Raw genomic sequence first — 72,089 nt, 5'->3', positions numbered from 1 at the left:
AATTCCATGTTTGCGTGTGAAATGTCATGTGTTGCGTGTGAGCGTGTGAAGTCAGTGAAATGCGTGTGTCACACGGTCAATGCGTGAGAGTTGAGAGCTATGCATTTCTTTTTCAGAAAAATGTATGCTTTTCTTCTGCACTACTCTAGATGTTTTGTGGATGTATTAGTTTAAAAATATTTTTTGATCAAAAAGTTGTAGCTATGAACTTTGAGCATCAAAACAAGGTAAAAGGCAGCAATATGAACAAGTTCTAAAAATGAACAGTACCTAAATTGTTTTATCCCAAACCATTTTCTTTGTCCAAACACAACCTGTTACTGTGAAATGTCCTGATGAACAGGAGGGAATGTTGAGTTCAGGAGGCCCGATGAATAGAGAAGATGTGGCAGGCCATTCTCTGTCTAGAGAGAATGGTGAGTGTGTACTTGGACTTATGCAATGGTCAAGCCTGCAGATCAGTGATGTCAATGTGGTATTCTTTGGTGAGTGAAATATTAACTCTTTCATCAATGACAACCAGGAGGAAGAAATTGTTGACAGTCTGCAAAACTAGATTGACAAATCACAGCTGTAATTTGATGCTAGGTTTTATGCATTCACCACTAATCCTGTAACCAAATGTACTCCTTGTCCTGATGAACAGCCACTAGGAGAGGCCACAGGTGACATTTGCAGAACCATAAAGAGAGTGAACACATGGAAAGCAGAAAGCTTGGAAAGGTTTGCAGCAAAACCCACGATATCCTCCCTCAGTGATTACCACCTAGTACCTTGCAAGGCTAGCAAAGGATGATATCATCTGCTGACCCCCTACCCCAACAGTCCCCAAACAATTGCTCATTTATAAAAAGATTAAATACAAAACACTATGTACTCACAATTTGAGATCCAAACAGATACTACAAATTGGGAGAGAAGGCCCACAAAATGTTGTCCTGCCAACTAAAAAGAGAAAGTTCCTCTCCAATTAATTTGATCCAAATGAAAACAGGCTGTGTTTTGTATAATCCAGCAGAGATTGACACAATTTATTATATTTATGTAGATTATTGCCAACAGTAAAATTTATTATTTTTTTGTCTAGTGTGGAATGACCTTGACCTATATTTCCAAAATTGTCTTGAACTGTCTTTTACACCGAAATAAATTGAAAAAGAAAAACTGGATTCATTACAAGCTAACAATCACCTGGGGTCTTATTTATAAAAAAATTGCATAGAATCCATACTAAAAGTGTACGTCTGCGAAGAAAACCAAAATGGTTTGAGCAAAAAAACTTTTAGATCTATAAAACCATGGGGAAGGGTATAGCCATTGTCCCCTGTAGGTTAAAGCAGAATGCAATGCTTTGTGTCCAAAACGGCATATTAACCAGCGAGCATCCTTGGCCAGCAAGTGTTTCATCCCTGAAATCACATTCCCTCCCAATTCTCCCATTTGCAAGGTCTTCAAGCTGTGCCAAAGTATTCACCTCGCAGCATTATGCACAAGTGTATTCGACTTTTTACAGTAGTTAAATTGCCTCACACGTCACAATTTACGTGTGTATAATGTATGTATGGGGGGAATCCGATATTCAACCAAGCACAGGATGGTGTATAAGACTTTTATTAAAAACAGAAAGAATGGTGGCAGGTGAGACAGGAAGGTACAGTTAGGCCCAGAAATATTTGGACAGTGACACAAGTTTTGTTATTTTAGATTGTTTATGAAAACATATTCAAGATATAGTTATATAAATCAATATGGGCTTAAAGTTAAGACTCACATCCAAATTGTAGCAAGGGTTTAGGAATTACAGCTCTTTAATACGTAGCCGCCTCTTTTTCAAGGGACCAAAAGTAATTAGACAATTGACTCAAAAGACTGCAAAAAAATAACAAAGCTGCATGGGCTCTTCCCTCGTAAACCTGTCATCAATTATGCAGTTAAAAGGTCAGGAGTTGATTCCAGGTGTAGCGTTTGTGTGAGACCCTCACAAAGAGTGAAATAGTTTTTATTTCACTTGAAAATGAAAATGCAAGTTAAAAGTATTTTAATGTACTGTAATGGTTATTCAGCCAAATAATATCAGTAGAAATCCGCTGTAGATCGCTAGAATGAGAAACGGAACCTTTCTGTCATAGTCCGTGTTTTCAGGTGCTCCCTCCCCTCAGAGGAGTTTTGGGAACGAAAGAGAATGGTTCGGTGTTCTTGATCCTGTGATCATTCACTCTGTTTTTCAGGTTAGTACAACATGAAAACAACCTCAACTTATCCCTTAAGATTCAATAGTTTATGTGAAGTTACTGGGAGACCGTTTATGACATTTTTGAGTGCTTTAGATCGAGTTTTAGACACTATAAAAAGTCCGCGATGTTCGCGGGTTGTGCTGCTGTTATTGCCGTGGCAACGGGCGGCCTTGTGGCACTGAAGATGGCGCCTTCCACCACATGTACTAAACACAGAGAGATGGTTGTTTATATTCATCCACGATATTACTGCTGTTGGTTACCTGATTACTTGACAACTGTATTTTATTAGGTGAAGGGTTTTGTTATCTTTACATTTATTATAATACTTTAATATTTCTTCTCTTTACATTTCCAAATATTTGTGTTTAAGGGTTTACTGTACACTATATGGTTTATGAAGATAAGTGAGCCTTTAGTGCACTTATTGTTGTTGGAATGGTTTGAACATATTTGTTATTTTCCATTTTGATTCCCCATTTGCAATGATGTCAATACGTTTTGAAAAGACATATTGAGTATTCTGAACAGCTTTAAGCTAAAGAAAATGAAAGTGAATTCATATTGCACTATAGTTGTGATTAGCAGCACTATAAAAACTGCACTGGCTAACAGTATTATTTGTACTATTTAATGGCAGCTATATGGGACTAGTATCTATACAGAGAGTGCCCGTGGATATATTTCAATGTGAAATGATGATGGGTTTAGGTGTTTATTGAAGTCAAAGCGTGATACTGAGTGTGAGAGGAACTAATGTATTTTGACAGAGTTATATGGTTATGTTGAATATAACAATAGCTTTATAGTTATACTGTATGTTTGTGTTCTATGGGAACAGAACAAACAACAATATTACATACTCACCTGTTTAATGGACACTGGACACTGCACATTCACCTACATTCACACATATCATGCTTACCTGACAGTGACACACACTCACCTACTTACCTGAAACATACGCTACCTGGAAAAAAAAGGGAATAAGAACTGTATACACGTTCGTATGCACGTTGTATCTGGAAGAGGACACTGAAAGAGACACTATTGCAGATTTTGGGAATATTTTATTGGTTGCTTGATTGATTGTTTTGTTATGTAATTGTGAATAAATGAGAGGAGTTTTGGGAACGAAAGAGAATGGTTCGGTGTTCTTGATCCTGTGATCATTCACTCTGTTTTTCAGAGCCCAAAGCCAGCGAGACACTGAACACTCATCTTTTTTCAATATTGTGACGTGGTACCCGGCCCAGCTTGGGACCCGTTACATTTGCATTTGGAAGCTGTTGCTGTGAACACACAACATGCAATCAAAGGAGCTCTACATGAAGGTGAAACAGACCAACCCTCAGGCTGAAAAAAAGAAGAAATCAATCAGAGATAGCAGAAATGTTAGGAGTGGCCAAATCAACGGTTTGACACATGGTGAGAAAAAAAAAGAAAAAAAAAAAGTGCACTGGTGAGTAGTGTTATTTTTGTCAGACGAGACAAGACTAAATATGTTCGTCAACCACCTTTTTTTTCATGACTAAGACGAGACTATGACAAGACTGCACTATTCTCCAAAGACGCTGACAAAGACTAAATTAACAGGCATTATTGTTGACGAAAAAAGACGAGACTAAAATGTTTTGCATAAAATAAAAACTAAGATAAAATCTCTCTTCAGTTTTTGTCTTGATCTACAATTCTCTACTTTTTCATCACGGGATAGAATATTCTTCTTCTTCTTGATTTTTATTGGCAGTTGGCAAAAAACGTTTAGGTGAGCATTACTGCCACCAACTGGTATGGAGTGTGGACCGCAGATAGAATATTCAACTGTTACGCGTTCAAAATATTCCGAATGAGTGCTGTTGCTGCCAGCCTGTGTAGTGTAGCGAACACCAGAGATTTCTGTAGAGCCAGTGACCAACACATCATGCTAGGGAGAAAGAAGAGGCTCGATGTTTGGGCGCACTTTAAATACAATGACAATGAAAAAAAGTCTGAATGTGTCATTCTAACCGATGGGAAGCAGTGTGGACAAAAGATGTTGGGGAAAAACACCACTAACCTGAAGCGGCATCTTAAGGCTAACCACCCAGATATTCAGGTAAGTTAACTTAAATTAACGTCTCATAAGCTAATGTTGATTTTAGGCATCTACGCTATAACGTTTAATCGACCAGTTTAATCAACATACATTATGCAGGTTATATTTTATAATGTTAGCCATTATACCAGACTTGCTAGTTGGCTATCAAGTTGTGAAGGGGATAAAAAACGAATGGCAAAGCTAATGTCGGTTTTAAGTTAGATTGAGCTCCTAGGATCTAGCTATGCATGTTACATTTTTAGTTTAACATTAACTGTTAGCCTTCTAGTTGGCTATCATATTAAAAGGTTACATGCTATAAAGGCTGCTGGTAGCTCACGTTAGAATTTGTAGCAATGAAACAGGATTTACATGTAAAACACATAATCTCAAAGGCTAGCGTTATCTAACCCTTATCAGTGTTAACCATAGACATTATATACATAGATGCGTCGTTGGGCACAGGTTTGCACGTCAACGTCACCGCCATATTGTACGTGGCAGAAAAAAGTTAAGTTCTGTTGTAGTGAACGTGGATCAGAGAAGATGCCTCATTCCTGTGCTGCATGGAAATGTATTCGGGCTGTTTTTACTACTTGTATCTGCCTTCCATAAACTAAGGCTGCACCATGTTGCAAAACTGGACACACTAAAGCTGCAGAGTTGCAACACTAGGAAAAAGCTGTGCAAGACCATTTTTTTTCAAGGTTTTTAGCTTGCATGCAGTACAGACTACTGTATTTAGACATAGATGTGCAAATATAGATTTTCAAGTATTATAAATAAGCCAAATGAATAGCTGTTTGATTATATATATATATATATATATATATATATATATATATATATATATATATATATATATATATATATATATATATATATATATATATTTGATTTTTAAAAAAAAAAGTAAATCTAATAAGATTTACTTTTTTGGGGTGGGCCCACACACCTTGCTTAAAGAACAAGGTGTGTGTGCCCACAAATTGCATTGTTTTTGACAATCTTGTTATTTGGGGTATAGTGTTTGCCTGAAGAAAAAAGAGGCAATTTATTCTGAGGATTGTTTACAGAAAGTAAACACTGGTATGTTTATTTTATTTGTTATTGCTTTAATAATTTGCATTTTCATATAAATAGTTGAGAATCGAGTTTCTAAAAATCCTGTGTGACGTGTTTTATTCTTACCTTAACGGAGGAATTCATTTGATTCTGGGTTTGACATGTTTATTGGTTTTCTGAGCAAATTGAAATGTCACAGGTAATTTAAAATAGGCACAGTAGCAAAATTAAAAGAAAGATCCAAAACTACAATTAAAACTGAGTAAATCAGGGTTAAGCATAAGTGATAGTTTAAAAGAACCCAAAAGCCCTGCCCTCATTTTTATTGGTAACTGAGGGGAGCGCTACATATATGTGTGTGTATATATATATGTATATGTGTGTGTATATATATTTGTGTGTGTGTATATGTGTATGTGTTATGAATATAAGGATCAATTAGTTAAATCTAAACATTGTGGTCTTCATTATTTAATAAAACCGTGTCACGTGAATCTTTAGGAACAGACTTTTTGGGGGAGTATTAAAGAGGTAAAATTACTAATATGAGAAAAAAAGGCCTAGGACAATAAAGTAAAAAAAAACATAAAAGTGGTAATGTTATGAGAAAAACGTCATATTATGAGAATTAAGAGGGAACATTTCCAGAATGTTCACAGTTTGCAGAATTATTTCACTCCTGGAGTAATAGGGCCAGGTTAGATTATTTTAATTATTTTTATTCTTTACGAGAATAAATTCAGGAGAATGAAGCTAAAGAGATACGAAAATAAACTTGTAATATTGCAAAAATAAAAATATTACGAATACAAAGTATATTCTGAGATTAAAGTCCCTCTGACACTGTTTAAGTGACTGAGTAACTGCAGATTTGCCAAATTTAACATGGCTGACGCATCGCAGCATAGGCAGAACCCGCCCAACGACGCGTCTACTCTTATATTATGTCTATGGTGTTAACACTGCTGCTTTTGGATACTTGCAAGACAAGTGTAATGGCAAGTGATCGTTTCAGTCCTAGATTGTTAAACTAGCTGTCTAACATTCTAAAATCTTGAAAACAGCATGGTATTGACTAGTTGCACAAAAGGCTCCCTGGTGGACTTGTCTATCTCCGGTGGAGCGTTTTAGCTGTATTGTAACTTATGTAGCCTAATATTATTGTGTCTGCTCCTTGCATGTTTACTTAGACCCTGGATACCTTGTTTGGCCAATAATAACAGGTTATTATGCGTTTTAACACACACATAAATCCTTCTATATCTTAACTGTTAATTCAAGTTCACCAAGAGCCACTCCTGCAGCAAACCAATTGACACATGAGCATGAACTTTTTATGTTGCGTGTGTATGCCCTCATACCATAATCAACATGAATGCAATTAGGCATAAAATCCAATTTATGTAAGAAAATCAAGTTTAACTGTTACATGTAATATTACTCGAAATATCCTCAATAATGGTGTGTGCACTACCATGTATAACTTGCAATAAGTTGGTAATTTACTTTGTCATATAAAATATATCCACCTTCAGTTTTGATCTTAGGCTTGTCATTAAGTTATTTATTTCCACTATAACACTTGTGACCCTGATGTTATTGCATTAAATGAGGCCTCATTGTATTTATTCTTACCATAGATTCCAGATGTGGTCAAGCAACAAGCCAGGACAGAGGAGAGGCCATCTATGTCAGGTGCACTCTTTTCTCACATCAAGTACAAGCCAGACTCCTGGGAACAACACATTAAAGAGGAGGCTATAGCTAAATGGGTAGCCCGGACAGCCCACCCTCTACGGACAGTAGAAGATGAGGAATTCATCAACATGATGGGAAAAATAGATAAAAGACTGACCGTACCAAAAAAGACCAAAATTGCACATCTAGTGGACCAAATGTACCTAGCTGAAAAAGTCAAATTCAAAAACAGCCTGGCTATGGCCCGCAAAGTGACCATTGGCATAGACATATGGACTAAAAAGGGGCTCACAGCCTCCTTCCTTGCTGTCAGTGCTTGTTATTTTAATGTTCAAGACAGTAAAGCTAAACACATACTCCTAAACTTGCAGCAAATGGTTCACCCACACACTGCTCATTCTATTGCTACTCTTGTGGAAGAGTGCACAGAAGAAAGGGGGATCCCAAAGGAAAAAAAATTCTCATGATTATAACAGATGATGGAAGCAACATGGTTTCTGCATTTCACCACGAAGAAGAAGACACCACTTCTGATGAGAGCGATTCCCAGGATAGTGATGAAGAGGAAGAGGCAGATGAAAGGTCAGTCTGTGAATGGTGTTTGTTATTATTCACAGTAATAGATATTTCATATTAAATCTAAAAATAATCTGAAATATGTTTAATTAATTAATGTAATGTAGTGATAATTTGCTATTGTATAGAATAATAGTTATTGTAGGATTAATGAAAAGAATTGTTGTTTTGTGTTAAATTTTCTATTAGATATGGAGCCTTGGAGAGGACCCCATGTGTGGTCCATACCCTCCAGCTTGTCGTCAATAGGATCAAGAAGGAACACGCAATCAAACGTCTACTGGACAAGGTCCGGCATGTGGTGAAACAGTTTTGCAAATCATCTGTTGCCACAGAACGGTTGCTGGAAGAATGTGGACGCATTCTCATCAAAGACTGTCCAACCAGATGGTCCAGTTCTTTTTTGATGTTGTCTCGTTTACCTGAAATAAAGGACCATGTGACATCAGTGGCTGACACCATGGGCTGGGATTGCCTACTTCCCAGTGAATGGCAGAAGGTGGCCATCCTCAAAGACTTGCTCCTTCCATTTACAGAACACACAAAGGTGCTTGAAAGTGATGCAAGTTGTTTCTCCCTGGTTGTGCCTGCACTACTGGACTTGAAGAGCCACCTTTCAGACTTCTCCCTTGTTTATGCCAGAAGCTACAGGGATGTAGCTACACTGGCACAGAAGATGTCTGCAGATATGGATCTACGCTTCAGCTGTTTCCTGGATGTGTCAGCAAGCAAGTTTTCACCTCTTGCTGCAGCTGCTTGTTTTGTTGACGCCAGTGTGTCAGCAGAGGCCCTTATTGAAAATGATCATGACGATATACAGAATCTCCTCAGTAAAGCGGAAGAGTACAACACTCGCAGTGTACCATACCAGGAAGAGGCGACAGATGATGAGGACATTGGAAGTGCAGAGGTCTCAGATGCACCTCTGCAAAAGCAGCCTTGATTCAGGTTTTTGGGTGCCCATCGGCCATCAAGGCCAAAGACCTCCAACACCTCAATCCGACTAGAGCAGGGGTCGGCAACCTTTACCACTGAAAGAGCCATTTGGACCCATTTCAGACAGTAAAGAAAACACTGGGAGCCACAAAATCCTTTTGAAATTTTAAATGAAATAACGCTGCACATAAGGGCTTTTTTGCAACAAAATGGACCCGCACCAGAACCAATGCACCTCTGCGCTTGTACTTCTACTGTTGTTTTATGGAAATCATCAACTCTGCTAATGTCAGAGTTTTTATTTTGAATAAAGCTTGGTGCGAGTAAACGTACATCATGGTCGGATTATTTGATTTTCAGCCCATATAAATGGTTCATCCGGAATACTTTCTTTCCTTTAATCACATCTGCAAAAGTGAACGAGCTCCTGTCATTAACCAGCTAACAGCTGCAATAAACGAGCTATCAGACGTTCAGGCTGCACCTGAGACTCGACTTCAGCTGCGCAGGACTCCGCTCACAGCCTCGAGCCAAGCGCTGTTCGTTTTCCTCACTTTGAAAATGAACAAATGTATTCAGACAAAACAAAACGACTCTTACCCTGCTGTTTAGCTCTCTTCACCCTCATCAATGACTCCATGTTATTTTAGGTCACCGTGTTTGTCATTTGAAGAATTTACTAAAAAAAAAAGCTGCATTTATTTAAAAATGCCGCCTCAACTCCGCCTCGCTGTGTTTATGTCACTGCAGCCAGTGAACTACCAGTTCTTCTTCTTCTTCTTGAGTTTGACGGTGAGTCTTTTCAGTGTGCATTACCACCACCAACTGGTGAGGAGGAGTGTTCGTCAGCCAGCATTGACGACTGCCTGTGGCTCCGCGACATAATTATTTTCAACACCTGAGCCGCATCAGAGCAATCAAAGAGCCGCATGCGGCTCCGGAGCCACAGGTTGCCGACCCCTGGACTAGAGGTACAAAAATTCAAAGAAGCCCTGTCCCATGCAAACCCAGACGATTCGGGCATGGGTTTCTGGTCTTCTCAAAGCTCCACCATGTTTCCACTGCTGAAACCTCTGGCATTAGACCTTCTGGCAATGCCAGCTTCCGAAGCCTTTGCAGAGCGAGTCTTTAGTTAACTGGAGATCTTTCAAGTGGCCGCCGCAACAGAGCAAGAGTTACATTAGAAAGAAGTGCTTTTCTAAAACTTAACAAAGTCTACAGTGATTAACTGCATACTGTTTTGGTTATAGTTTGGTTATAGTTTTGTTCTTCTGTTTTCAAGTTTAATAACCCTCAATTCAATTTTTTCTAGCACTCTACCTTGTAATGGATTTTGCTTACTGTTGCAAATCTCGCCTTTGAACTTGATTGTCTAATTGAGTGTTTAACCTCAAGTGGAAGTTTCAGCAGCTGTAGTAACAGCAGAAATATTATTTGTTAAGCCTTGTTAAATCTCATTTGATATTTCTCAAGACCAACCTAGTAAATACTTAGGTTGTATTTAGACCTACAGTACAGTGGGCCTATTGTTTTCAGTTTTTCTTTTTCTTTTTTTTTCTTTTTTTTCCCAGTGTCCTGTCTAGCAATGTGGCAATAAAAATTGATGTCTTAATGCCAAATAGAGCTCGACAGATTTTACTTTCACAAGTGGAGCAAACAGCTTTTGCCATAATGCTCCACTTGATTTGTGCGTGTAAATAGCTTTATTGTGATTCCTGCAGGGAGAATTTCAAATTATATGGACACTACAATGGGAAAGTAGGAGAGTAAAAGAAAAACAAGAAGAGAAAAAAAAGAGAAAGAAGAGGTGAAAGAAAGAAGAGATAAAAGGAAGAGAATGATAAAACGTTCTCCGTCTGCTCCATCACCTGGAAAGAGACACAAAAAGAACAGCACAACCAACAGACATAAAGCAACAGATACAATCGTGTAACACCTTGATACCATTGCTAAATCATATGTATTATTATTTAAGCTGACATGTGTAATGTGATACCTAAAAAAGAAAGTAAAAGAAAGTAAATAAATAAATTATAGCCTTTCTGTATATAAGTGAACATTTAATACCTGGGACCCAGCACCTGTAGGAGTTTGTGAAAGTGCACTAGTTTAGGTGAAAATTATCCAGAAGGAAATAGATTGATAGTGATTGTGGAGAACCGAAGACCCACCTTCCCTGAGCACAGAGGCAGGAGTCAGGAGACCCGTAACCCCGGACTCCCAAAGGGGCCCCCAAAGCAGTGCGCCCGAGAGGGGCCTTCACAGGAAATCTGCAACCCCCCCCCCCCGAGGAAAGAGGAGAGACGACCCCGAGGAAATCCCCCAGCCACCGCAATGCTGACGCCCCCAAGAGCCGCGCTGAAGTGGTCCTGGCCATGGGCCCTGGGGGCCATATCCCCGCCCCCCCCGCGAAGCCGCCGCCGGGAATGGGCCGTTTTCAGTTTTTCTGAGTATGCAAATTTTATTTTATAACAGAATAATGAGACACAAGGCAACCAAAACAGTTCTAAAAACCTTTCTAACTTGTCAGTCAGAGTCTGTTATGCCCCAGATTTTGAATTGTGTTGGTTCAAAATAAAAATCTCTTCGGAATAAGTTAATCATTTGTGAATGTGTCTCTTAAATCAGAAAACCAGAGTTGCATAAAAAAATCATTCAATAAGTGTAGTTTGTTAGGTAACTTAATTATGACATTTAAACAATATTTGAGATATGTGAAACACTATTTGACTGAAATCGTTATCAGAAATAATCTCAGAAATAATTTGTTATTTTAAAAAAGACTAAAATGTTTTGACTAAAACTTGACTTAAGATATATTGAGTTTTCTTTTGACTAAAACAAGACCAAAATGACGAGACTTTTAGTCGACTAAAACTTGACTAACATACCTTGAGTTCTCGTCAGACTAAAACTAGACTAAAATGGTAAGACTTTTAGTCGACTAAAACTTGACTAAGTCCGGATGTATCTGGAATCAATATAGGCGGCAGAAACCACGTAATTTCATTATTAGCAGATGATGTACTTCTTTATATGTGCAATCCTGATATATCAATTCCAGCTATTCTGGAATCTATGTCTATGTTCAGTGCTTTATCAGGATATAAAATCAATTTAGGAAAATCTGTCGCCACCCCTTTCACCATCCCCCCAGAAATGTTAATGCGATCTCCTTTTCAAATATCTACGAGAGGTTTCAAATATCTGGATATTTTTGTTACACCTGACCTGAATAACCTTTATGAAACTAATTACTCACCTTTAATTCAGAAGATAAAAAATTATTTAATAAAATGGACTCCCCTGCCAACCTCTTTATTAGGGAGAATTAACACTATAAAAATGAACGTTCTTCCGCGATTGAACTATTTATATCAGAATCTTCCCTGCTATTTATCTCCTGCACACTTCAAATCACTAAATTCTCATTTATCTCTCTTAGTCTGGAACAATAAGCATCCAAGAGTCAAGTTTTCTAAATTTACTAAGCCAAAACATCTCGGAGGTCTGTCTTTACCATCCCTGCAGCTTTATTATTGGTCAGCACAACTTAAAACCATATCAAATTGGTTTATGAACAGAAAGAACTCTTTATGGCTAGATCTGGAATCCCGATCTTGTCTCCCCAGTAAACTTATTTCTCTCTTCTTTATAAGTGATATAGACCAAATAGTCCATCTCAGAAGTAACTTCATTGTCTATAATACTTTGCTGGCCTGGCGAGATGTGAAGAAATATCTAAATATCTCCCCCATCCTCTCTTCTTGGTCTCCATTAACTTTGAACCCAGATTTACTGGCAGAGATTAGGAGCATTGGTTTGTCTGAATGGTCATCTAAGGGACTGTCAAATATTACGGACATACTGGACTCTGATTCTGTTAAACCCTTTGAACAAATTAAAGCTAATTTCAACATCTCTAATAGGGATTTTTATAAATACCTACGGATCCGTCATTTTTTGAGTTCTCTCTTGAGGACAGGGAAACTACGCACAAAATTGTCAGAGTTAGAGAATGTTGTTGTCATGACCAAATCTCCTAAAGGATTCATCACTAAGATATACAGTTTATTGTTGGGCTCTGTCTCCTCAGGTTACGATGTTATGAAGCTGGTGTGGGAGCATGACCTAGGGGTGTCGTTTGATCTCGCAGATTGGGAAGAAATCTGTAATGGAGTCTTCCCCAACTGTACCTCAATCTCTGTACATGAGCAGAACTTTAAAAATTTTTACCAAACTTATTACACACCTGTTCGCCTTCGGAGGATGTTTCCTGATGTGTCAGATCTTTGTCATAAATGCAAAATACATAAGGGTACATTTATTCATTTATTCTGGTCTTGCAATTGTATTCAATTTTTTTGGAAAGGAGTTCATGTGATGATACAAGAGATCATTGGTAAACAGCTCTTACTAACTCCCTCCCTCTGCCTTTTTAATTATGCTTCAGACACTCTACTTAATGCAGACACTAAACGTTTGCTTGTGATTCTCTTATTTCTGGCCAAGAAATGTATATTACTGAGATGGACAGCACCTCAGGCCCCTACAGTTGATATGTGGATATCACAAATCTCAGCTATTATCTCGGTTGAAAAATTGACCCATGATCTTCACCAAGTCTGACAAATTCCGGAGGATCTGGAACCCACTGCAATCTTTCTTACAGAGAATGTAATTTCTTTTTGTTTTTTTAATTATTATTTTCCTTCTTTTTTTTACATTCAGTATATCATTCATGTGGTTGTCCAACAGTTCCAACTATTGTGAACCACGCCTGGGAATGTCTGTACGTTCTGTATGTAGGCTTTTTTTTTAAATTATTATTATTTATTTTTGTGGACACTGCAATGCTCCTTGTTGTTTTGGGGTGGGTTGTTTTTGTTGACTTTTGTTGATGTTTATATAAAGTTGTGAAAATCAATAAAAAAAAAACAAAAAAAACTTGACTAAGAAAAAAAGATATGTGAATGACTAAATGTGACTAAAACTAACAAGGACATTTGCCACAAGACTAAGACTAAGACTAAATTAAAAATAGGTGACAAAATTAACTCTACTGGTGAGCTTGGGAACTCAAAGAGGCCTGAATGTCCATGGAAGCCAGTGGTGGATGATCGCAAAATGCTTTGCATGGTGAAGAAAAACCTCTTCACAACATCCACTCAAGTGAAGAACACTTGCCAGGAAGTAGGTGTATCAGTATCCAAGTCTACCATAAAAAGAAAACTTCATGAGAGTAAATACAAAGGATTCACTACAAGGTGCTAACCATTAATCAGCCTCAAAAATACAAAGGCCAGAATTGACTTAGCCAAAAACACCCAAAGAAGCCAGCCCAGTTCCAGAACAGCATTCTTTGGACAGATGAGACTAAGATCAACCTGTACCAGAATAATGGGAAGAAGAAAGTTTGAAGAACTGGAACAGCCCATGATCCAAAACACACCACATCTTCTGTAAAACATGGTGGAGGCAGTCTGATGCATGGCTTCCTATAGCAGTAGGTCACTTGTGTTTATTTATGATGTGACAAAAGACAGAAGCAGCCGAATGAATTCTGAAGTGCATAGGCATATACTTTCTGCTCAGATTCAGCCAAATGCAGCAAAGCTGATTGGAAGGTGCTTCTCAGTACAGATGGATGTACTGAATGTACAGAAAATGTTCAAAACATTGTGAGCATGTAATAGTCAGAAATAGGAAATTGTATAAACAGTACATAAGCAAAGTGAAAGATAAAAAATTTAATTAAAAAATTAAAAAAATAATTAGAAAGAAAGAAATTGTTAATGTACTTGGATGAACTATGTGAACATAGTTCATGCAAGTAAGGGTTAGCTAGGGGTTAAAGTTAAGGTTTAGAATACTAGAATGCTGAACATCAGTATCAACTCCCCATCTGGTTTGGAGTTATTACATCATTATAGCACTCTAAGGCATGTAAAATCCATCTTCATCAGTACTGTCATCTTTCAGAGACATTATACTTCTCCAGATCATGGTCCGCATAAACAGAAAGCAAGTCTGCATCAGTATTGATCTTAAGCATTGTGGTATCAGTCATTTTCATTACCATTCTTTGAACCGTTGGAATAATACCACATGAAAAAAAAATCAAAATCAAAACTAGAAATGCAAGCAGTTATTAAGGGGTTCCAAGCCCACCCACGCCCCGCCCCTTTGAGCATGCCGGGTCCCCCTGCTCAGACAAACCAACATGCATCTGGAATGGATCCGGGTTTCTTGGCGGTTGCCAAACAACTTATGATGCACTACCCCCAGCTGGTATGGAGGGTGAAAATACATGACTGATCACATACTTTTTTTTTTTTTTTACTTGTTCCAATAAAACAGTATAAACTTTAGTCATCCACGACAGGAAGCACACCGGCCCTCGCAGGTCACCGTCGCTCCGCCTATGTCACCACCGCGGAAGCGTCGCTTGATGACCCCCATGCCAACCGCGGCATTGGCACTCAATTCTACCTATCACCACCATTGCAATAGTCATAATTAGTGATGGGTAGATGAGGCATCATGAAGCGTTTTGACACATTGCCAAACTGTATTGATAATGTGTCAATACTGTGTCACTGAATACGGATTTTGCTGGAACTTAAAAATCCCTATAGGTAACTTAGTTGACAGACTCAACTGACATAGATTTAATGACCAAGTGTCAGAATAATATAATTTAAGTCATTGTATGTGAACGCTGGAGATAGGCACCAGCAAACCCCACGTTCCCATGAGGGATTTAGCGGGTCAGAAAATGGATGGATGGATGGATGGAAGTCATTGTATGTTTTTATGTTAAATGTATTATTTTATATCTTCATTTAAATTTCAAATATCTTTAGTACTTTTATATACAGTCAATAAATGTGAACATGTATCATTACCTGATCATTAAGTGAACATGTTGTGAATGAGGATGCTTGTGGACTATTCCATTACTTATGGTGGCGCTTCACTCTGCAATATCTAAGCATTAAGGAGGGGCTTTTATTTATGTGATAGTTCAGTTGCAGATGTGAAATTAAAACTGCAGGAAATAGAAGGACAGATTTAGACTAAGTCACTAGGACATTTGTTCAGAATTTGAGACACCAAAAACTTGATTGTGAAGTTTTTGAAAAGCAAATTTTTGGTAAGCAAATTAGGATTGTTGATTAAATCAATTTATGTCGTTTTTTAGCATATCCTTAACATAATTTTGATCACCATTTTTAGTATATTTTTATATACTAATATATATGTTGTCACTATTTGATCCTTAGTTTGTGTAAGGTTTCATTCCAGTAGGATCCTGAGAAGTTAGAAGAACCATCCATCCACTTTCTGACCTGCTTAATCCGTCATGGGGTCACGGGGGTTACTGGTGCCTATCGCCAGTGTTCACTGGGTGAGAGGTGGGGTACATCCTGGACAGGTCACCAGTGTTCACTGGGCGAGAGGTGGGGTACATCCTGGACAGGTCACCAGGCAACACAGAGACAAACAGGACAAAAAAACATTTACACACACACACACACACACACACACACACACACACACACACACACACACACACACACACACACACACACACACCTAAGGAGAATTTAGAGAAGCCAATTAACCTACCAGTCATGTTTTTGGATTGTGGGAGGAAGCCGGAGTACCTGGAGAAAACCTATGCATGCACAGGGAGAACATGCAAACTCCATGCAGAAAGACCCAGGGTTGGATTTGAACCCAGATCATTCTTGCTGTTGATGCAAGGCAACAGTGCTACCCACTGCCCCACTGTGCAGCCCAAGTTAGAACATTTACAGTGATTTAAATTTTTTATCTGTGTTTATGAGTATGAAGGAAATAGAAACATTGGTTTTGTAACCCTGATCTCAACTTGGAATTTAAATGCAGTTATTTTTTTGCAAAAGCTAGAATTACATCAAGTACAGTTTAACAAGTACAACACCAATATTGATAACAAACTAGTATGTCAAAAAAATCAAAACCCCTCTCCCATTGAGCTCAATTTATTTCAGTCGTTGTTTGGTGGTTATAGGCCGAAACGCATTGTCCTTTGTTATAGTGCCCCCTAGTTGTTGAAGGTTCTGAATTTCTGGGTTTGAGTAGCGGTGCACATTCTGTACTCGGATACCTGATTCAATCGATTCATTACAAGTCCGCATGGGCCACACAACTCGCTTTAGCGGAGAATAATAATAATAACTAGAACTGCAAGTAGTTATTAACGGGTTCCAAGCCCACCCACACCCCACCCCTTTGAGCATGCTCCTGGACTTCAGTTCAGCATTCAAAACCATCATCCCACAGCATATGGTGGAAAAACTGTAACATCTGGGCTTCAGCACACCCCTTCGCAACTGGCTGCTAGACTTTCTCACCAACAGACCTCATTCGGTCCGGGTCGGACAGAACACCTCTGATGTCATCACCCTCAGCACGGGCTCCCCTCAGGGCTGCATCCTGAGTCCCCCTGCTGTTCACCCTGATGACACACGACTGCGTCCCCTGGTTCACCACCAATCACATTGTGAAGTTTGCAGACAACACAACGGTGGTGGGCCTGATCAGAGACAACAACAACCGGGGCTGCAGAGAGGAGGCGGAGCAGCTGGTGGGCTGGTGCTGTCAGGGGCAGTCCTGATTAGATAAATGTCATTTGTATTACCTATTCTTTTCACTTCCTGTTTTATTTTGTACTCATTTCCTCACTCGTATTAGGCAGCTTCACTTCCTGGGTTCCTCCCGGCAATCAGGATCTGCCACAGCCTAATGCCATTCACCTAGTGTTTGTGCTCCTTATTTGTTTGTTAGACTATTTAGTTCTTACTCATGCAGCTTCCCTTTGCCAGTTCATCTTTGTTCTTAGAGCCTAGCATTGCAGCTTTTTTGCCTGTAAGACTTAGCTTTCTAGTGTTTTTGACCCCAGCCTGAATTTGGACCTGCCTTTGCCTCCGTATTTGATACCCCTGCTTCTGCTGGATTCTTGGTGTTTGACCCTGGACTGTATTAAAGGAACTTTGAGTTTGAATCCACTGTGTCAGGTCTTGCATTTGAGTCCTCTGTTCCTGAGCCATACGACAGTACGAACTGGCCAGAAATTGACTCAGCACACTCTAATTCAGTGCTGAACACCCTGGGTGCCCAGGGGAGATGGATCCACCAACAGGAGGAGCACCTGGCTCACTTACACCAAGGGATTATGAAGCTAAGTGAACAACAAGGTTTCAGTGTTCTCCTGACCAGCCCACCATCAACAAGGATCCAGCACAATCTCAGGAAAAGGACGGTGTTGTTGCCCAGCCCTTTTCACCTTCAGTACCTTCTGCTCATCTTACCCGTCCGGGGAAATTTTCTAGGGAGTCTGGTGAGTGTTGTGCATTTTTGACACAATGTGGCCTCCATATTGAGCTGCTTCCCCACTCCTACCCTATGGACACAGCCAAGATTGCCTTTATTAACAGCCATCTTTCTGGCAGAGCAGAGGCATGGGCTACCAGTGAGTGGGAAAGAAATTCAGCCATTTGCGGGTCACTAGATCTTTTTGCCAAGAGTTTCACCCAGATTTTCCAGCACACCAGACCAGGACAGGAGGCGGCCAGGGCGTTGAACTGGCTGCAGCAGAACAAAAGACGTGTCTCAGACTATGCTATTGAGTTCCGCACCTTGGCAGCTGGCAGTGATTGGAATCCTGCAGCTCTTGTTGATGCCTTTTTAAATGGCCTTTCAGATGAGCTCAATGATCGGTTGGCACCATTGGATTTACCTGAGGATTTGGACTCACTTATCGCTATGGTGACAAAGACTGATAAGAGACTCTATGAACGTCGGATGGAACGAGTTTCTTCCAACAACTTTTCACTGAGAGACAATGCGGCCACTAGCGCTACTTCCTGGCGACCCCTCACTCCAGAGCCTGCTCCCTCTTTGTCGTTTGATCCATCAGTTTCGTCGGAGGTACCCATGGAATTCGGCCGGACCTGTCTTCCCCTTGAGGAGCGTCAATGCCGTTTTCGAGAAGGATTGTGCCTGTATTGTGATCAGTCAGGCCACCTAGTCTCCTCCTGCCCAACTAATAAAAGAAATCCTAAGAAGAAAACAATAAACAGAGAGCGTCTAATACGCTGGCAGGGACAAAAAGAGAGCGTCTAAACTATGCTGGCAGGGACAAACAGAGAGCGTTTAAACTACGCTGGCAGGCAAACAGAGGGCGTAGGAAATGCCGGGGGAACAACAGGGCATAGGAAGCGCCTGGGTAACAACAGGCGTACGAAAACACCATGGGAAAACAGGCGTACGAAAATGCCAGGGAAAAAACAGGCGTACGAAAACGCCCGGGGCAAAGCACTGCAGCGAGAGGAAAATGCTGGGGCGTATAGAAACGGGAATATCTAAAATCCAGGGAACAGAGAATATCCAAACGCCAAGGAACCAAGAATAGCTAAGATGTCAGGAACCAGAGGGCATCCAACACACCGGGGAACAGAGAAAATCGAACAACCAGGGAAACAGAGATGATCTAAAATGAAGGAAAAACAGAGGGCGTCTAACACCCCAGGGTACAGAAATACTCTAAAACGTCAGGGAACAGAGAAAATCTAAACATGCCGGAAAACAGAGGTAATCTAACATAACACAGCAGCACTAGCAAGCACTATGATAACATAAAACTAAAGCACACTAAGAAAACTAAGAACCGCTAAATAACTCAGAAGCTGAGGGATGCTAAGTAACTCAAAAACTAAGGAGTGAAAAATAAGTCAAAAACTAAGGCAGAGCTAGAACAACTAAAAACTAAGGAGCGCTGGGCCCTAGTGAGCGCTGGGACCTTGTGGCGCTGGGACCTTATCGGCGATGGGAGAGCGCAGTAACCCTTTCAGAGTGTGGGAACCCCTTCAGAGTGCAGGAACCCTTTCAGAGCACAGAGCAGAAACAGCTGCTAAAGAAGCGGCAGCGGCTACGTCACAGAGTCGTCGTGGGGGATGACCCCGGACAACCCCGGTAAGGCAAAGTCGAGAGGCACAGATGCCGCAGTCGGCGGACCCGGCCGAGCTGGAAGGCTCGGGCAGTGCCTGCTTCAGAGCAGTACCTGCTTCAGAGGCAGCAGCAGGCCAGCAGGGAAGGAGGTCGTCTCGGTCACTGTAGCAGAATTTCCACAACTGGGTCTCTTCAATGTGTGGGGTCGGGCTGATGGAATAGTGAGCCACACTCGAGGGACCAGCTGAGAGTCAAGGAGATGGTGACCGAGACGACGAGAAGCTGGGCGGCGTCCCTCCCTGCGCTCCGGAGCAGTCGTAACAAAGCCTGAGCGAACCACCAGGGAGGCTTCTTGGGCCACCTCTTCATCCAGAGGCGGTTGCACATTTGGGCGTATGCCAGGATCTCCGGATCTTCAACCCCTGCAGGTAAGCCCTGTGTGGGGTCTGAGCTCATCCTTTGGCCGGTCTGTACTGTCATGATTTGTCTTTAATGAACTCAGAACCACACACACGGAGCTAAAATTGAGAGTTTATTGAAAGGAAGATGGATAATGACAGATGAAACCAGAGGGCAGGACTGGACTGGAACAGAAGTGTAGATGTGAGCAGGAGCTGATGGCCCGGAGAGAATTCTGGCTGGAGCACAGAGGAGGCAGGAAACACAGCGACTAGCAGCCTAGATGAGGCAGGTAATTCCACAGTTAGCAGGGGCTAGACGCAGAGTGGTGGAAGATAATGTCCAGGAGGGTAAGCACAGATGCAGCAGGTAATTCCAATTGCACGGCAGAGTGAATACTTGTAGGCCAGAGCAACAGCGGGACCAGCAGCATGGCAGAGTGAAGACTTGTAGGCCAGAGCCACAGCAGGATCAGCAGCACGACAGATTGAATACTTGCAGGCCAGAACCACAGCAGGACCAGCAGCATGGCAGAGTGAAGATTCGCAGGCCAGAGAAACAGCAGGACCAGCATCACTGCAGAGTGAAGACTTGCAGGCCAGATCAACAGCAGGACCAGTGTGGGAGATTATTTAACTATTGTACATGTACCACACGTATCCTAATTCGGTCATTAAACATTTGAACTGTAGCAGTATACTCCTTGTTTCCTATTCGTTCTAAATCACAATTTCCTGATGTTACATTGGGGTTTTCTAGATTCTTCATTGTTAAGTCATATTTGTAATTGTCCTCGGGATCCCTGTGGGATTCTATCTATATATTTTATTTCTACCTCAAAACCATCGTCCTTTATGTACAGAATAAGTGAGCACTGGTTTATCCCATATTCTGTATATTCCTATTTGACACTTTTCCCACACGATTTTTGATCACTGTAATAAATGTTCACCTCAAACTCTGTATCTTATTTTGTATGAAATTCTGTATCGGGACCTGGTCAGGGTGTACCCCGCCTCTCGGCCATTGAATGCTGGAGATAGGCACCCCGCGACCTCATGAGGGATAAAGCGGATCAGAAAATGGATGGATGGATGGATTCTGGTAAGACCTGGATGAGTCATTAACTTTAGTTCAGCAGGCAAAAACACTGGTGTGTACTTGTTCAAACCTTTCAACGTTGTGTTGTACTTATCTTGCTCTACAAAGGTGGATTTCCCTTTATAGACAGTAGTCCCACATTTCATCGTCTGGATGTCGATCGTCTCGACCCACACTACTTGTTGCTCTTTCCACTCGTGCTTGAACTGATGTTGGCTGATGCTGTGGTGCCGGCTGCAGGCTGTGAGAGTTCATCTCTGGCCTCGCTGTTGTTAGGTCCACCACTTCTGCCAATATCCACATGTGAAATGTCATTAATACCAGTCCCATTGCTGCAAACTGTCTGTTCACACTCTTTTCCACTGTCTGGCTTCACAACGTCTGTCTTCACAGTGTCTCTGGCATGTACTTTAGTACAATGAGTCAAATGATACCACATATCACTCCTCTCTACTTGGACGGTGGTTGCAGTCGCTCGTTTGACCTCAAATGGTCCATCCCATCTCGAGCCGTTCCATTTTCGTCTGAACACCTTCACGTACACCAGGTTTCCTGGTTCAACTGGTCTCTTCACCACCGACTCTGGACAGGAACTTCTGGCTTTTTCCTGCAGATAGATAGCTCTATGGATAGCAGTTATTTGATCCATATATGCTTTCAACTCTGTTTGTAGCTGTTCAAGTGCCGGGCCTTTGAATGGAAGCCTCCATTCAGGTCCTGGCATTGTTCTGCCTGTTAGCATTTCATGCGGGGTTAAATGTGTGCTTGGGTGCAACTGCATGCGATAGCTCACTAGCGCAAGCGGCAACTACTAAACAGTTTAGTTTAGTAGAAGCACATATTACATTCAGCTTAGCTTTCAAAGACCCATTGATTCTCTCCACAATACCCTGACTCTGTGAGTGGTAAACTGCTCCAAAACGTTGTTTAATTTCTAGCTTTGACAAAACACCTTTCAACACTTTTTGGATAAATGCTGAACCATTATCTGAACTGATTTCTGATGGGATGGCAGATCTCGGAATCACCTCTCTTGTCAGAAACTTAATTACTGTATCAGCTCCCAATGTCTTTGATGGGACTGCGTCAACCCATCAGCTGAACCGATCGATCACCACCAACATGTATCTTTTCCCTTGTACTGGCTGTATCATGTCAACATAATCTATCACAAGATGTTTAAAGGGTCCCTCAGGGACGGGAATGTGTCCAATCGGTGATTTTATGCCTTTTCGAACATTGTTTTCTGCACATATTTCATATTTCATATTTCACATATATTGGCTCAAAATTTCATCCACCATTGCTTGCATGTAAGGTGACTAATACCCTTGCTTTTTCAACTTCTCCATCACTTTCTCTCTTCCACAGTGATCCAAACCATGGGCTTCTTAGATCAACATTGTCAGCAATGCTACTGGTGCAACTAAATGTCCACTTTGTGATCTCCACAAACCACTTTCACTCATTGTCGCACCTCTCTGCGCCCAGAGAGCGTGCTCACTCACACCAGCCTCCTGCTGCATCAAAATTACGTCTTCTGGTGTCACCATTGGTTCCAATGTAACCACTGGTGCCAAGATAGCCATCTGGCCCTTCGATGCTAGTTTTGCTGCCTCATATGCGGTGTTGTTTCCCTTAATGACTAAGTCATTACCTTTACGATGTTTGCACGCTTCTGTCAGTGCTTTTAGTTCTGCCTTTTTGGCAGAGCATGGTTGCTTACATTTTTCTGTACTGCATGCGCTTCAGAACAAGGCCTTCTATTTCAAATTTGATAGGACGCTCTTTCACCAATCCAATCCCCAGTCTGCTAATCCAGGGGCAGTTCCCCTGGATTGGCAGACTGGGATGGTGGTCCCCCTATTTAAAAAGGGGGACGGGAGGGTGTGTTCCAACTACAGAGGAATCACACTCTTAAGCCTCCCTGGTAAGGTCTATTCAGGGGTTCTAGAAAGGAGGTTCCGTCGTATAGTCGAATCTTGGATTCAGGAAGAGCAGTGTGGTTTTCGTCTTCGTCCTGGCCGTGGAACACTGGATCTGCTCCACACCCTCAGCAGGATCCTGGAAGGGGCATGGGAGTTTGCCCAACCAGTATACATGTGCTTTGTGGATCTGGAGAAGGCATTCGACCGTGTCCCCCGAGGGATCCTGTGGGGGGTACTCCGGGAGCATGGAGTACCGGACCCTTTAATAAGGGCTGTCAGGTCTCTGTATGACCGTGTCAGAGTCTGGTCCGCATTGCCGGCAGTAAGTCAGACTTGTTTCCGGTGAGAGTTGGACTCCGCCAAGGTTGCCCTTTGTCACTGATGCTGTTCATAACTTTTATGGACAGAATTTCTAGGCACAGCCAAGATGTTGAGGGCATCCGTTTTGGTGGCCTTAGGATTGCGTCTCTGTTATTCGCAGATGACGTGGTCCTATTGGCTTCATCAGGGCGTGATCTACAGCTCTCACTAGAGCGGTTCGCAGCCGAGTGCGAAGTGGCTAGGATGAAAATCAGTGCCTCCAAATCCTAGACAATGGTCTTCAACCGGAAAAGGGTAGAGTGCCTCCTCCAGGTTGGGGAGGATGTGCTGCCCCTAGTGGAGGAGTTCAAGTGTCTTGGGGTCTTGTTTACGAATGAGGGGAAGATGGAGCGGGAGATCGACAGGCGGACTGGTGCGGCGTCTGCTGTGAAGCGGGCGCTGTACCGATCTGTTGTGGTGAAGAGAGAGTTGAGCCAAAAGGCAAAGCTCTCGATTTACCGGTTGATCTACATTCCTACCTTCATCTATGGTCACGAGCTTTGGGTCGTGACCGAAAGAACGAGATCCTGGATACAAGTGGCCGAAGTCAGTTTTCTCCGTTGTTATGCCAGAATCTTATTGAATATGTTTATTATTATTATTAATTATAATTTAAATAATAACTTATTCAACTCAAAAATTAGATATAACAAAATATGGTTCAAATGGTGGTGATGCCAGAGCTGGAAGTGTGCAATGAGTTATACTACTAATGCATCTATTAGTTAGCTGTTATGAACTCAGGTGTGCTGGAACAAATTATCTGATCGGACTCTGACCGATCAGATTTAACCAGCGACAGTGAAGACTGGGTTTTATACCTTTCCCTAGCAACTTTAACTCTTCACTTCGTTGCTAGGGTTGCGGCCATTTTGGGCCGTGTTGCATGATGGGAGTTGGTGGCCATTTTGACCACATTTCATCATGGGAAATGCAGTTCATCACGTCTGAACCGGCATTACACCATAGTGTGTCTGGGCTCTCCCTTAGAGATAGGGTGAGGAGCTCGGTCATCCGGGGAGGACTCAGAGTAGAGTCGCTGCTCCTCCACGTCGAGAGGAGCCAGTTGAGGTGGCTCAGGCATCTGGTTAGGATGCCTCCCGGACGCCTCCTTGGTGAGGTGTTCCGGGCACCTCCCACCGGGAGGACGCCCAGGGGAAGACCCAGGACACGCTGGAGGGACTATGTCTCTCGGCTGGCCTGGGAACACCTTGGGATTCCCCCGGAGGGGCTGGCCCAAGTGGCTGGGGAGAGGGATGTCTGGGCCTCCCTACTGAATCTGCTACCCCCACGACCCGACCCCGGATAAGCGAAAGAAGATGGATGGATGGATGGATAGCCCTTTCCCCTCCTTTACCTAAATCGGAGTACTCAAACAGACCAGACTCCAGTTAGGTCTTTAAGGCCACATATTTCATTGGATTCCCACACGGAAGATCCAAGAAATGCCTTATGTCTCTTCTTTAAGCGCTTACATTAACGGAGCCACGCCCTAAAAGACTCCGACCAGCCGGACGTTTCTAAAATCAACCTCTCACAATGATTTTTTACTCTAAAAAGTTATATATATTAGACGAACTTCATGTAGACCAGAAAGGTCAGATCCATTGAATATTCGGCGTCACACTAGCGCTTTTATGGGGTGTCCGATTCAAGCCGCTGGGAGTAAACACAACACTCCCTTTTTAAGGTTGTCGCGTGTCATCAATAGTGTTGGAATTCCATACCATTCCACATCTTTTGTATGTTTAAGACAACCCTTTTCTCACATGGGAAATCATGACAGAAGGCAAACAGAGGAACAACCTCTACCAATTGTCAAACATTTAAAAAAACACACCCTTCCCAAATCAAACCTCACAGGCGGCAGTTTTGTCAGAAAGAGAAAGAGAAAAGTATAAAAAAGCATTTACACTCACCCCCTGTCTTTCTCTGTCGTCTGCATGCCCGGGCGCAAAGTGGCCAGCTCGCGCCAAGGGCCCTATGCCACCTTGGGAAGAAGATCTCCCTTTTTCCCTTCACATCGGGGTTCACCAATTATGTGGGACATTATTTAACTATTGAACCTTAAAAAAGAAAGAAAAAAGACTCCGGGAGATGAAGTTTCTCTGCTTGCCAATGGAGAACTTCTTTTATTTCAACTTTACACGTACTCACAGATGTGAGCAAAGAGTTCTGATTACATACACTGGACATGCCTTTTTATAGCCCACAGATGTGTGTGCGTTACAATAAGAATCTGTGTGTATCCATCGGTGTGTGTTGCAACCTAATAGTGTCCACGTGCTTCCAGCCTTTTTTGGCAGACATGGTCTTATTTCTGGGAAAAGTTCCACAAACGTTGAAAAACAGATAACTTTATCTTGTCAGTTGACCTCTGCTTGGTTCATACAGGATATCATATCCTGGTCATGTTCTGGCCTTTACTCCCTTTATCTCGCTGCCAAGGACAAACTGACATACAATGTTTTTCCCAACTTTTGCAAAGATACTTCCTAATCTCTGCACCAGCAGCACGGCAGAGTGAAGACTTGCAGGCCTGAGCCACAGCAGGACCAGCAGCACGGCAGAGTGAACACTTGCAGGCCAGAGCCACAGGGAGTCAGGCTGGCAGGTGGCGTCTGACTAATTAATGACCAACAGGTGTGACTGACTGCAGAGGGGGTGAAGGGTAAGCTGAGCGAGAGGAGTAGGAGGAACTGAAACCTAACAGTAAACACAAGCTTTTAATGGAAGGTTATGCCAAATTTTAGTCATTAATTAAAACGACAGGTAACACCTCAAAGTCTGTTAAAGCCAGGAGAAAGGGCTGGCAAAAAGTAGCAGACAAATTAAATGCGTAAATACTGTTCATGTTAGGAGAGGATATGAGCGGCTGAGATCTTGCGAGAGCTGTGAGCTGTGCGTAAGTAAAATGGCGGCATACATGTAGTTCAAAATTAAATCCACTCAGGTAAGTAATAACCAATAACTGAAATTTAAACAAAGTAAAGTTTAAACATTAACAATTGTCTTATTTCACGAGGGAGCAAACAGGAAGAAGAAACCTTGACGAGCCTGGAGAGCTACCTGGACGAGTGTTTTGACAACATCGTGATGGGGAAGAAAAAAAATCCTGCAGCCACAAACACACCTTCACTCAAACGAACCCGGTCTAGCTCTACCGGTGCCTCAACTTCCACTCTGTCTCCCGACAGGAGCTACAGCGACGTCCTGGAATCAATCGACAAAAAGCTTACCAGCCTGGACGCTCGCCTCGCCTTGGTAGAGGTGCTCCACAAAGAGTTTCAGGCTTTGAGAGAAGCGGTCGAATTTAGCCAAGCCCAGCTGGCTTCTGTTGCCATGGAGAATGACGTGCTGAGGGGGGAAATCACGGAGCTCACCGAGGTGTTGACGCAGCTGACCGGCGAAAATAAGAAGATGAAAGAATCCATTCTGGACATACAGTCACGAAGTATGAGAGACAATCTCGTCTTTGCAGGCATCCCAGAGCGCCAAGAAGAGGACCCTGAGTTTGTTATACGCGAGTTTCTCCAGCAGAAGCTGAAAATACCGGCGGATCAGGTAAAAAACATCACCTTCCATCGCGTTCACGGGCTCGGAGGTAAGAAACCTGATAAAATCCGCCCTTGTCCGATTGTAGCCAAATTTGAGCATTATAAACAAAAAGTGTTTGTTAAAAGCTATGGCCGCGAATTGAGAGGAACGGATTTCAGTGTTAATGACCAGTTTCCTAAGGAAATCCTAGATCGTAGGCGAGTGTTATTTCCAATCAGGAAAAAATACATTAATGATGGCGTCAGAGCTAACGTTGCAGTTGACAAACTTTATATTAATGGTCAGTTGTTCATGGATCAGAAGATCACTCCTTGGCTTTATTAGATGCACAAAGGGTGGATTTATAGCTTGTCACGCTTGAAAAAAAAAAGAAAAAAAATGTGTTCGGAACACAGTGATAAAAGAAATAAACGCACAGCTCAAGAGCACGTTGGCACGGTATGGTTGTTAACCACGGTTGGGTACACGAGGCATGGGTGATGGTTATTTCTCTTTCATCTTTTCTCACTCTTTGCACTTTCTTAATTCTCTGTCTTTCTTTATATTATTCATCTGCTCCTTTCTGGCTGACCAGGAAATCACAAGCACGTCAGATGATGCTACCTGGGTCTTTGTATAACTATTCTTCTGAGGACATGCACTTTTCAACTTCTCACTTTCGCCTACGATGAATGTAAATATTGTGTCATGGAATGTGCATGGAGCAGGCACCAGGGAAAAACAGCTAAAGATCTCTAACCAGCTTACAAGATTAAAGGCAGATGTTGTCTTATTGCAAGAAACCCATAAATCAGATGCAACTCTAAGTGATCTTAACTCACCTGAGTTCCCCAATGTGTTTGCTGCCTGCTATAACTCTAGACAGAGAGGAGTAGCAATTTTAATCCACAAAAACATTAGTTTTAAAATATTAGACAAAGTTATTGATCCCGAAGGTAGATTCATAATAATTAAAATATCTATTCATAACCAGAAGTTATGTATTGTTAGTGTATATGGTCCAAATGTTGATGAACCCTCATTCTTCCACAAACTCTTCCATGCACTTTCAAAACATGGGGATTGTTCTCTAATTATTGGGGGTGACTTCAACTTTGGTCTAAATGAGGAAATAGACAGGCTGAATACAACAGGGGCTCAGCGTAGTTGGCAGTCATTAAATATAGTCAAACAATACATGAGAGATTTTGGTCTTTGCGATGCATGGCGTTCTCTTCATCCTAATAGTAAGCAATATACTTTTTTTTCAAATGTTCACCACTCGTATTCTCGTTTGGACTATTTCTTAATCAGCAGCTCGCTGCTGTCGGACGTTTCAGAGGCTGTAATTCATCCTATTGCTATTAGTGATCATGCTCCTGTTACTTTAACCCTAACAAATAAAAAAATAATCCCACAAAACAAGAGCTGGAGATTTAATACATCGCTGCTTAAAGATGAAGAATTTAATAATTTTTTCAAAGAAGAGCGGGCTTCATACGTAGAACACAATGATCTGCCAGGCACTTCAGCATGTATACTATGGGAAGCAGGGAAAGCAGTGATGAGAGGTAAAATAATTTAATTCTCATCTCACAAAAAGAAGTTGGAAAACAAGAAAATTCAGGAATTAGAAGAAAAACTCAAGTTACTAGAAACTTCCCTGGAAGAGGGAAAGTTGGGTAAAATCCGTAAAATAAAACTAAAATTAAACCAGTATATTGAAAAGCAAAATAAATTTCTAATACAAAAACTTTGATTAGAAAATTTTGAACATGCCAATAAGTCAGGAAGCTTCTTAGCTAATCAGTTAAAAATAAATAAAGAGAAAACAACTATATTTGCAGTTACAGATTCCGATGGGAATACATTACATGATCCAGAATGTATAAATAACACCTTCCGTGATTTCTACAAATCCTTATACACATCACAGACAAATCCATCAGACAATGTCATCAAGCAGTTTCTGGATAAAATTACACTTCCTAAACTATCAGATAACCAAAGAACGACACTGGACTCACCGCTGACAACAGTTGAAGTTCAGGAAGCTTTAACAAGCATGCCCAATAAAAAGGCTCCAGGCCCAGATGGATTCCCTACTGAGTTTTATAAGGAGTTCTGGAGTATTCTGGCACCAACATTTCACAGAATGTTGCAAGAAATTCAGGAAAACGGCAGATTTCCAGCTAATATGAACTCTGCAACCATCAGTCTTCTGCTTAAGCCAGGCAAAGATCCTATGTTGCCCACCAGTTATCGTCCCATATCCTTAATCAACGTGGATATTAAAATAATATGTAAACATTTTGCAAAACGATTAGATAAAGTCACTCCTTTCATAATCCACCCAGACCAAACTGGTTTTATCAGAGGAAGGCAGTCATCCACAAACACACGCAGATTACTTAATTTAATAGATTATTCCTACAGTACAAATAATAAAACTATTATAATGTATTTAGATGCAGAAAAAGCATTTGATAGAGTAAATTGGAATTTTTATTCACTACTCTGCATAAATTTGGTTTTGGCAATTTTTTTATAAATTGGTTAAAAATTTTATACACCTCTCCGACAGCCTGTGTCAGGACAAATAATCAAACATCTTCCAGCTTTTGTCTCCAGAGGGGCACTAGGCAAGGATGCCCACTTTCCCCCTCACTTTTTGCCATTTTTATTGAACCTCTAGCAGCAACAATTAGACAAACAAAGGTTATTAAAGGTATAAAATGCATGAATATAGAGCATACGATTAGTCTATATGCTGATGATGTATTACTCTATCTTCAGCACTCAAATTCTTCCCTTTCTCAAGTAATTAGATTACTAGAATCCTTCTCAAAGGTTTCTGATTACTCTATAAACTGGTCTAAATCTACGGTACTGCCAATTAATTGCTCTTTCCAAAACCCCTTAGATTTACATTTGCGCTCAGGAAATATCACATATTTGGGTATCACTGTGTCGTCTAAACTTGCGGATTTAGTAAAATCTAATCACATCCCACTTTTAAAAAAAGATAGAAGATGACCTGGATAGATGGAAATCGCTTCCAATTTCACTCATGGGTAGGGTAGCTTCGATTAAAATGATGGTCTTACCTAGAATTAATTACTTATTTTCAATGATCCCCAATAAACCATCATCTGACTGGTTTAAATCTCTAGACTCTTCAATCTCTAAATTTCTGTGGAAAGATAAACCACCCCGTATCAGCTTAAAGACACTACAGAAAACTAAAGACAGAGGTGGACTAGATCTGCCTAACTTCCATAATAGACTACAATATATCACTAAATGGATAAAGCATAATCCTTTAGACGAGCCCTGGAAAGATATTATAGAATTATAATTCTATAATATCTAATTATAGAACAGAAAATATGCAATAATATCACGATTTCAGATTTGCCGTTTATTAGCTCAAATATAAAACGGCATACATGCTTTAAAAATATCAATATCAGCTCTACTCTGACAGCACGGTGTGAGTTTCTTAAAATGAAATCACCTATACCATGCAGTCGTACACCCATCTGGAACAACCCTGACATCCTACAAAATAATAATATGATAAACTTTACATACTGGAAGAATAAAGGTATTGAATATCTGGAACATTTACTTGATGGAAACGAGTTAATCAATTTTTCCAAACTAAATATGCAATATGGCATTAGTAAAAATAAATTTTTGGAATATGAACAACTTAAATCTATAATTAGAAAAAAATTTAAGCATATTAAAGGTGGTTTACAAATTCCAAGTAATATATTAGAGTTCCTAGATTTAAACCCCCCCAAACTACTGTCTAAATCATACAGGACACTGACTAAAATAGATGATTCAGTATCTCTTCCTATTATGAAATGGGAAGAGGATTTATCAGTTAGCTTTGAACAAAACTTCTGGGCTCAGATATGTCTAAGAACTTTCAAATTGACTAGAAACACCAACTTACAACTAATACAATACAAAATCCTTCACAGAGTACACTACACAGGACAAAGATTATTCAAGATGGGTTTGGCACAATCTAATATCTGTCCACACTGCATAGGCAATCATCCTGATAATTATTTTCATGCGTTATGGTTATGCACACCAGTCCAGAGGTTCTGGACACAGATATGTAAGGACTTATCAAAGTGCTTGAGCTGTAAAATTTCACCTTCCCCATCAGTTTGCTTGCTTGGTAATTTTGAGGAAAGCCCTCTGGGGAAGAAAATAGTTTACATGGTTTTCACTGCACTATGTATCGCAAAGAAAACTATCCTCATGAATTGGAAAAGTAATGAGAATCTCAGTATCAATCAGTATAGAGATCTTTTGTTGGATGATATTAATCTTGAGACAGCATCTGCTTCCACATCTGATCGATCTCTTTGGGCTCCTTTGATTAGCACCATCACTTAGTGGAATGGGGGGCGGTGGGTTGCTTCCTGCAGGGCGCAGTGGCTGGGTGGAGGGGTTCCTGGGACTCTGGGGGCACTCGGAGTGGGGCGCTTGGTGGGTCTGACTCCAGGGTCTGTTGCCCCCATCTGGGAGGAGCTTGGGAGGCCTACGGGTGGCCTACAGCGCCGCTTGCGTTGCTCTTGGGGAGCTACGCGGTGACGGACATGGGTTACTGACCTGGTAGGTGTGCTGTAGCTGGGTGGGTCCTGGGTGGGTCTGGGGGCCTGGGGTCCCTGGGGCGCGCCGCCCTCGGGCGGGGGCCCCGGCGGGGCCTCGGGGGTTCCGGTTCCGGGGGGTGTGCCGCTTGGGGTCTGGGCCGGGTGCGCCCGGGTGTCTGCCCCTGCACAGGGCCTCTGGTGCGCTGGGGGGCCTCGGGGCCTATTGAGCTGGTAGGGGGGCATGGTCATTAACATTTCAGGGCAGATGCTCTTCCCTTTCTTTGGGTTGGCACTCTGCTAGTGGGGGGAGGGGGAAGGAGGGGGAGTAGTGACTTACCCAGCCTGGATGTCTAGTGTCGAATGTATGGTGAGATGTTTGAATGTTAGTGTTGGGGAGGGGTTAAGTCTACGGGTGGGTGGACGTTCTGGTGGGCTTGTGTCCGGCCCCCTGTCCCGGTCCTGGTCCGTGTGGTCTCCCGGTGCAGGTTTCGCCTGGGGGGTGGGGTTTGGGATGGCTCGTGCGGGCTGGCTGGCCAGGGTCCCCCCATCTTATAATAATAATAAATAATATATATATTTATTATTATTATTATTAATATTATTATTATTATTATTATTATTATTATTATTTATTTTTTAATGTTTTTTGTGGGGGGGGTTACATGTAGGTCCTTGGGGAGGGGGCGTTACTGGAGGTTGCCACTTTCTGGTGACGTCCCTCTCCCCAAAAAATGTTGTGTGAGCCTCTCTTCGGATGGCTCCCTTCACCCCCTCTCGCATTTAGACATTGAGGGTTCTGGGTAGTTGCTTGGAGGGGGGGCGCTGGCACCAGCTTCCTTCCGGAGGGGGGGTGGGCTGTGCCGTGCATCCCCTTCGGCGCTCCCAGTTTTTAAACGCACTTGAGAACAACATGCAACAACACAACATCTGAGCGGGCGTAGGGAGGATCGGGGTCTTCTGCACACCCCCGTTCTCTGATGGCAGCAAGGAGTCTGGGGCCTGGAGGAGATGCGGGCCACTGTGTCCGGGGTCTTGGCGGGGGGCTGCTGCGAGTAGCCAGCGGCTTGCCAGATCTGGGGCTGACGCCTCCGCTCCCCCAGGAGGGGCGGGGGGTAGGGGTGGCTAGGGGGAGGGAGGGGGTTTATTAGGTATTTAGGGGGCGAGGGGGTGTTCTGGCTGGGTGGCTCGTACGGGTCATGTTGGCCCGCCCTCTTTGGGGTTCCAGTCCGGGGGGCGTCTGGTCTGGGGGCGGGGCCGGGGGTCGGGCACAAGCAGTCATATAGTCGATTTGCCGTGACCCCCCCTCTGGTAAGTGTTGGATGCGAGTGTGTGTGGTGTGAATGAGTTTTCCTTTTTTTTTTTCCAGGTTCGGGTCCGGTCCGCTACCTCTCCCAAGAACATCTCAAGTCTCCGCTATGTGCGGAGCCCATCCCCCCACGTCCTGCCCTCCTCCGCTGCGCTGGCGGGCGCCTTGGCCCCCTGGCGCATTGACAGTCCTGGGGTTTGGGGCGGGTTCCCGGGTGGGCGACGGCCCATTCCCGGCGCCGGCTTCGCGGGGGGGGGGGGCATGGCCCCCAGGGCCCATGGCCAGGACCACTTCAGCGCGGCTGGCTGCCGGCGGAGCCCACGGGCTTGTCCCCGTGGTTCTTGGGGGCGTCGGCATTGCGGTGGCTGGGGGATTTCCTCGGGGTCGTCTCTCCTCTTTCCTTGGGGGGGGGGTTGCAGATTTCCTGTGGTGGCCCCTCTCGGGCACACTGCTTTGGGGGCCCCTTTGGGAGTCCGGGGTTATGGGTCCCCTGACCCCTGCCTCTGTGCTCGGGGAAGGCAGGTATTTGGTTCTCCACAACCACTATCGAGCTATTTCCTTCTGTATAATTTTCACTTAAACTAGTGCACTCTCACAAACTCCCACAGGTGCTGGGTCCCAGGTATTAAATGTTCACTTATATACAGAAAGCCTATAATTTATTTATTTTCTTTCACTTTCTTTTTTAAGGTATCACATTACACATGTCAGCTTAAATAATAATACATATGATTTAGCAATAGTATCAAGGTGTTACTCGATTGTATCTGTTGCTTTATGTCTGTTGGTTGTGCTGTTCTTTTTGGGTCTCTTTCCAGGTGATGGAGCAGACAGAGGACGTTTTATCATTCTCTTCCTTTTATCTCTTCTTTCACCTCTTCTCTTTCTTTTTTTCTCTTCTTGTTCTTTCTTTACTCTCCTACTTTCCCATTGTAGTGTCCATATAATTTGAAATTCTCCCTGCAGGAATCACAATAAAGCTATTTACATGCACAAATCAAGCGGAGCATTGTGGCGAAAGCTGTTTGCTCCACTTGTGAAAGCAAAATCTGTCGAGCTCTATTTGGCATTAAGACATACATTTTTATTGCCACATTGCTAGACAGGACACTGGGGAAAAAAAAGAAAAAAAAGAAACCTAACAGTAAAAAAAGCCTGATCAAAACTAAACCCTGACAGTAATGGCACATTGATGACTAGGGAAAAGGGTTGCTAGAGTATAGGCAGAGTTTAGGCAGTGTCTATAGGAACAGGTACTAACAATAGTTGGTTATCGAAAGCATATGGAATCAGAACACACATAACAACTGTCATTTCTCCTTTTCCATACAGTCTGATGCATTAGTTGCCACCAGATATTACCAGCATGATCATGGTAGTCACTGAAGCGATGGGTCTTTCTTCAAGTCAGCCGATGGGTTTGAGTTAGGTGATTACTCAGGTTAGTCACAAATGGTTTGTGCTGTACCTTTTCTCTGATAAGCACATGAGTGATAAAAAAGTGTGATGCCAGTCACCAGTTCTAAAATCTTCCGTACAGCTGCATGTTTATCTTGGCTGCAAAGTGGATTGTCCTTTCTTCTGGTACTCCGTACTTCACAGCAGACACCGTACTTTGTATTTTGTTTCTAAAAATAGAAACAAAATACAAATTAAAAATCCCGCTGCCTCTCCAGAGTGGCATCTGCGCTTCACGCTGCCCTGTTATCAGCCTGGTACAGGTGGGTGGTCATTGGAAGCCCCTGTAGGCAGGGGCTTCCACCGCCTGAGCAGCAGGAAGCTGCTCAGGCGGTGTTCACTTGAACACTACACTGTGCGGCGTGGATCCAGGTGTTCCTTCCTTGGACCTTCACCGCAGTGTGGGTCACCAGCAGGATCTGGAATGGACTGGCCCAATGCTTGTCTCTCCAGTGGCTCCTTCTGGTGTCGGATCAGCACCCACTGTCCTGGCTGGGACTAGTGCAGGATCTTGTCAGCCACTGGGGGTAATGCAGCTCTCACGGCCTGATGGGAAAGAGAAAGAGAACGTGACAGAACCTTACAATATTCTAACATCGAGTGTTCAAAATGAGCAGTTGTTAATGTGGATAAGTTAGTATTGGGTCCTCCCCCCGTATTTGCAGGTCTTTCAAAAAGGATTTCAAAAAGAGAAATCTAAGCTGGAGGAAGAGGCAGCAGAGCAGCAACTTTGATCGACTGGACATGCTGCGTGGGCATTTGCACTGACGGGGCAAAATCGATAACAAGGAAGCACACAGGACTTATAGCTCAAATCAGGAAAGTATGTCCATCTCTTCAATGGTTACACTGCAGTGTTCACAGGGAGGCCTTGGCAGCCAAAGTCAGTGTCAGTCAGTGTCATGTCAGTTGATCTACTTGCAGTCCTGAATGAAATGCTGTGAACTTGGTCAACTTCATTAAAGTGTGGCCACTAAAGTCAAGACTGTTCACGCTGTTATGCAATGAGATGGGCAGCGAACACAAAGCATTGCTGCTGCACACTGAAGTTCGTTGGTTGCCCCGCGGCAAAGTTAACACTTTAACAAGGCTGTTTGAACTGCGACTTGAGCTTCAGCAATTTTTTGAGGACAATGCGTTGCATTTGGCTTCTAGTCAGCATGACGACGACTTTCTGAAGAGGCTTGCCTATCTGTCAGGCATATTTTCTGCTCTGAATGAACTAAATCTAAGTCTGCAGGGAGTCAGCGTTACCGTGTCCAACACACAAGACAAGATCGAAGCCATGATGAAGAAGCTACGGTTCTGGGTGAGCTGTGTGAGTGAAAACACACTCCTGTGTTTCCCTAAGCTTCACAAGTTCTTGGGGGGGGGGGGGAGAATGACGTGCACCTGGGTGAGCATGTGAAAAATCTCATAATTGAGCACCTCAACCAATTCGCTGATTAGCTACGGAAATACTTCCCACCTATACAGTCATTTCAAGCTTAGATTCGCAACCCGTTTGAAGTTTCCCTCTCGGTCCCACAGCTGCCATTTTACGAGCAGGAACAGTTGATCGAGCTGTCATCTGATGGCGCACTGCAGTTGCAGTTCAAACAAAAGCCACTTGTGGATTTTTGGACTGAGTCAATGACATCATACACAATCCTGGCAAAGCAGGCGTTGAGAGTTTTGATACCCTTCGCTATAAGGTATCTATGCGAGGCCGGTTTCTCGGCTCTGGCAGCAGTTAAGACTAAGCATTGGCAAAGACTAGATGCTGTTGAGAAAGATTTGAGGCTTAAACTGTCTTCAATTGCATCAAACATTGGAGAGCTTTGTGCCAAGATGCAGGCCCACCTGTCGTATTGATATGTGTAAGTAGTTGACCAGATTGTATTGATGTTATTGTTACAAACATAGGCATTGATTTATATTTTTGCCTGTGGGTGCCCAAAATTAAATACCACCATACAAATGCCCCTTCTGAACCTCTGATTTTACAAAGAATTTTTTTTCTAATTTATGATATGTAGCCTATTTTAATGGCCAGAACACCCAAGGGAGAGAAAAGGTCCTGGGTTGGGAAGGAGCCACTCCCCGTCTCTGTATCTCCTTACTTTGCATTGTTTACGTCAGTAGATGGAAAATGTAATTGGATCCGAAACTTTTATTAACAAAATTAAACTGAGTGACACGGTATCTCTATTGATCGTGCAGCATTTAGACACATAAACAGCGCTGCTCATGGTGCCCTGACTCTGAACCGGCGACAAACACTGATGCGCATGACACAGCCTCACCGCTGGTAAAATTGGTGTAGATGCGGTTTATTGACTATGTTCATGCACAGATCTGTAATACTTTTCATTGAGATTCAGACAGGTGCAGTTCATTTTAAAGATGCGGTTTTAGCGCATATTCAGACAGGAACATGGCAATCGGCATTAGGGCTGCAGGGAGCTGAGGTGTGTTGCCCTGGGCGTGACTACCAGCTGGATGTAACAGCTGTGGAACAATTATAAAATAACTTTTTTTTCATTCAAATAATCCTATGTCTGAGTGGTCTGAGGCCATAGTGACTTCAGAATAATATTTTTTATAAAATTCCTCTCTTTTCAAAACAAAACAATATGACCCATCATATGAAAATGTGAACAAAACACAGAGGACCCATTTCTGTAAACTCGTGAAAGTGGGACCCATCAGGAACCTGTGTTGGAACCAGGCAGTGCTGGAACTTTTTATACAGATCAAGATGAATGCTTCGCACAAGATGAAAGGTTTAGCTTTTATCCACAATTTAGGGTTCATCTAATTAAATAAGGCCTGTTTTAGGTCCCTATGCACAGATTATTTTAAATTTACATTAGACTAGGTAAGCTAAACCTGTATACTAATTAAAATCAAATCCGTCAACTCTCATCCCACCCTGAATACCCTCCCACTCCTTTCTCCACTCACCCATCCGATGGACAATAATCCACCACTCCAAACTTACAACACCAGGAGCAAAGGCAGGAGAGGTTCAGTGCGGGCAGGGGAACAACAGAAAATGCTACCCACAGGGGTAGTAAAAACTGGTAAGCCCCCCCAGGGAGATCTGCTCTCGGCCAATCTGAGCCCAAAAACCCTGTATTGAACCTAAATGTTAACATTACCCGCTAATATTGAAGGATCTTTAGAGCCAATCCCATCCTGGTTCTTCCTATATCAAATCAAAAGGTGCATAAACCGTAGGTCTTTGTGCGTCTGAAGCAAACAGTTTCCATTCTTTACCATAAAACCATATTAATCAACATAATGCAACATTGAAGTGTGTGCTCAGTGGAACAGAGCAGTTAAACAAACAGTAACACAATATGAGAAGAGTCTGAAATGTCAAGAACGCAAAGTTAAGAAAGCCTTCAGGCCATTCAGGGCACAAGGCAGGAATTTATCTTATTGCGCTTAGGGTTCTTCAGGCAACTTCTCCCATTGAAGAATAAGAAATCAGAGTTCTCAGGCTTCTTCATCCCCAGTGCTCTTCTTGTTTCCCCCTCGCAGGCTGGTCGATTGAGCTGGATGGTAATGAATGTTCAGTTCTGGATTGGGCACTGAGCATTTTATTTGCATTTCTCCCTAATAAAACACTTTGTGAAGATGGTCTGCAGACACGAGCCCTTGTTTCTAATGGGGAACAGAAACAAGGTGTAATTAGTGTTCTTATCAAAACCCCATTGATGTGACATTTATTAAAACATCCTCCAAGCACTTTCACATTCAAAATATTTCTGTGCACAATTATTCAGCTCCCAGAGTTCTGTAATTTAATTATTAATAAAAGAGTAATCTTTGAGTTCAAATGTATCTGCAGTAATTTTATAGTAAGTCTTAACAGAATGCTTTTAATGTGTGTCTTAACTTTTATTGTCTGACAGTTGAAGGTTCTCTGCAACATAATTTCATTAACATATTCGTTTCATATCATTTATCATTTATTTTGAAAACCCAGCTAAGAAAAAGGAAGCCTTTCCATGTGAAAGCCTTTTCCAACTTCAGCTTTTCCCTCTCTCTCTCTATTTTTAAAAAGAAAGAAAGAAAGGTGCTGTTCTGCACAGAGAAGACAAAATATTTATACCGTTCTGCTACTGTTCAAGGATGCCAAGGTTTCACACAACAAAGCAGCGAGAAGGAGAGGTAGAGAACGTTCTAACATTGTTAAACAACCAAAGCTACTTAAGCAAATCAGAATTAGTTCCCAATTTAATCCTAAAATAAAGTAAACCATCAATGTGATTATTTGCCATTTTTAACTGAGGATTAAGGACTTTGATTAAGAAGTTCTTGGATGAACGCGTCTCTGCGTTCCTATTTATCCAGGCCCAGTAATCTGATCTATGTTTTGAGTGCCTGGTCAGTGCTGAGACTCATATGGGCCCGTTCATGTACCTTGGCCAGTCTCATTCATGGGTTCGATAATTTGGCCACAAGAGAGGAGACAATGAATCAAAGGCAAAAACAGTTAAACATATATTTATTACAATTTGGAATTCCAAAGTGGGAGACAACTTACAAGTTTTTATCACCGACGATATCCTAATCTTATCCCGAAAATGCTCTCTGTGAGTTGTAAAAATGTGTCTCAGCGCTTACACTCGAAACAAGCCCTTTTACCCAGAGGCGGCGCCAGAGGGGGCTGGACTAACCACGCTTTGTGCAGCCTCTCAGCCTATTACCCTAGCTCGGTTCCTGGGAGTTAACTGAAATAACATTGAGACCCTAAGAAAGGTTTTTCTTAAACCACTATCTCTTGCACAAGGCTCTCATAAATTCTCTGTTCTGTGCCGTGGCTGGCACGCTTGCTGAAGTCTGAATCCACCTTTGTGCTCTGCACACATTCTCATCTTTAGGTTACTGGGTTAAAGGTTGATATCTGTATAACTTTAAAATACACTATTATCATATAAGTGATTATATATTTCCATAACAATTCCCTCTTTTGGACTCTCAAATGAGAGTCCACAAAAATCTGTGCACTGAATATGTAATCATACAGCTAAGAAGGTGAGTTACACAAAAACACCCCTGTGATTCTGGTAAACATATGGAGGCAAAACATCATAAAAAAACATGCAGGAATCAACAGTGGCAAGTCATACAAATCAAAATCATCATAGTGAAATAAATCAAAAAGTAAATGAGTAACGTATAGTTAGCATTATGATTATAAAATCACTGCTAAACTATACTGCAGTATCTAATAGGGCAGTATCTCAAAGTCAAATACATGTGAAACGGTATTTATTCATAAAACAACACAAAATCAATCATGAATTACCCCTGAAAATCCCCGTTTAAAATCATATCACCCCATGATATTGAACCAACTCCAGTCTCGTATCCTGCAGAGGATGCGTTGCCCCCACCTGTAACATCTGAGTATTGGGAGATGACGAGGAAAGTGTGCCATTCTCAATAGTAGCTACAATAAATCGAACAGTGAGAGTTCTCAAACAGGTAACACAGCAGCTGCCACATGTAACCAGAATTGCCAAAAATACTGATGCATGCATAGTTTCACTCAGAGTCCTCAAACCTTCTAAAGCTTTAGTGACCAACCCATCCGGTGCTGGATTACTAGGAATAAATGTACAACACATATCTCCGAACATGGCACAAACACCCCCTTTTCCGCTAAAAGCATATCCAGTGCCATCCTATTCTGAACAGCCATAAGAGAGGTAGGAGCTAATTGTTCAGCCAAACCCTCAACGGCGTCTCTAGTCAGATTAGACAAACGTAACACATTACAATGTATGTAATTACTTCTATCAACATTCTTATTAGGGGTAATCCAAAGGAATATGGATTCAAACCCTGCTGCAACCTGAACAACCAACTTATACTTATCGGGAACACCTCTGGGCACACCTATAGCATCAATGTATGTAGGAGAATTGTGTGTTAAATCAAACTCAGAACTGCGCTTAATTCTATGTAACAAGTGTCCCTGGTTTAACCCTGGTCCCATTAGCAACAGTGGTGCCATAAATCTTACCATTGCACACACACCAACAGAGCCGAAAAGAATCGGGACAAAAAACTGTTGTCCTCAAGAATAATAATACAATCCAGCTCTCGCCCATGAACCTATTCCTTGAAAATGAAATTTACACCACTCCGGTGGAATTACTCCTAACATTGAGGAATCCTCTGTCCCTTCCCCTGTGAAGTTAAAACACACGTAGAAGAGGGCGGGCCAACACGACCCGTACGAGCCACCCAGCCAGAGCCCCCCTCACCCCCTAAATACCTAATAAACCCCCTCCCTCCCCCACCTTACCCTTGCCACCCCCGCCCCTCCTGGGGGGAGCGGAGGCGTCAGCCCCAGGCCTGGCAAGCCGCTGACTACCCATTGCAGCCCCCCGCCAAGACCCCGGACACAGTGGCCCGCACCTCCTCCAGGCCCCAGACTCCTTGCCGCCATCGGAGAACGGGGGTGTGCAGAAGACCCCGATCCTCCCTACTCCTGCTCAGATGTTGTGTTGTTGCATGTTGTTCTCAAGTGCGTTTAAAAACTGGGAGCGCCGAAGGGGGTGCATGGCACAGCCCACCCCCCTTCCGGAAGGAAGCTGTTGCCAGCGCACCCCCTCCGGGCAACTGCCCAGATCCCTCAATGTCTAAGTGGGAGAGGAGGAGAAGGGAGCCGTCCGAGGTGAGGCTCACACAACATAAGCCCCCCCCAGACGTCATCCCCCCACCCCCCCCCTACCATGGCCTACATGAGTGTGCGTTGTGAAAATGTTTGAAGTGAAAGTGTCTAAGATGCATGATAAAATTGGGGAGAGGGGCGTCACCAGAAAGTGGCAACCTCCAGTAACGCCCTCTCCCACAGGACCTACATGTGTGGCGGCGTGATGGAGCAGGCAGAGGGAGGAGTCCGGGGATGGGGAGCAAATGACTGGGAAGCTATCCCAGGGAGCCAGCTCCCCTACTGACTCCAATAGGCACCCCCGCTCCCCGAAAGCCCCACCCAGAGAAGGGGGCCTCGCCAGCGGCACCACCGTAGCCCGGGGGCCAGGGAGAGGCCGCAGCCAGCCACCCACCAGGACCAACACCTCAACCCCACCAGCCCACCCACCAAGCCTACTGGCTTTACCCTCCCCCCCCCCAAAAAAAACAAAAACTAAATAAATAAAATAAATAAATAATAATAATAATAATAAATAAATAAGAGGGGGGGGCCCTGGCCAGCCAGCCCGCACGAGCCAACCTAAATCCCACCCCCCAAGCGAAACCCGCACCAGAAGACGACACGGACCAGGACCGGGACAGGGGGCCGGACACAAGCCCACCAGAACGTCCACCCCCCCCACACCCGTAGATTTAATCCCTCCCCAACGCTAACGTTCAAACAACCCACCATACATTCGACAATAGACATCCAGGCTGGGTAGGTCCCTACTCCCCCTCTTTCCCCCTCCTCCCACTAGCAGAGTGCCTATCCAATGAAGGAGAAGAGCATCTGCCCTGAGATGTTAATGACAATGCCCCCCTACCAGCTCAACAGGCCCCGAGGCCCCCCAGCGTACCCGAGGCCCCGTGCAGGGGCGGACACCCGTGCGCGCGCCGGCCCATCCCAAAAGCGCCCCAGGGACCCCAGACCCACCCCGGCCCCACCCAGCGGCAGCACAGCTACCAGGTCAGTAACCCACGTCCGTGAACACGCAGCTCCCAAACATATTGCTTAGTTTGATTACCAGGATAAAGCCCAATGTATGCCCCAAAATAAGGATTAATGTTCAACCCTGAAATGGTCAGGATAATGGGATTAACACCTTGTTCTACCTGATGATGACCCCTAGTAAGGGTTAATGCTTCTTGTAGTAAAACCACCATGGCGAACCATAACAGCCTCATTTCCTGTGTGCCATCTCATATAAACCCAGCGGTAACACCAATGCAAGGGGAAGGTAGGAATCCCCTTCGGCAACACACAAGCATAAACATCAAATTCCTTCCAGACTGATGGATCTTTTCCACAATATATTACTGAACATAAATCAAATTCAAATATAACCCTTGTTCCTAATGTGTAATGCAGGTCAATACCACGATGTTGAGTCAGATAATCATCTTCATCCTGAATGGCCCGCTTCTAATGTCTGATAGGATCGGCAGCACCTGCTTCTTGAATAACACTGCTCAAAACAAACATGCCCAACATGAGAATCAGAATCCATATACCCAAAATCAGCTTCCGCTGAAGTAACCAATTACCCCATTTCCGCTCCATGTTTAACTTTATACATAAACCGGAATACTCTGTATTTAAAAATTGGATCTTTAAATTGGGGTACACTTACTACTAAAAGTTATGATAAAGTATGAAACAGAAAACAACCCACTTTTCAGGTCAAACAAATCCTAAAACTATTACCAACTTACCATGAAGGCCATTCACCGTCAAATGTAACCTTGTTTGTTCTAGCCCAAACAAGTCAAAATATCATAGATATAAAAGACCAAAAAATATTGTAAAAATTAAATCAATATCCCAACATTTCTTATAGTTAAATCTAGAAAGGTAAAGAAGCATATCAAATCACTTAAATGTTTACAAAGTTTACTTTTTTTCACAACAACGTCGTCTTCTTTCTTCCAGACGTTCTTAGAAGAAGGGTGGCGTCCCACAGCCACTCAATACGACCGTGAAGAATCTTCAGGCTGGATCTTCAACACACAGGTAGACTGCCTGTAGTGTCACGAACCAGAGGGTTTTATTCTGACCCTGAGTCTGGTTCCATTTACAGCTGACTAATCAACTGATCTGCTCCTTTAAACCTCCTGAACCTCCTTCAACGTCCTCTGAGGTTCTACCGCTGGTGCACACTGGCTCCAGTGAAACCACATATTACCTTTCCCTCTCAACCTCACCGCATGTGAGGTTTTCTCGATCACCTCGAAGGGTCCCGTGAACCTCGGCTCTGACCACTTTCTTTTGATGACCTTGAGCCAAACCCAGTCGACGTCTGGAGGTGGTGCCCCTCCTTCTCCTTCCTTGGGATGTCCACGTATCCTGGTGTACGCCTCCACAACAGTCTGTAACTGAGAGAAGTACTCCTCACACGTCAGATTTTCCAAGTCACCTGCAGTTCCCGGGGGTCGACGTTGGGGCCCAGGAAAACTTCTTCCGGTCTCCAACTCGTAAGGAGTATGTGGTGGAATTAGCCGAAGACCTGATTGACATCAGAGCGAGAGGCAAGGCATCAACCCGTGATAGTTTTGTCTGTGCACAGATTTTAGCCAACTTATTTTTCAGGTTCAGGTTCATCCTCTTGACCTTGCCTTGTGACTGCGGGTGATACACGGTGCCAAACCTGTGTGTGAGTCCTAAACTGGACTCCACTCATTGCAGGTCCTGGTTCTTGAAGTGGGTTCCATTTTCAGTCCTTATCTTTTCAGGGAACCCGTGCCTGGGAATGTAATGGTTAATAAGGCATTTTATCAAAGTTTTGCTGTCCTCTCTTTAAGCAGGCCAGGCCTCTGGCCACCCTGGAAAAGCATCCACACACACCAACAAATACTTGAAACCTCCAGCAGGGGTCACCATGTCTGTATAATAAAGAATAACTTCCTTCCCAGGGATTGTGATCAAAGGAAATTTTCCCTGCAAAGGTTTCAAAGTCTTCTTTGAGTTATATTGACCACATACTGTACAACTTTTTACAAAATATTTGACCATGTCCGACATAAATGGATGCCACCAATGATTTAAGTTTTCCATCATCTGTCTGACACCCACATGTCCAACACCATGTGCTTAAGAAAAAAGCTCCTGTTTCAATCCTGGAGGAAACACCAGTCTCCCACCTGGCCCCCTCCAACATCCTTCCTGCTCTGAGCCTCCACATATTTTTCTCCTCTGGGGCTGCTCTGCACTGCAACTGTTTGATCTTTGTCATGCACAATTCTTCTCTCAGCTCCTGTTCCACAGTCACCATCATCATCTGAGGCGCATATTCAGCAGCTGGTCTGCGGCCTGATTCACTAATGCAATGTCTGAATTACTGTTATCGTGTCCTTTGCACTTTATCACAGCAATTCTGGCCAGAAATGACAAAGCTTTGGTCAATTCTCTCATCTCCATCTCATGTTTTATCGGTTTTCCCCCCACTGTCAAAAATCCTGCTCTCAACCATTGACATAACTCCACATGAACTGCTCCTGCCGCATATGCTGAATCCATATATACATTTACCTCTTGTCGTTCTGCCAAATTCAATGCCTCAATTACTGCTATTAGCTCTGCTCTCTGCGCTTACTGAGGTCCTTGTAACCTTTCTGCCTTCCTGTGTCTGTTTGCTCCACTACAGTATATGCCACTTTCAGTCCTTCACTTTCATGTCTAAAACAGCACCCATCTGTGAACAACTGTCTCACCTGTTGGCCTTCAATAGGACTAGCTTCTAGATCCAGTCTCACTTTTTCCATCCTGGAGACCAATTCTTCACATTGATGGGGTTTGCCATCCGTCATGCCATTTGCCATGTTTATGCCTTCATGTGTGAATATGATGTTGGCTGCTTCCAAGATTTTGGACAGCCTGTGTTGTCTGAGTGCAGTCATAGTGAAGCTTTGTGAATTTACATAAGCCACAACACTATGAGTTGTCAAAATGTTTAGAGTATGCCCCATGACTAAATGTGCAGTCTTTTGAATCAATCTGGCCATTCCTGCTGCATATTGTGTACATCGGGGGTGACGTTTTTTCATGTTGTCCAACATTACTGATATATACATCAGAACTTTCCTTACTCCCCTTTGTTTTTGGAACAAAATGCTGTTAAGGGCGAATTGTGTTGCAGAAACATCAAGAAAAAATGGTATAGAGTAGTCTGGAAGAGTCAATTCAGCGGCAGATGCAAGTCTTTGTTTAAGCAGAACAAATGCTTGTTACGCTTCTTGAGTCCAAACCAAAACATTATTTTGTTTTCTCATACCATGCGCCTTCACGAGGTCCCTCAAAGGTTGCGTCAGGTCAGTGTACTTGGGAATGTAGTTACGACTGTCACCAGTTAATCCCAGAAAAGACAGCATGTCTTTCACGCGCAGTGGTTTAGAATGTGTTAAAATGTTCTGCCTATGACTGGAGGACATGCTGGTTGTTTCTGCGGAGATAACACGGCCCAGGAAAGAAACCCGTTTTTCTGACAATTTGCAATTTATCCTTACTGACCTTGAACCCATGTTGATGAAGGTGTCTCAAAATTAATTCCGTGGCCTGAAGACAGATCTCGGCAGTAGGTGAAGCCAACAACAAGTCATCCACGTACTGAATAAGGGTGGTGTTTCTCGGCAGTGGACATATCTGTAAAACATCTTTCAAAACCTGATTAAAAATACCTGGTGATAGGGCAAATCCCTGTGGCAGTCTGGTGTAACACAGCTGGTGACCTTTATAAGTAAATGAAAAAACATCTCTGCATTCTTCAGCCAAAGGAAGACAGAAAAATGCGTCTGCCAAGTTAATACCACATATGGGTTAGGTACAGGGATTGTAGGTGTTTTCAGAACAGAATTTACGGCTCTAAGATCATGTGCCATGCAATATTTACCAGTTTGTTTCCTTTCCACTGGCAGAATGGGTGTGTTCCAGGCTGAGACACAGGGTTCTAATACTCCCGCTGCCAAAAGTCCTTGCAATGGTGTCAGCGATGCCTTCCTCTGCTTGAGGTTTATGTGGATACCGATTCACCCAAACAGGAGAGTCAGTCGCAACCTGAAAGAAACTGGAGCACATGAAACTAATCCCACATCTGGAGGACTGGTTGCCCAGAGTTGTGATGGGAGAGCATCCAACATCTCTGCTGCTTTATGTTGGTCAGTATGTTCCCTGCCATGGTGTCGAGTTAAAAGCTCATGTTTCAAAAGAACCTTGTCAGTTACATCGCAGACAATTTGATAAGTGTTAGTAGAGTTTGAAAAAAACAAACCTGCGATGCTGGTAGGTGCCCAATCAGTGGCCTTGAGGGAACATTTAACCATCCCTCCTAACTCTTTGGCCTGATGCTCAGCATGGAGAGAAAGGTAAATATGAGGAAATGCTTCACCTGACATCATATACCATTGCTGTCCTTCAGGAGTTAACATCACTGTGGCTGCCACGCCCTCAGGAGCCACATATATGTTCTTAGATGTGATTGTCCATGCGTTACCTTCAAGTTCAGCTGCAAAAGATTTGTGATACCAGTCTGTGTGGTTCCTGTTGTAGAACAGAGTGACGTGTGGCAGATCAGGTGGTGTCAGGTAGGAATTTAGGCTTTGAATCCAAGGCTTCCAAAGCTGGAACACCGAGAGAACACCAGGTTCAGCAGGTTCTGTTAAGAGTCCCCAGTAGATGTAAGCAAACTCCTCCCCCACGGGTTGAACCAAATATTGTCCATCCTGGAAAGTGTGACCACATGCTAGGGAAGAACCGTCTGGAAAGGTAACAGTCAAACCTTGAGGTCCACAAAGCATTGCTGCTCCCAGTTTAACCAACAAGTTTCTTCCTAATAAATTGACGGGTGTAGAAGGAGATCATACAAATGAATGATGTATTTTCTGATTACCCACTTCCACTTGAAGTGGTAAAGTCAACGGCAGACGCTGTTCCTTCCCTGAGAAACCCATTAGTGACACAGTCTTAGTCGACAGCACAGAGGCAGATGGCTGGTTGATAATAGTGGAATATGTGGCTCCAGTGTCGACTAAAAAGTTCACATAGTCCTCTCCAACTTTCGCTGGCAGCATGGGGTCTGCGGAGGCCACACTGCTGGAGTTGTCCTCAGGGATGTGTCAAAATTGTCCATATGAAGAAATGTTATCCCCGTGCTGGGGGTACTGACCTTGTGGAGGTGGGGCCATATTAGGATTCGGCGGCATCATGTTACCTGCCGGTGGAGTTACACAGTCTCTTTCCCAGTGCCCAGCATGTCCAGAGTTGAAGCAAATGTCGACAGGTGTTCTCAAAGGTCTGCTATATTCACCTTGTCCTCTCAGACCCCAGCCCCAACCTGCCCGTCCATGCTGACCACCAAATCACCACCTGAATCCAAGTGCAGGACCAGCATATCTGGAATCATATGGAGGATAAAAGACAGGAGGGGGGATGCCTCCCCCCTGTGTTGGATTAAACTGAGGTGTAACCGTCGGGGATGGAGCCCCAGGAGATTTAACTGCTGAGACCATCATATGTTCAGATTTTTCTAGTTTTTTGTTTACTCATCTGCCGTTTTGCGTCTAATAATTGCAATCTGAGTAATTGATCATGAATGTCCTCTTTCTCTTGTTTTTTCATTTTCTCCACATCCTGAGCAACATGCAAATGATGTACTAAATGTTTTTCCCAGTGAGCATACTCACAACCAGGCATCTCAGGATTTTGCTTCATCAGCTGTGACACTAAAGAAGGTACTCCTTTAAGGACTGCTTCCCTGAATAATTCATCCAAGTTAGATCTATCCCCTTTTGGATTTACATCTGTGTGTTTGATCCATTTCTTTCCAAGTTTTCAAGTTCCTGAGTCCTCAACATGTGTTCCTCAGGGTCCGCTTTCGTCATCTGAGAAATGGGGTGGGCATTAGGCGGGGAGAAAAGCCCTTCAACAGACTGAGACCAGTTCTCGCGAGCAGTTTGAGCGAGAAATGGCTCACATGACTTCAAAGGGGTGAGGGATATGGGTGGAGCATTAAGTGATGTATGTGGTTGTTGAGTGTAAAATTGTGTTGTCCCTGGGTGTGTAACCGGGGACCGATTCTATCACTAGCTCTCCGCCCCTCACGTCCAAGGCTTGATACAGTCCAGAAGAAAGAGTGTTTAGGTTATATGGGGGTGGAGACTGTGCTGTTTCTTCTTTTGTTTCGAACAAATGTTGAATTCCCTGCCAAATTACTAACAATTTTTCCATGATTTAACCTCTCTGTCTGCCTTATCTTTTTCCTGGTCGCGTTTCCCAAAATGCAACAAACCAACTGACTTTTGTTTTTGCATACATTCATTCATGTGTTTTAGCATACTGTTTTACCAAATACTTGCCCAGCAGTTCGCCATGTTCCAACCATTTTTATTCTGCCGTAACAGCTTCCACAACTTTCTGTCTCCACTCCAACTGCGTCTTTTTGTCCAAGTTTTCATGGGTTTCAACAAAACCCATCAGCGCCTCGACCTGTTCTCCTAAGGACTTCCAGGGAGCGGAGCTCCACTGTTTATCCTGAATATCCTGGTCAAATACTCCTGCCATGATCCTCGCTTTCTTACAAACTGCACTCAACTTGACACAGTACTTTTCCACTGTAACTACTACACGTACAAAGCAATTCACAGCCAGACATACGCATGCGTAACCACTCGCCCACAGACACACACAGATCTCGATTCTGCGCACACACACAGACTCACAGACTCAGGGGCTGCAGACTGCCCCTGTTTTTCACACAACGGATCCCATTTTCACCAAAACAAACTTGTTAAACAGAACAGGACAAACATAACATTTGAGACAGACATCTAGCGCGACACAGAAGGACTTCCCTAAGACCTGTCCATGATTCGACGGAACACTTTTTTTAAAAATTGCCTTTGTCTAACCGTCATGCATGCAGAACCCAGTTCTGGCGCTAGAGAACAATCCAATTGTTCCCCTGGGGCCCCTCTAATTAATCTCTTTCTTCTATAACAGTTCACCATTCAGGGTCTTACTGTTCTTAGCCTCAACTTTTAGAAATGGTAATGTATCTCGGCCGTTCTCTATCCTACGCATTCTTTGGAAAGTCTCCTTTCTTCAAGTGCACAGCCTTCCTTCGCGTTTGAGAAGATTGCCGGACTTGAGATTTTCAGGTAGGCTAATTATAGTTATTTCTGTAAATACGATTTCATAGAACATTTTTGTTCAAAGAAACGAAGATCGATTTGGTCGGTGAATTAACCAGAGTCGTATATTTAGTGTATTTCAACTGAATTACTGAAGTTATTAGCTGTTTTTAGTTTGCTAACTTCAGGCTAATTTTATGCAGTCAGTAACTTAAACCGCTAAAACTGTTAAATGTAATTGGATTTATACTACATACACGTGTTTTGTAAGAACTGCGGTTGTTGCAAATGTGGTTGTGGAGCGTTTTCAAGAGGGATAGAAAGAGCTACGTCTGCTTAACAAGTAGTGACACTAGGCTATCGTTTGTGGTGGAGGGGGAGGGAGAGGGACAGTTCGTGGCTGCATGGCTGAACTAGAGGCTGACATTTTTTCGGTAATCCCATTGGTCACGATATTCCTGTGGGATTCCCGCGGGATGGGAGTCAACATTAGTAAATATCACGTGATTGGGATGGTACAGGACTAAATATCAACGGGAGCGGGAGTAAACCAATAGCAGGTACAATAAACTAGGATCGATGCTTAAAAAAAAAATAAAAAATTGTAGACTCGCCGCCGCCATTTTGTAGTTTTTTCCAAAAAACCTAAACTATAATGCAAGTCAAAAGAACTACACGACCCAGAAGCCAACAGTGCTTCCGGTCTATGTTTTCCGCTCGCTCATGAACAGAATGGGGGGGGGGGGGGTTAACCGCTACTCGCGAACTCAAACTGGAAAAGTTGGATTTGCAACGCAGAAGTAAGGACTTATTTATTAAATCACAGAGCTGACTGGAAAGTTGCAAATATTAACAAACTTGGCGAGAGTTGAATGTAACGGTGTTAAAATTCAGTACCTGCTTGTAAAACGTGTTTCTTGGAATCATTATCCAATGTGCAACAGTGTAATAATACGGCCAATAACTTAAAACCAGTTTATTATTTTATCCAGTATTATTTGAACAGTTGTGTTATTTTTTCTGTTTTAACTCACTAACTGAACAATGTCTTAAGACTTTTTTTTCACTTTTTAATGTCTGGTCAGATAAAAATGAGACAGAGCTGACTGGACCAGCTCTTTCCAGTCCCCGAAATTAACATAATCTCACTCTGAATTTTTGATAATAGCTGAGAGGTCTGTCCAAGAATGTGTTTAATGTTTGATGGAAGTATTGGTTCTGATAGTAAACCCTAATTAGTTTGTGGATATTTCTTGCAAAAGAACAAATACTAATATGCTTGTACAATATTGAACTTTTTCTTTTACAAAACTGAGTTTTTGAACTAATGAAGTACATTATCTAAATTGTGAAAGTATTGCCTTTATGCACTTTATTAATTAAGTAGTTAGTTAGTTTCAAAAATTTGAAACATAAAAGTAACTTTATTGTTCACGTGAAACAATGACTTAATAAATTAGTAAAAGGCAACATTGTACATTTTGTTTTTTATTTAACTAAGCTAGGCATGTTCTGTTTCCTTGTTTTTTTTACGTTTATTATTATTATCATTATTCCACTTACTTTAACTGGCCTTTACTACAGCCAAAAAACAGGAACTCAAATAAGAAAATCAGGTTCAGTGTATTGCTAGAAATCTTAATAAAGGCAACAAGAATAGGAGTTGTGCAGGAGCAGGAGTCATTGTCAATGGGAGCGGGATGGGACTGGGAGTAATTATACCAGGAGTGGGACGGGACATGACTTTACTTTCTACTCTGGCCCGGGATTGGGACAGGACACAATTTTTTTTCTGTGGGAGTGGGACGGAACAGGAGTGAAAAGTCCACTCCCATGTCAGTCTCTAGTCTGAACTGAAGTGGAGGGAGCAGTAGGTCTAGATTTAGACTACACTTTAGGTTGTTGATACATGGCCATTCAGTATTTAATTTCTTGCTTCACTTAATTTGATTGTTCTGTCATTTGTGAAATACATATCTAAATATAACCTGCACTTAAATAATTACTGCAGTTATACAAAGTCCTTAAAGACAGTGATCTTCATGCAAAAGCTCATTCATTTACTTGGGTGTAGGCCTATGTCGTTGCTCATTTCTGGCTGGAGAATGTTTAATTACTTCAATACCTTGTCACTCACTAACAAGAAATTGACCTAGGAAATGAAGGAATATTAATGGAAACATTGCCTATGCTTTAAGCAAGATGTATTCTAATGATTTGTGTGTGATTCTGTTTCAGGAAGGGACTTCATGCAGTGCAGTGACGACCACAAAAGTGTCACATTTTGTGTTGATATAGAAAGAAAATATAATAGTAAAAAGAGAATAATTCTGTTATTTTGGATATAAATTCTTTTAATTTATTTTTGTAATGTCCACCCCATGCCAGCAGGGGGCGAGGGCGGGTTCTGGTCTGGGTGTCTTGCCTTGCATTGCGTTTTCCCTCATTGCTGCAAGATCCTCAATACTGACAGGTCGTGTCCTCATTCCTCTCCTGTTTTCAGGTTTGTAAATATGCAAATATGCTTTGAAATTAGGGAACAGGTATGTTGAAGTGTATTAGGGACGTTTGTGAACAGTTTTTATGCTGTAATTTTCGATCGAGCCTCATGTTGAATTTGTTAAAAGTAAGTTTGAAACATGGAGGTGAAGATTTGCCGTTCAACAGGGTAGTGACTACGCATGACCTGCATGCTAGTATAAAACCCACTCGGTTTGATGTATACACCTAAATGGATAACCTCATTGTCTATTGTTTATTTTGCTGTCTGTAAGGTCCCCACCATTAGTTTAAATTGTGTTTTTGCTAAATGGGTAAATGAAGAAAAAAAAAGAGGACTGTTAAAAACGAGTTTTGTTTACATTAAGCATTTAGGTTTATGAGGGTAAAATGCAGTATTGTAATGATTAAAAACGGAGTAAATTACTTTGAGATGGAGTTTAAAAGTAACCTGAACATTATGCTGGTTAATAATACCATTGTCAATGTATTTAATTTTTGATAAATAGGTTAAAACATTAAGCTGAAAAGTAAGTGAACATGTATTTTGGAGAAAAGAGATTTATTTTGTCAAGGATTTTGAATAGAAGACACTGTGGTTTTTGTGTTGACATGGACACTGAAATTCATTGAGAATGTTCAAAGGACATTGAACTGCTGAATATGTTGAACATAAGAAAAGAAACTGAACGTAAGGAATGTATTGAAAAGATAACATTTTAATAAATTGCTGCAAGATCCTCAATACTGACAGGCCGTGTCCTCATTCCTCTCCTGTTTTCAGGAATATATCTGTAGCCAAGGTGCCGTTGTTTCAGTACCCGTTACACATGCAAGTTTTCAAGATCCTCCCAGGACGTTCTTCTTAAGCATTGTAGGCTTCACCACGGTCACGGTACACATTGGCCTTGCATTTACACAGATTGCGTATGTGTATTTAAAACATCTGGTGCATTGCGGTCACACCTCTCAAGATCACACACATCCACTGTAAATTCACCCAATTCAACATTTCAATGTGAATTGTGCGACTTTAAAGAGATTTGCAGCAAAAAGGCTTTTTGGAACCATCTAGCAAACCATTTAAGGAATCGAGAGACCGTGCAATGCCCCATTCTAAGATGCAATTTCAAAACCAACATTCGCCCAACCTTTACTTCTCATAGAAGCCGTAATCACAGACATTGTACTCTTAAAGATTTTCGAACTGTATGGAGAGACAATACTGGCAATGAAGCAAGTAATGGGGAACTGGATGATTGTGAAGCAGGGGTGTCATCGGAGAGTGGTGTAGATGGGGTTGATGAGATTGTGGATGGTGAAACACTTGAGCACAAATTAGCTAGTCTCTTTTTGTGCATGATAACAGAGCTGCATATTAGTAGGCACGCTACACAAAATGTTGTAGAGGAATTGCATAACATTCTGTCTTTTGCTCGCAATCAGACTTTGAGAAGTGTGAAAGAGATACTTTTGAGGCATACAATTGAAGTAGATGATTCAGTTCTGCATAATCTGTAATCCTTTGGGCACCTCTAATAACATTTATAAGATAACTGCAGTCTATTGGGTTCTTCTAAATTTACCTGCCAAGTTCCGATCTAGCCTTACATCAATTCAGCTTGCTCTTCTTGGTAGAAGTGATGATGTTAAGGCGTATGGTTATGAAAAGTTTCTTAAACCCTTGATTAAAGATATACGGCGTATAGAGGAAGAGGGGCTATTTGTTGAAGTGCTTGATCAGTTTGTCAAAGGTACTGTGTTTTGTGTGTGCACAGATAACCTTGCAGCACATAGTCTTGCGGGCTTTTCTGAAAGTTTTAATGTTGAGAAGTTCTGTCGGTTTTGTTTGATAAGCAAGCACCAAATTGCTATGACTCATGTTGAGGATTTCCAGTTAAGGGCTGTTGATGGACACAATGGAGTTTTGGAAGAGCTCGGGCAGAACGAAACACTCAAAAGCATTGATGGTGTCAAAAATAAGTGTGTTCTTGAGAAGCACTTACAATTCTTTCATACAGTGAATGGCTTTCCTCCAGACATACTGCATGATTTTTTCGAAGGGGTCAACCCTTATGAATTGTGTTTGTGTTTATAAAATTTGATTGCTAAAGGTTTTTTTTTTTAAGTTGAATGTGCTTAATAACAGCATAAAGTAATTTCCATACAAAAACACAGACAAAGTAAACAAACCAAAAAACATTTCGAAAGGAAGCTTTAAGAAGGGTACAGTTGCAGGCAATGGACATGAGAATTGGGCTTTGCTGCGCTTACTTCCTTTTTTAATTGGATGCAAGATACCCCAGCATGAACCTGCTTGGATGATTTTAATGGACCTCAAGGACATTGTTGAAATAGTTGTTTCACACAAGCTCTTAGAGGCAGCTCTGTGCCGTCTGTCTTCCAAACTGCAGGACCACCGTCAATTGCTTACTGATACATTTCCAGAGTACAAACTTAAACCAAAGAACCATTTTATTGAGCATTACCCACATCTAATTCGTTGTTATGGCCCTTTGGTGGAATTATGGACAATGCGATATGAGGCGAAGCACAGCTTTTTTTAAAAAGTGGTTCACGACACCAACAACTGGAAAAATGTGCTGCTTACTCTCTCCATGAAACACCAGCAATTGTTGGCCTACCACCTGGATAGCCCAAACCTTTTCAAGAAAAAGCTCATTGTTGAAAGAGTGAAAGTGGTCACGGTCTCAGAATTGGATACCACACTGAAGTGTGTAATTGAGAGGAAGTATTCACATCTTGATAGTGTGAGTCTTTCTAAATCTGTTCAGCTACATGGCACACAGTATGCAGAGGGCATGGTTTTATCTTCCGGCCAGTGCAATGACCTTCCAAAATTTCACAAGATTGCAATCATTCTGATAAATGCACAGGAAGTGACGTTTATTTGCCGAACACTTGTTTCAAGGTACATTGAACATTTACGATCTTATGAACTTGTTGAAAGCCACCTCTCTGAAACTGTTGCCTTGGATCCAGATCTGTTGATAAACTATCACCCTCTAGAACAATACAAAGTTGGTGGGAAACTGATGGTGACCACAAGGACATTCATCCTCAACTAAGCCATCAAAAATGGTATGTTGATGAGTCACTGTTATTTCAATTTAAATGTGTTTCTGTGTTTAAATTTAACATTACCATTGCAGTTGTGTTGTTAACTTCAACATTTACCCCCCCCCCCCTTACAGACTTTGTTACTTCGAGTAGTTATCTCTCCAAAAGAAGCCCGTCAAATCCTGCTCACAGAGGTACCAGCATCTGTTGACCAGCTCATCAATGTACTTAAAGACAAAATCCAGTTGGAAGGTGATTTCTCACTCCAGTTCGAGGACCCTGATTTTTGGAATGCCAGTTGACTCAAATGTCAGAGTTGCCAGATGGGCGTGCAGTCTTGCACATTGTGTGTAACACTGGGGCATCTCCCCTCAACCTATCTGATAGCCATTCCATTGGCTCAGTGTCCTCCCTTGACACAGCCAGCTTACACTCTGAGGACTGTAATGAAGCGCAGAGGAGCACTACTCGTTCCTTCCAGGGGAGCTTGTTCAAGTCCCTCCCTTCTCCCTCCTCAAGCTCTGTCCAGGGGAGCTTGTTCGAGTCCCTCCCTTCTCCCTCCTCAAGTTCTGTCCAGAGCAATACAGATTCTCCCCAGACCCCTTTAAGGCGAACAACTCGGTGGCCAAATCCATTCCCAATCCCTAAATTTGCGTATGATGTTGTGCTGAGATTGCGTAAGGGAAATGAGGTATATGAAAGAACACAGAAGCGCCTCATTCTTACAGGAAATATGAGATCTGACATTTGGAATAAACTTTGGCAGAGTATTTTTGATATCAGAAGCGCCTATCCCAGTAAGGATGAATTAGTGTCTGTTGCGTCTGGTCTTCTGGTCAAGTATCCTTGTCTAAACGAGACAGATAGTGTAACTGGCTATGATGGATGGCTGAAGAGTCTTCATTATAAGATGGGCAACTTCAGGGCAAAGTTGCATCGTGCAGGCTGCAATGAGGTGATGGTGAATACAAAAAGAAGGGGAGAGGATGGAGTGGCTGCTCCGTTCATCCTGAAAAGGGCCAAACGTGGAGAGGTCAACCATGTTCCAGAATATCCAGACAACCATGATGGTACCACTCTTGAGGAGGAAAGGCTTGCACTGATTGAAGAAATGAAGAAAAGGAAAAGGAACATGGGTCTGATTAGGCAGAAGATGGAACTGACTTTCTCCCATCGTCGGAGAGAAATCGTAAGTTTTAACTTATGGCTTTCCCATTAAAAAGTGCAGACCATGGTGTCAGAAGTCCAAGAACGGTGGCCTGCACTGTTTTCTCATGAGGAGGTAAGGATTTCCTTGTGTATTTGTGTCATTCCTGTTGCTTTAGGCTGGCATGACTACCACACTAAGCCCTGACATGGATATTATAATTAAAGACTGTTTTGTTGCTTGTGTCCAGATATCTGAAGAATTTTATCGAATCACCAGCAGAGACCTCCGGGCAATCCCTCAACAAGTATGTACCGAGCCTGATAAAACTGTACCGAGCCAGAAAAGCAGCTTTTGGTCCAGATATGGAGATGTTGCTGAATAAACTTGATGAAGAGGTGGGTAAAGTGCCCCAAACTAAACTACATGCAAATACAAAAATGACTTTAAATCATCAAAATCAAACATTGACATTTGCTGTTTACAGATATTCTTGATTTGAGTCATCTTGCTGCGTTACAATGTGTGTGTTTGTGTGTGTCAATGTTTGTGTGCACATGTTCACAGACAACAGACATTGTGCGTCATCGAAGGACAGCAGCACTGAAAGGCCTTCCCATTTTGGTTTGTGACGATGCATCAGAGTTCTATTTGAAATGTGTGGTAAGTAAGTCAAGAGCAATTTGGTGTGATTACTAGTTTTGCAGTGCCTCTTTAATATCTCCCCAGAGACTGGAAAATTATTGGCTGGTAGTCTTGTTCCTAAATGTGACTGTAAACAACTAAATAAGGATATGTGTTGTTTAATGGGTGACAGCAACTGTTACAGGGTGTCTATCGCTAAAAGATGTCGCTGTGTCTGATTTTTACCATCAGAACACAGACCCTGAAGAATCGGTAGTTGAAGGAGTGCCCGTTGCAATACTGACCGTCTATGTAGATGATGATGCTGCCGCATGGGCAACAGTGACTGACATCGCCATCATCTTGGAAGGGGCAGTAATACTACACAACTTACCTGACCTCACAGCTGCCTTCGCCTGCCTGTTTGGCCTTTTGTATGCAATGGACATAAACTATCCAAAGCAGATGAGGTACACCTTCGAGGCTATTCAGAACATCTTTTTCGACCTTGGTTCAAGATGCTCACAGCGCACGCGATCCTTGAAAGAGAGGCTGTTGCTGTGAAGCCTGATTGACACTTACGTGGACATCAACACGCATGCACGCACACACAGCTTTGTCATAACTCCTGCATGAACACACACACACACAAAGCTCTTCTCTGCCGACTACCACATGGACAGGCCTGTACACATATATTGTTCTCCAACAACTTCTCCAAGAACAAGCATGCTGCACGTGCATACAGAGAGGAAAGAGCAGTTCTCAAGAAGCTCTGTTCTCAGGGCGCCAAGCTCTTCTGTGCTCTCCCCATAGCAATTCAACATTGTGGTTTTATGTTTGTATCTGTTGATATAGTAGCCTTGTTGCACATATAGCCCAGACTGCCATTTATCACAGAGCGCACACACACATGCATGCATTCAGGTCTCCAACTCCTGAATAAGCAAACGCAAACACACACACACACGTGGAGAGGAAAGTGCAGTTCTCAAGAGGCTCTCAGGTTACTTTGCTCTGTGCAATTAAGATTATGTTGTTGAACATGGTTTTATACTGTATCTATTGATATAATGTTTGACTTGAAGCAATAAAAATGTTGTAAAAACATATTTTTCGGTGTTGAAACTATGGGTAGTGAAGACGATTGGTAGAACTAAAAAAACTGAGTTGATAGAACTCAACTTACAGATAACACTACAAAATCTGAGTTTGTAGAACTCAAAATCTATATGTCAAACTCATAAAACAAAGTTGATAGAACTCAGAACTTAAAGGTGAAACAGAAAAACCTAAGTTGGTAGAACTCAAAATGTATGTGTAAAACTCAAAAACCTAAGTTAGTAGAACTCAAAATGTATGTGTAAAACTAAAAAACCCAAGTTAGTAGAACTCAAAATGTATGTATAAAACTAAAAAACCTAAGTTAGTAGAACTTAAAATTTCTATGTAACACTCCAAAAACCTAAGTTGGCAGAACTCAAAAATCTTTGTAAACTCAACCACATTGAATTTAAGTAAGGAAAACTCAAAAAACCAAATGCATCACGTTGCCTAGATAATTTAAGTTCTGTCAACCTCTATTTTTTTTCAGTGCATTTGTGACCTTCACCAGAGCCGTTTCAGTGTTATGATGAGCTCTGAAGCCTGACTGAAACTCCTCAAGTAGGTCATTACTTTGTAAATGTTCACATAGTTGATTAGCAACTACTTTCTCAAGAATTTTAGATTGGAAAAGAAGATTAGATATAGGTCTGTAATTTACTAACTCATCTTGATCAAGAGAAGGTTTCTTAAGTAAATGTTTAATAACAGCTACTTTAAAAGCCTGTGGTACATATCCATTTACTAAGGATAGATTAATCATGTCCAAAATAGGGCCACTGATCAATGGGAATATCTCCTTAAACAACTTGGTTGGGATTGGGTCCAACGTGCAGGTAGAAGGTTTAGATGAAGCAAAAATTTTAGATAGCTCAAAAAGCTCTACTGCTTTTAAACAGTCTAATTATTTTATTTTTAATGGCATCAAGGCTCTTTTTATACAACAATAGACTGTCTTTCCAGATTAGGTAGGATTCCTCTTGGTGAGTAGAGCGCCAGTTTCTCTCCAATTTCCTAACATTGTGCATCAATGTTAGGAAATTGGAGCTGTGTTAGGTTCACACATTGGGTGTGAACCTAACACAGCTCTGAATTAAACCAGGGAGCCAGCTTCCTGTGAATTATCAGCTTCTTTTTCAAGGGAGCTACATACTATTATATATTTTCCAACATGTCATACATTATTAACTTATTACAACCTTTGAGTTCTTTTGGTCCTTTGACCATGTGTATTTACTGTTAGTAATACTTTTATTCATATATAACTTTTCAATCTAATTGCTCAAGGGTGAAACTTTTAAGCAACAATTTTCTCTTTCAGTTTTTGATTTTCTAGTGTTTCTCTATAAATTATGTTATAAATGTTTTCCCCGCAGTTCAGCACATTGAAAAGGCTACCCTAAAACAAACCGAGATTAGAATTAGAATTTAACCCTTCAGAAGCTGGCTTTATTTTATTTTTTCCCTCTGACAGTTTTCGTGCCCCCAGGCCAGAACATACTAAACCCAGCCTCGCCATAAACATTCAGATGTTTACATTATGGTCAGATTTGTTTATCATATCTTTTGCCCTATTTCAGGTTAAACTCTCACTCTGAGGATCGCCTCGGCTCAGCGTAACTGAATAACATCAGATGATTTTGTAACTGATTACGCGTTTAATGTGGCTTCTGATATTTTTTATACTTTTCAAGATTTCTCTTTAGTTGCATTCAGATTCCAAGTAAAAAATAAATAAAACAAATGAATAGAAAACCCTTTGAAAAGCAACCATATTTAGTTCCATACAGTTTTGTTCAAACCCAAAGCACAGTTTTTTACATCTATTTAAATCAAAGATAATGTATATCTAAAACTTCTTTCACATGGACTGGTATGTGATGAATCATTATTGTTACAAGCAATAAGATCTCAGTAATTTTATATTACTTTAGAACTAAAAAAACAAGTGATAGGATCTGTGCCTAATGTTGTAAAACAGTAAACTCAACAAGCTTTATGTAAAGCTCATTACCAGTTCCAATTTTCTAACAAAGCTGAAATATTTCCATTCAAGCCATGTTAATCTCTCCGTGTATCAATTTAATTTGGGTCAGACATTTAAAGTGGAAAAAACACACTTTATGTTATTGAAGTCTTTCTTTTCCTTTCTTTAGCTTTTAGTTAACATAGTTCATAATTAAAAATATAATTTCAATTAGGGAGCTGCAGTCTCTCAAAACAAATGAATATTTTTGAAACAATGATATATATAATTTTAACCGAATTAATTCACACAGACGAACGTTTAGTTAAATCCGATACACAAATACATACAGTTACATACAAACGATGACATTCAGACAAACACACACACACACACACACACGCAGGCCTGTTTTTTCACTATCTTACACAGATCTGTGTTTTTCATATTATTTCAAAACTACTATGGCAACGCCGAAAGATGTTTTCAACGTGTTAAGTTCCCGCTTAGTTTAAAAAGGTAGAGCGTGCGCAGGCTACGACCCCCAAATGTTTCATCCACACACGGTTTTACGCTTCAGTCCCAAAAGGATAAAACTCTTTGTCTCGTAGACACCTAGACACTTATCCATTTTCTGAAAGTTATACGTTGCTATTAGCAGTTCAGAACACTTTTATCCATAACGGAAGTGTCTCTAGCCGGTCCCCCTGTAAACGCTTCCCCGGTGCAACGTCTTTTTAGTTCCATTTCCGTTTCCTGTTTTTATTCATTTTATTCAATTTCTGATAGCTTCCCGGAGTTGACACAGTTTCTCTACTGATGACGCAGTTTGGATGTGTACAGCCTTTTATGGGTGTTAACCTAAACTCCTTTATAATTTTTGAATGATGAGCGATCGGGGCTTCTTGCCCATCAAGAGCCCATCAGCGCTGATGTATCTGTAACTGTTTCTCTGCCTATAGTAGATAAAGTAACTTGTATAAAGTATACTTGTCTGTTTCATGCGTCTTGCATCCAAAGTAAAATGTAAGTGGGGGTCGCCTGAAGGGTACAAACGAGGTGGGTTCACCGAGGGTGTTTCACCGCCGACAGGGTGCGGTAATTCTTAACATTATTTAATTCAAAGGCATGAGCGTTTAAATGTCCGTCAGGAAACATAACGAGGAAAAAAACACTAAACATTTATACATTCTGGGTTAACAAAGAAAGTGGGACTAATCTTCAGATCTGGTTGAGGCTTTTAATTTGACGCAACATGTCACTTGCAGTACACATGTCCATGGACACACTTTGGAAATTGTTTTAACTTATGGCTTTCCCATTAAAAATGTAAATGATATTGTTGAGGATGCAGTGTTCTCTGATCACACCCCAGTCATGTTTGATCTTAGTTTGCTGTTGACATGAAAATGCCAGTAGTGTGTCAAGGTCAGCTTATAAAACCTGACACTGCCGCTTCTTTTTCTCACCTTTTTTCAGCAACTGAAAAAGGGTATTGGACATTATTGCTCCCCCCTGTAAAGTCATGCATCCCAAGTCAAAGCAGGATCGATGGCTCAATGACAATACGTGTGCAGCTCGGCGCGACTGTTGGAAGGCGGAGCGAAAGACCGTCTGGAGGTCTCAACTCAGATTTTTAAAGAAAGCTGGAAAAAGTATGAGAGGGTGGTTAGGGTTGAAAGAAACAAGTATTTTTCCGATTTAATCTTAAATAATCTCAGCAAGCTCTGCATTCTTTTTAAGACAATTGATTCTGTTTTTAATCCTATTCCATCGACTTCACTGGAAATTACAAGTGAAACTTAATAAATTCCTTTTTTTATATCAAAAAGGTGAATACTATCAGGGCAAATATATCTACTTTTACTATGAGTCCATCTGTGGTCAATTGCTGCTCATTTGTTTTTACACAGTTTCAGCCTGTCCTTCCAGGTGTTTTAACAGAAATTGTTCTAAAGCTAAAACCTTCCTCCTATTTCACTGACCTGTTCCTCCCTCGCTTTTTTAAGGAAGTTTGGGACACCATTAGCCCCATTGTTGGTGAGATAATGAACAGTAGTTCTAAAAAAAGCAGTAAAAAATCAGCTGTTGAACCACTGATCAAAAAACCTAGTTTAGATCCCATGACTCTTTCTAATTATTGACCGATTTCCAAATTACCGCTTGTCTCAAAGATTTTGAATATATGTGTCTTGGCACAAGTGCAACCTTTTTTAAACAAACATGGCATTTGAGATCCTTTTCAGTTAGGGTACAAAAAAATTCACAGTACTGAATCAGCACTGTTAAATGTTTTTATTGACTTGTTTGTGGTTTTAGATCTTACTGCTGCTTTTGACATAGTTGACAACACAGTTCTCTTGGACTGACTGAGGGACTGGGTGGGTGTCAGGGGGACTGCTCTGCAGTGGTTTAGGTCCTATCTGTCAGAGAGGGCTTTCTCTGTCAGGCTGGGGGACTCCATGTCATCGTCTGCCCCCTTTTATCGTGGAATCCCTCAGACCTTTATTGTTTGCGCTATACCTCCTTTCTCTCAAAGAGAGGTACTAAATAACCTACCATTTATTCAGACGATTGTCATATTTATTTGTCAATTGCTAAAAACAGCCACTGCCCCCTGACACCCCTACTCGACTGTCTGGGTGACGTCAAGGCTTGGCTATCAAAAAATTTCCGGAAACTTAATGAGAGCAAGACAGAGGTGATGGTGTTTGGCAGTGCCATCTCTGACGTGGGACCTTTCAAGGATTTTGTACGTTCCAAAGTAACCAGCCCTGGTGTCACCATAGACAGCGATTTTAAACTGAACAAACAAATAAACCGAGTTTAAAAGATGTGTTTTTATCACCTTCATCTTTTATCTGAAGTAAAACCGTTTTTATCTTTTAACCTCTTTGAACAGGTTTTACACTCCTTTATTTCTAGCCATCTGGAATGCACTTTATTCAGGCATTAGCCAACGAGCTCTCTCCCGTCTGCAGTTAGTCCAAAGTACAGCGACTCGTCTTTTAACGGGGACCAGAAAACATCAACACATTACACCAATTGTTTGTCTAATAGTGCCTAAGACAAGGCTTAAAACCAGAGGGGACAGAAGCTTTTCTGTAGTTGGGGCCAGACATTGGAATACTTTGCCCCTCAATATATGAACAGCCTCCACAGGGGAGTGTTTTAAGTCTCGTCTTAAGATCAACTTTTATTCTTTGGCTTTTAACACCGCGTAGTTGTGTCGTCCTCTGTGTCCTTTTTAGTTATTTTTTTTGTTATGCACACCACATTGGAAACTTTTTCTGTTGTTAAATGTGCTATATAAATAAAATGATTGGATTGGATTGGTCTAGTGGTGGCAGCAGGTGCAACTAATTAAGGTGACTGGTGGCTGGGATGAGTGGGGCATAGTGAATGGTGACCAAGCAGAGTAGATTAAAAGTCCAAAAACAAAGAAAAAATAAAATCATGACACTGTGAAGCTGTGGTCATCCTGGTGCTCCTTGGGGAGGGGAATGTTGTGGTAGATGGCCCTGATGAAATCTGTACGGACTTTGATTTAAGGTTTAAGATGACATTAAGGCATTTTCTATTTATTTGAAATGTCTTTTTGTATTATGTGTCACCAGTGCAGGCATGAATACCAGAGGGGTTTTGAATGTTTATGATAAAGTCGATCTATGATTAAAGTCTGATATGGAGTGAAATTGAACATCTCAGAGGAATCAGCATGCCGTCTGGCTACAAATCAACAGCTTACCATCTGTGTCGCCAATTTCCCCCATCTCTGTTAAGATATCAACTGGGTCAAGTGGAACAAACTGCTTAGCCCAGAACTGCCTGCCACACTTAGATAGCACCAGACACAAGGTGATGACTCAAATCTACCAGATAGCGTCCTGGAGGTAACACAGTTTCTCTACTGATGACACAGTTTGGATGTGTACGGCCCCTGCTTGGGTGTGAACCTAAACTCCTTTATATTGTTTGTGTGATGAGCAATCAGGGCTTCTTGCCGATCAAGAGGCCATCAGCGCTGATGTGTCTGTAACCGTTTTTCTGTCTTTAGTAGATAAAATCTAACTTTAAGTATACTTGTCTGTTTCATGTGTCTTGCATCCAAAGAAATAGTAAAGTGGGGGTCGCCTGACGGGTAAAAAGAGCTGGGTCCAACTAGGGTGTTTCCGCCAACAGGGTGCGGTAGCTCCTCAACTGGTGTTTCCACCTTGGACCTAAAAGTCGACATACAACCTTCCGTTTTCCAGCCAGGACATCATTCTGGAGAAAAAACACACAATCTATGGCCGTACAGAAGGTAAGGAGATTGCCTTTTAAATATCTCCAGTATCTTTTGCTTCCTGCAAGGTGTTGAGGAAAACATCTTAGTTGTTATAATAATCAGGCATTTGTATGGAAAGTAATAACGAACTCCTGGCCTCTAAAACTGTGTCTCCCTTTTAAGCAGAAAGCACATAGCTTGCAGGATGTGTTGAGAGCTAGTTTATGGCTTTTGAGGTCATTTAGCTTGACCCCTGATAGGACGGTTTTAGTATTAAATCAAGCGTCACTGAACGAAGTACAGTCTCTTTGTTTTGAGAGTAGAACACGATTGGAGCTTCACGGTCTAGCCCCCCCCTAAACTAACCAGGAGGGGTTAGTTAGTGTGATAAAGGATGTCATTGCGAACCTTTGATTAGACAAGAAAACTGCAATGCCTAGGAAAAGGATGTGAGTACAATGAGCTTGTAAGTTTGTCTCTTTGGAATTCCTAATTAATTAAATATGCATATTTTAAATGTTTGCCTCTGATCATTGTTTACTGCCAAATCTTAAACCGGGGTAAGACGGGCCTTCAGAAATAAGCAGGAGCAGGCCCTTATTAATATCAACAAAGGCCTGACTTTTTGCATTACTTGAGGCAGAGAAATGCTTTAGATAAACTGGTTACAAAAGTATTTATGAGTACCGTGTCATAAACGCGCGCGCAGGCTTAGTCCAGTGATTCCATAAGGGTCATAAAAGCTACCAGCCAGCTTGGAAATTGGGTTTAGAGTCCCTAACAATCTCATAAAGATACATTAAAAGCTACTTTTCCGAGTACCCACATGATCACCTGAGGTGAAAGTCCCCGGAGTCAGGAACAGGCCCGAAGCAATACAGGTGATAGGAAGGCGGTTTTCGAGTCCCATTGCTGTATGAAGACGAAGACATTATTTTTCTCTCTTTGTCTACACACAGTAATAAAAGCTACCCTCCAAATAATTGTGCGTGAAAGGCATTAAGGTTTAGAGGCCTAGGTCCATTCAGGATGGATTCAAAAAGCTCCATTGCCGAAGTTGGGTTTTTGGTTTCGATGGTTCCATAGTTTCTCCTAAAGAGACCTAAAAGCTACCAACTCGGACACACTGGGAAGACATTAAAGAGGGTACGTACAGACACAGTTAACTGAAGCTTGGCCAGAAAGGGTGTGTATGTGTGTCACATTTTATGAAAAGTACACTGGCTTATTGCTCAGTGTGAATCAACATAGGAACACAACATGTTTTGGTGTCTGAGAGATAAAACATCTCTTGAAGATGAAAAGAAATAGAAAAAGAAAGAAAAAGGAACAGAACTTAAGACGCGCAACGTTGCGCGGGGGACACATTTTAGTGACGGACCGGATAAACGCTTGTCTCATCTAGTCGGGGAAAAATGGCTAAAATACCCGTGAAACGTAAAAAATCTGACCATGATGTAAACATCGGAATGTGATTTTACAACTGGGGCAGTGCGTTCTGTTTCTGGGGCACGAACAGAATATCAGCAAAAATAAAGGCAGTTCCAGATTTGAATGGGTTAAAGTTGTAATTCTAATCTTGTTTTTGTTTTGGACAGTGTTCTTGATGCTGAATCATGGGGGGAAACTCTTATCATTGGAGAGAGACACTAGAAGTTCATAAATTTAAAAAGAAAATCATTGCTAGTGCTTACAAATAACTAAGTCAAGTCACTTTAAAAAAGTAGATCAATAGAGATTTGGGATGTTGTATAAATTAAAAAGCATTAATAATTATATTTGCACGATCAAAAGGGCGGGAAAAAAGTCTAAAGAATGTTATAAGACAATAATCTATATCATATTGGAACAGACATATTACGCTCCTTGGGAGACATTTTATTTTTGGGTTTTTATTGCTTTCTTGTGTTTTGGTTATTTGTTTGTTAAATGTTTCATTTGCTTTAATTTTTGCATTTCCAGCGGCAACGTAACTACATTCAAGGTAGTTCTGAAAAAATTATTTTAAAGAAGGAGATGTTTTGAACAAGGTTTTAGAATGAAAGAAATACTTGCACCTCCCCTGGACCAACCTAGAACTTAGAAACATCACATTAAAAGCCAAGATACTAAGAGTGTCAGGATGCAGCTTGTGGGCTGCATGCTGAGCCTCCCTTCCTCTCTCTCTTCCCTGCGCAGCCTGATTGGTTCCACCTGTCAGGCTGCAATTATCTCTGATCTGCTGCCACCTGTGTTCACCTCTATTTATACTCACCTCATTCTGTTCTTGTTGCCGGTCCGTAGTGTTCAACTCCTGCTCAGTTTCTGCCAGAACCCTGTGTCATCTCAGTTTTTTGTTTCAGTCAGCCAGAAGACTTTATTTCAGCTTTGTTTTTGTTCAGTCAGCCAGGAGACTTTGTTTCAGCTTCATTTTTGTTCAGTCACTGCCAGAGAGTCTGCTTTAGCTCTGTTCCAGGCAAGCCTCAACCCAAGACACTGTTCCGTCCTGCTCTCAAGTTCTCAACTCCTGATGAGCCGTCCTGGTCTCAAGTTCTCGACTCCTGTGTTCCGTCCTGTTCTCAAGTTCTCAACTCCTGGTGAGCCGTCCTGGTCTCAAGTTCTCGACTCCTGTGTTCCGTCCTGTTCTCAAGTTCTCAACTCCTGGTGAGCCGTCCTGGTCTCAAGTTCTCGACTCCTGTGTTCCGTCCTGTTCTCAAGTTCTCAACTCCTGGTGAGCCGTCCTGGTCTCAAGTTCTCGACTCCTGTGTTCCGTCCTGTTCTCAAGTTCTCAACTCCTGGTGGGCTGTCCTGGTCTCAAGTTCTCGACTCCTGCGTTCCATCCTGGCCTCAAGTTCTCAACTCCTGTTCACGTCTCCTGGGTTCCGTCCTGGTCTCAAGTCCTCGGCTCTGATGTTCTGTCCTGGTCTCAAGTCCTCGGCTCTGATGTTCTGTCCTGGTCTCAAGTCCTCGGCTCAGATGTTCCGTCCTGGTCTCAAGTTCTCAGCTCCTGTGTTTGTCCAGGTCTAAAGTGCTCCGCCTTGGTCTCTAGTCTTCGGCCCCAGAGTTCCTCCTGGTCAGTCTCTCCGCACTCCTCCTGCCAGCCAGCTTCTGCACCCTACATCTCCGTCTGGTAAAAGACTCACTTTTAAGAACTAGCTCTGTGTGTGCGTGCTGTGTCCGGGTTCATCCCAGAAAAATATCATGACAGAGAGGACCAAGTTTTCTTTTTATACCTAAATACTAATTGTTTTTCTCTGACTTACTGCTTTCAGGTGAAGTTGAAAAGCCACCTTTCTGTCAACAGAAGAGTCTGAGAAGACAGTTGTACCAGTACGGTAAGGAGTCAATCAAACTTGTGTCATGTTTGATTTAAGATATTTGACCCACATGCAGATCACAGCGGTACACAGTAGGCTGTTTTACAATTTTATTAAATCAAAAACTTCAGAGAGAGGGGCGAATCCAGACGGGCGAATCCAGAGATCCAGAGACAGCAGGGGAACCAGGCGGATCTGGTGAGATCTTCTCAGCCTGGCTAGATGACCAGTGAGCTCGAGGGGGAAATCCAATAGCTTTCCCGAGAGCGGGGAACCAGGGAAGCCGATCTGAGTCGTCTGGAGATCGAAGGGAGTATCTATGGTAGCTGGTGAAGATAAATCAGTCACAAGACTGAGGTCACTTAAGCAGAACAGGAGGGAATGATATGCCCCTCCTGATCTCTTGGCAAGATGGCGGATGGTACGGATTCTGGCACAGGAGCTCCCTTCTCCAGCCGTCCCCGGACTCAACCGCAGATCTACAAGACATCTGATGGAAAGCTTATAGTAGAGGATGAGTTTTTAAACTTTCTTGTAGTCAAAATCAAGACTATATGTCAGGAAGAGCTTGTGCTGCTTGCATCAAACACATTTGACTTTTAGTGGATTGAGTCCTCCTGAAAAGTCCTGTTTGAACTGTGTCCCAATTCTAAGCAGCGGTATGTGGCCTTCAAAGGAAATCAGAAAGCTGCAAATGCCATTAAAAGCTGTTTAAAAGTTCTGAATGAATGCGGGGAAGCTATACCACACGTTGTCTCCCACTTCCTGGATGAGCTTCCGCCTGTGACTTTCAACAGCCTGGATGTATCCAACTTACTTAGAAAGATGGAGCATTTACAGAGCGAGGTTTGTGCCCTAAAGCATACAGTGTCACGCCAAGTGGACGTTGAGGAAAAGTTGTGTGAGGTTACCATTACCATTGACTGCAGAGTTGCGGCAATGGAACGACATTTGGTGCCCGGCGGAGGAGGATCCAGCAGTGTGGACATGCCTGCTCCAGGAATACCCAATGCCAGTGACGTGACATTGGCTGTGAACTTTTCTGACGAGGTGGCGGCATGCATGGATTCTGTTCCAACAAACTGTTACCGCTGATAATGCGGTTTTGCTCGTGAATGGGACCTACACCGACTTTTCCAGAACCGTTGGCGAGTCTGTCTCGGTGAGTGATAACCGAAACTGTGCTGTAGATGCGCCCATGAGTACACCCACATGGAACTTGGTGGTGAAACAAGGGCGGTGTATGAGAAACGAGAGCCATCCAGCTCCATTAAAACGCCAAGCTAAACCTGAGCGTAAAAGACCAGCCCCTATTATTGGTACGGGCGCTGCAAGCACCGTAAAAGTGGTTAGAATGAAGCTTGTAACTGTCTTTGCAACTAGATTTCTTCCAGATCTTGATGATGAGACACTAACAAACTATCTTAAAGGAAAACTTGGGCGTGATGTTGAGCGCTGGCGTATTGTCACTGGGAACACCAGATATAGTTCTTTTAAAGTCAGTGTGGAGTGCGAGAATGTTGCAGAAGTGTATTACCCAGAGTTGTGGCCAGAAGGTTCGGTGGTGTGCCGTTACTATGAGCCACGGTATAAACCTACAATGTCTAAAGGTGATCACTTCTAGTGATTCCAGAGGGTTCGATGTAACATCTGCAGTGAATTCCTCATAGATCAATTAATGCGTGTTATTTCTTACAATTGCCGGGGACTGCATGTCGGTAAAACAGCTGGAGATAAAGAACGACGTCTGGTTGTGCATAGACTGTTGCAAAAATGTGATCTTTGTTTGCAAGAAACTTTTCTATTGAAACAGGATCTGGCAAGTTTGAACTGCATTAATGACAGTTTCTGTGGAGCTGGTGGATCTACTCTTGATCTTTCTACGGGTATAGTGAGGGGTCGAATCGCAGGAGGAGTAGCCATTCTATGGCACAAAACGCTGGATCCAGTTTTAAATGTCATCAGACCTGGTGTTGACTGGTGTATTGCTGTACATTTAAAAGTTGAAAACAAAGAATTTGTCATTATTAATGTTTACACACCATATGAGTGTCCTCAGAATGTAGACATTTATTTGAGTAGACTTGCTTTTTTGAACTCTTTTATTGATGACCATTATTTTACCTCTGTGTATGTAGTAGGTGATGTGAATACAGATATATCTGATGAATATTCTTCATTTGTCAAACATATGCATCGGTTTTGTGATGATAACAGCTTTATATTGTCCAGTCAGCTGCTGCTACCTGCAGATAGCTATACTTATATAAGTGAAGCTTGGCATACAACGTCATGGCTTGACCATTGCATTAGCTCTGCGGATGCCCATGCTTTTGTAAAATCAATAGAAATCTTATATGAGTATTCTTAGCAGATCATGTTCCATTTTTAATGATGCTGGATATTAAAAGTCTTCCAGAGTTTGTATGGGGGGGGGGGGCAAATAGTGCCCCCTCAGTTAAACTTAAATGGTCCAGACTCTCTAAAGATGACTTATTAGCATATCATATGAAAACTGATCTTTTGAGTAAAATAAGTCTTCCTCTTTAAACTACTTTGTGCTCAGTGATATGTATGTAATTGCAGTGATATGTCTCACTGTAGAGACCTTCATACTATGTATGATGGCATTGTAGATGCTTTGTATGAGAGTACAAGACCATACCTTACATGCAGAAAGGCTAATAACATCAAGCCAGGTTGGAATAAACATGTGTCAGGATACCATGCAGAAGCTAAACAGGCATATAAGATGTGGGTACAAGCAGGTAGACCAAGAGATGGAACTCTCCTAGAATATAAAAAAATCACCAGTGCAAAGTTTAAGTATGCTATTCGATACATTTCCAAATGTGAGCAGAACATGAGAGCAGACTCCATGGCTGAAAACTTGCTTAGTAGTAATGTTATTGGCTTTTGGAATGACGTCAGAGCCTTAAACAGGTCTGCTGCACTACTCCCCAGTACCATAGAGGGCATTATATATAATATAGCAGATCTATGGAGACAGCACTATTCTGCCTTATTTAACTGTGTAAAGAGTGAACCCTATGGCTTACGAAACATTGCTAAGAGTGATGCGGTTATAATAACCCCTAGTGAAGTCCAGCAGGCTATAGCGTACTTGTGTGAGAATAAGGCGACGGGTTCTGAAAGCATTACAGCAGAACATCTGAATTATGCTAGCTAAAAAGTGGCTGTGCTGCTTGCAATGTGTTTCTCTGGGTTTATGACCCATGGGCAGTTGCCTGATTCCCTATTATCTGTTACCCTTGTGCCGGTAATTAAGGACAAAACTAGTAAGGTTGGTAGCCTTAATAACTACAGACCAATAGCTTTAGCTAGTGTGATATCTAAAGTATTAGAAAAAATCTTGCTTGGTCGGCTCAATCAGTTTGTTATTACAACTGATAATCAATTTGGTTTCAAAGCCAAGGTGGGAACTGATTTCTGTTTTCATGGCCTGAAAGAGGCATCAAGAGCATATCTAAGAAAAAAATTAATCTGTGTAAATTGGGTTCATTGATGCCTCTAATGCATTTGATTGTGTCAATCACTACAAGTTATTTGACAAATTAAAACAGCGAGGGGTTCCAGTTATTTTCATACGAATTTTAGTTTACTGGTATTCCAACCAGAAAATGCATGTAAAATGGGGCAATAACATCTCTGCTTCCTTTGGAGTGAGTAATGGTGTGCGGCAGAGTGGGCTTTTTTCACCTGCCTTGTTTAATTTGTACATGGATGACCTGTCAAAAGAAATGAACCTGTGTAAAACGGGATGTATGATTGCCGATACTTTGGTCAATCACTTCATGTATGCTGATGACCTGGCTGTCCTCTCACCCAGCAGTGCTGGTTTTCAACAGCTACTATTATCTGCTCTGATTATGGGTTGTGACTTGATGTGCAGTATAATGCTAAGAAAACTGTTGTACTAGTTTGTAGGACTAAAGCAGACAAACAACTTGGTTCCCTGATTTTTTTTTTTTTTTTTTTTTTTGTCAGGGCAAAAGTTAAATATTTGTTCCAAAACTAAATATCTGGGTCACTACATCACAGACCAGGGGCCTGTTTCAGAAAGGAGGTTAAGTGAAAACTCTGAGTATGTTAACCCTGAAATGAGGTAAACTCTGGGTTTTCTGTTTCAGAAAGGGAGGTAAGTTAAACCTGAGAAAGCAGAGTAAGTCAAGCCCGTTTCTGAAAGAGAGGTAACTTATACTCAGAGTCAGTTACCATGGCAATTTACTCTGTGAACCTAACCTGGTCAGGAGCAGGTTTTCTTCTGAAAACCCAGAGTTTATTTTGGTCTCCTCCCCTTTTTTAAAAAGGAAGTGGTGTTTAAACACCTCATTGATTCTTTGGGGACATATTCATTGCGCACATTTCAGTCACGCAGAGTGCATCAAAGGGAATGAAATGGCATGTCCTTTTATGGATGATCCTGTTGACGAAGAGGTTGTATTACTTCGTAGGGAGTTACATTTACGTCGGGAAAGGATTTTAAGGCCCAGAGTGGATTTTTTGTAATATCTCTATCCTATCACAGCAATTTATATGGTGTTCTTCATTTGCTAAAAAAAAAAAAAAAAAAAAAAAAGATTTTAAAATAGTTTTAATACTTCCTAGAATTCACCTGTGACCACACACTGACCTCTAGCTTTAGTTTCAGAATGTGGATTTAAAGATCTGCCTTTTGGATCTGGCGGTCCAAGTATACAAGTTCTTTGCTGTTTTTTTCTATCTTTTTAATAAGAAGAAGTCTATATAACTCCTTAACTGGCAACTGAAAATACATTAGATTAGAGTTAAATCGTAAATGTAGTCTAAAATTCAGAATGAAACTGTGGCATTTACTGTAAATCACTGAACTGTGTCCATCTGTGCACCAGAAGTTGATGGACCTTCCTCCTGCCGTTCTTCCACACTCTGGGGGGGTAGAGATAAGAATGACCATTTATAGATATAAACTTGGATTCTATAGGCTACTCCA

The 72,089-nt window shown here is 42.1% G+C and overlaps 1 long non-coding RNA gene across 3 annotated transcripts; it reads left to right on the top strand.

Annotated features, from left to right (window-relative positions):
• The first annotated feature begins 49,122 nt into the window (after positions 1 to 49,122).
• Positions 49,123 to 55,182, top strand: LOC118566956. 3 transcript variants are annotated; one of them, XR_004933393.1, is made up of 3 exons: positions 49,123 to 49,139; positions 54,642 to 54,713; positions 54,827 to 55,182. It is a non-coding gene; the product is annotated as an uncharacterized LOC118566956 (long non-coding RNA). The 3 variants fall into 3 exon arrangements; XR_004933392.1 differs by lacking the exon at positions 49,123 to 49,139 and adding an exon at positions 49,879 to 49,912; XR_004933394.1 differs by lacking the exon at positions 49,123 to 49,139 and adding an exon at positions 52,471 to 52,506.
• Positions 55,183 to 72,089: the final 16,907 nt, after the last annotated feature.

The sequence above is a fragment of the Fundulus heteroclitus genome, chromosome 19, assembly GCF_011125445.2.
Source record: "Fundulus heteroclitus isolate FHET01 chromosome 19, MU-UCD_Fhet_4.1, whole genome shotgun sequence".
Classification (NCBI taxonomy): domain Eukaryota; kingdom Metazoa; phylum Chordata; class Actinopteri; order Cyprinodontiformes; family Fundulidae; genus Fundulus; species Fundulus heteroclitus.
Note: the sequence above shows the minus strand (reverse complement) of the source record. Positions and strands in the feature narration are given on the sequence as shown.